Below are 71056 nucleotides of genomic sequence, written 5' to 3' on the forward strand. Positions count from 1 at the left end.
CCCTGCCACCCACCCAACACTGGGGACCAGCTGGAACCAGCCTCTGTGATTCCCAGCTGGGGAGGTAGAAAGCCCTTGCTTTTTGACACCTACTGTGCTCTTGTGGCTCAGTAGGGGGGAATCTTTCTTCAATCAACAGGCATTCACTAAGTGCTTACTATGTGCCAGGTACTGTGCCTGGTGCTGGGGATACCCAAAAAAGGGGGGGGGGAAGGAATACACCAGCTCTTACAAATACAGCTAACAGGGTCAGGGGGAGGGGTCTATCCAAGGGAGGGCTCCCGTTGGGCCAAAAATGGTCCCTGAAGTTCCCACATGGCTGAATGGATCCCCCCCCAACACGACCAATGCTTCCAAAGGGCAGAGTCACTCAATCCGGGAGCCAAAGGTCACCAAGGCATCCAGTCACAATCATTTGCCGAACCAGAATTCCAGTTTGGGAAGTGGCAATCCAGCCTCTCATGGACTTTCTCGAAACCTCCGAGGGGGGATTGGAGGGCAGCAGCTCCCGCCCAGGGAAAGAAAAGGGCAGGCAGCTAAATTGGGAGAGGGTGGGCTTTGCAGAGTCCTGTGCCCCCCACCCCAAGTTTTCTATATTCTTAATGCAGGGCCACAGACCCACAAAGTGACTTAATTTAGATGGAAACAAAGTGATGCTCTTCTTTCACTAGCCTCTCACTGAACTTGGGCAATTTCAATCCCGAAATTTAAAAAAAAAAAATCATTCTTTGGCGAGCTGTACAGCTGTGGGCACTGCCAGGGCATCTTAAGCGCTGCCATCCTCCGGGACGACCTGGGAGATGGCTGGGGCCGTGGTTGTGGTGAGAAAAATGAGCTGATGGATTCTAGTCTCAGCCGTCAATCCCTGGCCACCTCTATCACTTTGGGCCTTATCGGCTTGGGGACTCAGTTTTCCATCTCTGAAATGTGGCTAGGAAAGGAGAGCCGGCAAGGCCTCCTCCAGCTCCCGATCTCTCCCGGTTTTCCTCAACATCACTGTGGGGGAGGGAAGGGCACCCAAACGATGCCGGCTCTCGGAGGGAGGGGTCCGATTCATTTTTGGGGTGTCCCCAGCACCGGGCACAGAACAGAAGCACTTGGTGGATGCCTGTTGGATTGAATTAAATGGAAAGGGGGGAGGAGATAAACTCTAAATACTAAGAAGGATAGAGACAGAAGCCTCCTGGCAGCCCCAGAGAGGCAGGAGGGAGGGGACAGAAATCTAGCGAGATCTACGCCATCGTCGGCAGGGTCGCTCCCAGGACCCGGAGAGAGGCCCCCTCGTCCTCTCGGAGAGGCCATGGCCTCCAAGAACCCTGAGCAGCAGAAAGGTGAAGAGAAGAAAAGGAAGAGGGTCAGGCCGAGGGAGGCGGCGGGACCGGCAGGCTCGGCCGGTAGAGAAATCCTGGAGCGTTCAGGGCCAGGGCGAGGCGTCCGAAGGACCCCAGGGGGCTCCTGCTCCCCGACCGCGGAGGCTGGAGGCGCTGCAGAAGCCACGAGATCTTCGGCCAGCCCGGGGCAGGCCCGCCTCGGCGGACGCGGGTCACAAGCCCCTGACCGGACCGAGGTAGCTGCTCGGCCAGCGAGAGGCCCTGATGATGGACTTGCGGGGGGGGGGGGGAAGAGGGGCAGTGCTGCTGGGGGGTGTATGTGCAGCGGGGGTGACGCTGCAGAGGAAAGGGGGCCCACAGCAGGGACAGAGCTGGGGGGGTACAGTAGAGGTGGCTCGGAAGGAAGGAGGACTACTGCGGGGTCACCGCGGCAGAGGAGGGGGGCAGAAGGGGGTAGAGGAGGGGGGTCTCCGGTTCCGGCCTAAGTACTGGCAGACAATGGGGGGCGGGGTCCGCAGCCCCTCTCTCACTCCCAGCACCCCGGGCCTCCAACACCCCATCCCAGACCGCCTGCAGGCCCCGAGGCCCAACGTGACCCCAGCCAGGCTCCTCAGCCTTCGATAAACTCAGCCCCGAGTCCGGGACGGTGGCGCTGCCTCCGGGACAGGGGCGGGGGGCACGGCGGCAGCCCAGGGCATGACTGCCCCCCAGACCCCCGGGAGGTGGGGGAGGGGCCGCCGCCCTCCGGAGCCCGGACACTGGGATGCTCAGCCCCGGCAGGAGGGCGGCAGCACGGTCCGGTCCTGTCCGGTCTGGGGCAGCAGCTGGACCCTGGCATGGACCTCTAGCTGGGCAGGTCTGGACACCGGGCGGGGTCCGGCTGGGCGGGGAGGGCCGGCCGCCGCCCCGGCAGCGCCCCGGGCCGGAGCCCGAGGCTGGAGAGACGGCCGGCCCAGACAGCGATGGCGATTGTTCCGGCTCTAGGCCGAGGCTGCGGAGAAAAAGACTGCGGTGGTACCGGGAGGGGCCTCTTAAAGGGACAGTCCTGTTCTGCCGCCGTAATCTACTTTCTCGGGGCCGCTCGGCTCTGACCCTCGGCAGCCGCCGTTCTACAGGGGCGGACAACGGTCTCCATGGAGATGGGAAGAGTTCTTCTGAACCTAGGTCTTTGTCCAATCCTGGGACAACAAGCTTCCCGAAGCCTCAGGCAGAGGGCCAGATCAATGACACGCCCCGCCTCCACCGGCTCCGCCTCCGTTGCCTAGGTTACTTGTTCCGCCAAGGTACCCGAGTGAGGTTGTACGCAGTTGCGGGTAATCCCCCGGAGGACCCTCCTCCGCATTCTGAATGACAGCGTGTGGATCCAATGGACTCTAGACAGCCCCCCCCCCTTGGGTTGAAATATCAACATGAAATTTAAGGGTAAAAACCGGAAAAATCCCTTCATCTGGGTTCAACAAGCATTTATTAAGCATCCTCCACGTGACCCTCACTGTTGTCTGAAAAGACCCGCAGAGTGAGCAGAACGACCCGGCCCTGGCTGAGCTAAGGGGAAGGCGGGACGCTCGCGGGCGGCCTGGCTCTGGGAAGGAGGAGGCACGGGCCGTTTTCCTGGGCCTCGGAGAGCCCTCCCCTTCCCTCCTCCCCCCCCCCCCCCGGCAGCGCTGGGTTCGGCCCGAAGCCACAGTATAGAAAGGGTGTGGATGAGCCGGGTAGTGAGAGAAACCTGGACTGTGGAGGGCCTGCAGGCGGCGCATCTCCCGAAGGAACTGGGCGTGTCCGAAGGAGAGGACGTAGCTGGGGTCACGTGCTTGAACAGCTGGACCCGGGATCCCGAGTCTGCTCCGGGCCACGACTGCCTGGCGCAGACAAGTTCAAGCCGATGGCAGGAGGGCCTTCCTGGGCACTGGGGGCTCTCCCAGTGGAATGGCAGCACAACACAACATTTGGAGCCCCCCCCCCCGAAATCTTCAAGAAAAGGCTGACACTTGTCAGTTGTGATGTGGGGGGATTCCTTTTCCAGTATAAATAAACCCCCGGGTCTGAAGTCAGGAAACCCTGAAAATCCAGCCTCAGACACTTACTAGCTGTGTGTTCGTGGGCAAGTCATTTAGCCCCCATTTGCCTCAGTTGTAAGGGTAAAATGGAGGTATTCTACCTCCCAGGATAATTGTGAAGATCAGATGAGCCAATATCCTGTAGTAGGTGCAATACACTAATTTCTCTTTTCTCTTAAGTTTCCTTCCAACTCTGAAATTCTGTGAGACCTCCTCTCCTTCCACCTTCCCAGTAGTTTTCTTGAAGGTTATTGTGTCTGGAGGGGGCAAATTCAAAGCACTTTGAAGAAGACCATGTCCTTAGGGAGGTACACAAAAGAGTCAGTGAGAGAATTTGGGGAAAACACTAAAGAAATGAATGTTTCACTCCTCCTTGTTATTCTGCCCCATTTTGGTCAGAAATAAATAAAAATAGCACAATGTAGGATCAATTTACCCATATGAAAGGTAGAAGACATTTTCTCCATCCTTATGTCTCATCCGAACCATACCAGGATTTGGTTCTTATGAGCCGTGTTCTGAAGCTAGGGGGTGAAGTGAATAGCATGTTCAGTCTGGAGCTAAGAAGATTCATCTTCAAATCCTGCCTCACACTTATTAGCTGTGTGACCCTGGACAAGTCACTTCCCCTGCCTCAGTTTCTTTATATGTAAAATAAACTGGAGAAGGGAATGGCAAACCACTCCAGTAACGTTGCCAACCTCTATGCTGTATATAAGTCTTGCTTTCTCCTACATTAGACTATAACTTCCTTGGGAGTAGAACTTGCTGCATTCTTTGTATTTGTATGCACAACATGTAGTATGTTGCCTGCACATAGTAGGCACTTGTTGATTGATTGATGGGTTCTGCCTGGCCTTAGAGGACTGAAGTAGGGATCAGGATTAGAAGTTGCAGAAAGGAACGGAATTAGAGTTAGGAAAAGCTTCCTATTGCCCTTTTTGTGGTGGGAAGGAACAGGAAATTGAGTGGATGCCCATCAGTTGGGAATGGCTGAATAACTTATGGTATATGCAGGTAATGGAATATTATTGTTCTACAAGAAATGATGAGCAGGCTGATTTCAGAAAAGCCTAGAAATGATGCTGAGTAAAGTGAGCAGAATGAAAAGAACATTATACACACTAACAACAAGATTATGTGATGATCAACTGTGATGGACTTGGCTCTTTTCAATAATGTGACGATTCAAGGCAGTTCCAGGAAACTTGGGATGGAAAGTGCCATCCACATCCAGAGAGAGAACTGTGGACATTGAATGTGGATCAAAGCATTGTATTTTATTGTTGTTTGCTTTATTGTTGTTTGCTTGTTTTATTTTGTTTTTTTCCTTTCTTGTGGTTTTTTCCCTTTTGATCTGATTTTTCTTACACAGCATGATGAATTTGGAAATATATTTAGAAGAACTGTACATGTTCAATCTATATCAAATCGCTTGCTATCTTGGGGAGGGGGAGGAAAGGAGGAGGGAAGGAAACAATATGGAGTGCAGTTTTTCCAAGGTGAATGTTCAAAACTATATTTGCATGTGTTTGGAAAAATGTATTTTAAAAAAAGGAAAAGCTTCCTAATTAGATCTGTCCAAAGTGGAAATGGGTGTATCAAGAGGTAGTGAGCTATCATTAGAGGTCTTCAACGAAAGGCTAAATAACAACTAATGTTATAGATGGGCTTCTAGGTCCATCATACCTAAAAAAGGCAATAACATAATACAATGGAAAGAGAATTGAATTTGGGTTCAAGGTCTACCACTACTGCTGATCACCCATAACACCTTTGATGGGTTACTTAGCTACTCTGAAGGTCAGTTTCTTCAGTTGTCAAATGAGAAAATTGAACTAGATAGATGGACTCTGAGGAGTTTTCCAATTCTACCATCTATAATCCTATGATAAAAGATGAAGTTTGCTTAGAGACTGAAATGAGGTTATCTATACAAAGGCATTTTATACTTAAAGAACCAAATACATAGGGATATAACTTTGGGTTGGGTATGAGTTGGGGAGTACAGGCTCTAAGGTTCCTTCTGATTCTGTGACTCTGGGAAGGGACCAATACTAATCTCTTCCTGATATGGTTCTCCTCCCTTTAATCTAAATCCTCCTTGTGTCACTTGTGTGACTTGCTGTGTCACTTTGCATAAGACGGTGAATGCCTCTGAAACCCAGTTTCTGCTTGTGTGCCCTATATACTTTCAGAGGAGGCTTGGAAGGAAAAAATAAGATCAGTGATAGCAGAAATCTCTATGAAGATAAAGCACCTGCCTACTCACCGATGTGAATATTATAGGACACACAAAGTTGTATAAAACTGCATCCCTACTTACCCTCCAGCAGTTCAGAATCTCAGGGATTTTTATGATTTAATTGCAGATGTCTTATTTCTTAGAAAACTGAATTAGAATTAGGATTAGACAATCAGACAAGAATTAGAGAATTAGAAAAGTTAGAATTAGACAAGACAGGAGAGAAAGCAAGGCATGGAAATATGGGGAAATGACCCTCATGGTACCATGCTGATAGATTAGGGGTCCAGGGCCCGCTGAGGACATTTATTCGGCCTGCCTGGTTATAGCAAATGGGTTGAGGGGTGGGAACAGAGTGTGAGCTTTTATTTTTTACTAAAGTCCATACCTCCAACAGTCTGAGGGACAGTGAATTGGCCCCCTGTTTAAAAAGTTTGAGGACCACTGGATTAGATGGATGGAGCTTCTTAATGAATAATAGCTCGAGACATTGGAGCTCTGGTGCATGTCCTAGATTCAGTATGTGGTTTGTAAAATATTAAAATGCAAGCTCCTTGAAGGCAGGGAATATTTCATTTATGTCTTTGTACTCCCAGTGCCTGGTGCTTGGGAAGAGCTTCTTGGAGGCTTACTGAATGAATGAACTTGTTGTATGGCCCTTCCTAGAACTGCAGGAGAGGTAATCGATGACCATCCAAAAAAAGGCCAGAAAGGTGCCTCTGGGATCCCAGAGCTGTTTTCAAGTATTTTAAAGAGTGTTACATGGGGGAGGAATTAGCTATGTTCTCTTTGACTTCAGAGGACAGAGCCAGTAAAGCCAGGGGTAGCAGAGGAAACCTCAAGTTTGATGGCAGTTACCTCGGCTGCCTTGAGAGGACAAAGAAGTCTCCAAGGACACACTGATTGGCTTCTCAATGGCCATGTTATGGTTGGGATTCCTTTGGAGCTGGCTGAGCTGCTCAAGCCTCTTCTAAGTCGTACACCTATGATGAAGGGCTAGTCCCGTAACTGGAGGGCAGCAGGAGCTTATGAAGTCCTTGCCCGAACCCCACGGGCTGCAAAGGTAGTGCGTCTTTAAGGTGAGATCTGAAGCCAAAGCTTTCTGTACCTCCTGCCCAGTGCTCTGCTCTTACTGCTACCTGACACTCACTTACTTCTCCCCTAGCACGACGGAGCTGAAGAACCCAGGAGCGGGACAGCTGAGAAGCACTTTGGGGTCAGAAGAAACATCCTAAGTGCCAGGCCCACCATAGATTTGGTCAACACTGAGATTCCACTAGGTGCTGTGGCAGGAAGGCAGCACGGAGGAGTTGTGATGTGGAAGCTCGTACAACCAGTGGAGTTTTTCCATACAAACATCATGGAAAGGTCTTCTGGGCAGGTAGGGATCACAGGGCTCTCACACAATGCAGCATCCCAAGAAAAATCCACCCATCCCTGGACCTCAATTTCCTCATCTGTAACATGAAATTTGAGCTTAACATAGGGCCCTTCCAGATCTGACGAACCAAAAGCTAACAATGTTTTGCTTATTGGCTAATCTATAGTTGAAATGTACTTGTTTCCCAATTAGCACTCCCAGGAGACCAGTGAGCAGTGAGAGAGAGAGAGAGAGAGAGAGAGAGAGAGAGAGAGAGAGAGAGAGAGAGAGAGAGAGAGAGAGAGAGAGAGAGACGAGAGAGACGAGAGAGAGACAGAGAGAAGAGAGACAGAGAGAGAGAGAACAGAGAGAAGAGAGAGAGAGACAGAGAGAGAGAGAGACAGAGAGAAGAGAGAGAGAGACAGAGAGAGAGAGAGACAGAGAGAGAGAGAGAGAGAGAGAGAGAGAGAGAGAGAGAGAGAGAGAGAGAGAGAGAGAGAGAGAGAGAGAGACAAGAGAGACAGAGAGACAGAGAGAGAGAGAGAGAGAGAGAGAGAGAGAGAAGAGAGAGAGAGAGAGACAGAGAGAGAGACAGAGAGAGAGACAGAGAGAGACAGAGAGAGAGAGAGAGGAGAGAGAGAGAGAGAGACAGAGAGAGACAGAGAGAGACAGAGAGAGAGAGACAGAGAGAGAGAGAGAGAGAGAGAGAGAGAGAGAGAGAGAGAGAGAGGAGAGACAGAGAGAGAGACAGAGAGACAGAGAGAGAGAGACAGAGACAGAGAGAGAGAGAGACAGAGAGAGAGACAGAGAGAGAGAGAGAGAGAGAGAGAGGAGAGGAGAGACAGAGAGAGAGACAGAGAGACAGAGAGAGAGAGAGAGAGACAGAGAGAGAGAGAGAGAGAGACAGAGAGAGAGAGAGAGAGACAGAGAGAGAGAGAGAGAGACAGAGAGAGAGAGAGAGAGAGAGAGAGAGAGAGAGACAGAGAGAGAGAGAGAGACAGAGAGAGAGAGAGAGAGAGAGAGAGAGAGAGAGAGAAGAGAGAGAGAGAGAGAGAGCGCTTCACTGTTCCTTGGCATCAGGGCAGCTGATTACCTAATGTGGCAGCTGTGAGATAATGAAGTAGGCTCCATGCCAAATTTCCTATGACACAGACTTAATTAAGATGTTTTTCTAGCATTAGTTCATCTTTACAGTTTTGGAAGAAGAAACAGAAATGTGTTCTGAGGGGACAAGATAAGATCACCTTTAAGTCCAATATTTCAAATCAATATTTCAAAGCTGCAATTGAGAAAAAGGCTTCTGGGATATGAATATAATCATGTAAGAAAGTCTTAGAAACTGGATCATTTGGTAGTCATTCAGTTTGCCACCTATTTTCAACCTGAACAGGGAGTTGTATGAGGCCTGTAGACAAACGACCCCTTTTCTTATTTTTAGAGGTTGCTGCTTTCTGCCCTGTTTTCTCCTCATCTTCTTTTAGTGAGCAGTTTCTCTTTTGATTCTTAATTATGTAATTAGAGGCTGAAATTAAAAATACTCGTCTGTAGGGAGGGAGGACACTGTGGATGAAGCAAGCTCCCAAGGGAGAGAGTCATTAATGGGATCATGTGTCACGTAATTAGCCTTAGTCAGGCTAAAATCCACCTCATCCTCTGAGTCGAAATTAAAAGAGAGTTCTATCCCTCTATTCAGGGATCTGTTCTCTAGAGTTCACTGGACTCTGCCTATTATCCAGGAGAGGCCTTTCAGAACTAGATGCTGTGTGTAGGACAAATTAAATTCTCCCAGCAGGATGCCAGTGGATCCTGGAAAGCTATTAGCCCAATCTATGCTGACATGTCCTGGAATGAAGCAGTAGAGTGATGGGTAAAGCCAATAAATAGCTTAGGTCAGTCACAAGGAATGTGTAAACATCACTACCACCCTCTATCAGATACAATGATAGGACTGGAATCAATCCCAGTTCTGATCCTGGAGAGACAGGACATGCAACTAAAAAGCATCGGTGGTCAAAAGTGGGGCAGGGATTAGTTTGTTTTTGTTTTTGTACCTTATATGCACATGCACAGACACGTGGAGGGTGTCTCTATGTGTATCCATACCTATTTTGGCCTAGAACTATGATTTTAATGGATTAGGAAACTTCCCCTATTTTGACTCCCCTTCTCCTTCCCACCACCAGTGAAGAGCAGAATTATTCTATAACCTGTAGCCACAGGGTGTTCCTTGGCACATCAAGAGATTGCTCAGGGCCATGAAGCTAACATGGAAAAGGCAAGAAGTCAAAGCAGATCTCCCCACATTTGTGACATTACCCGGCCTCTCATCTTTATACATAGAGGGGCCTCTCATCTTTATACATATAGGTGCCAATAAATGTTGAATGGGGAAGTCTGTATTAAAAAAAATGGGGAACCTTATTGACACCTAGTGTATCTTTAAGAAAACAAAAGGGTCACAAATAGGAAAGTTAGCCATTATTAAGGGCTTACTAGTACCTGACACTGGGCTAAGTGTTGGGGACACCTCTAAACAAAGCAAAAAAAAAGTCATTTCTGCCCTCAAGAAAGAAGGTAGGTGGCACAGTGGATACAGCACCAGCCTTGAATTCAGGAGGACTGGAGTTCAAATCTGGTCTCAGACACTTAACACTTCCTGGCTGTGTGACGCTGGGCAAGTCACTTAACCCCAGCCTCAGGAAAAAAAAAAAAAAAGAAAGCAGCTCATCTTTGAGGCAGACAATATGCAGAAAGAGAGGGAAAGGTCTCTGGCAGAAGATGGGAGCTAAGTTGAGGCTTGATGGAAGCTTGGCTTTGGAGGGGGGAGTATATTGTAAGCCTGAGACAGCCAGTAAAAACTGGAGTGTGATTTTTCTTTTTTTTTTTTTTTAATTAATTTTATAATTATAAATTTTTTTGGCAGTACAAATGCATGAGTAATTTTTTATAACATTATCCCTTGTATTCATTTTTCCAGATTTTCCCCTCCCTCCCTCCACTCCCTCCCTCCCCCCGATGACAGGCAATCCCATACATTTTACATGTGTTACAATATAACCTAGATACAATGTATGTGTGTAAATCCACTTTTCTTGTTACACATTAAGTATTGGATTCCGAAGGTTAATTGAATAAGGGAGGTGACATGGCCAGACATGTGGTTCGGAAAATCTTTTTGGCAGCTGAGTAGCAGATAGAGTGGCTGCTGCAATGCTTCAAGCGTGAGGTGATGACGGCTGCCCTGGAGCGGTGCTTGCAAGGTGGAAGGAGAGAAGTGTACAAGATTGGACGGTGGATGGGAGTGAGGAGCATGAACGACACCCAGGTGAGGAGTTTTGGTGGCTGAAGGAACCCTTGGGGCCCTAACAGTGACAGGAAGCGGGAGGCAAGAATTCTATGGGAAAGATAAGGAGCGCTACGTTTTGGCCACGTTAGGTTTAAGATGTTCATGATCTCCATGTGCAAAAGACAGAAATGTGGGCCTGGCCTCAGGAGGGAGGTTATGCCTGGAGATATATGTAGAGCTGGAAAACGTTGGCATCGAGATGCTCGTTGAACAGGGGATCCAGCCATGTTGGAATGAGAACGCTCGTGGGAACATGGCGTTTTCCACACATTTACTTCGGAAATGCCCCTTCCTAGGCTTGAGTGGTAAGATAACTAAGGAAGAAAGCGGACAGATGTTAGTGTGGTGGGATGTAGGATCTGAGTTAGCACGTTGGTTTAAATCCTTGCTCCCACTTAAAACCAAAGCAGATCCTCCTTTATTATAGAAGCCGTCCACATATTTCAGAGATGCCTCTTTCGCAGAGTTCGGGCTCCGCAGAGAGGCCCGAGGGGGGCATAATAGTAATCCCGCACCAAGGAGGGATCTCAGCCTCTGGCACAGTGTCACACTCTCCGCGCCATCCCCACACGCTCACAATCGCTGTTCTGTCACTGACAAGCCGCGCCCTGCTTCCCATCACTCTCATCCAGTGCCCACGGGGCGGCTGCGACCCCTAAGATGTGAGACAAGGCCTGTTCCTGTTGTTTGGCCCAAGAAACAGCGACCCGTGAGAGACAGCCCAGATCTAGGGACGATCATGTCGTGGCCGGCCCCGTGCAGGTATCTCAGAGACCTCGGCTCACTTTAATCTGATAAGGACGCACCCACAATATGCTCGGGCAGACGGACAAGAATATAACAGTACAGTTTACGGGCCTGCCAGCGAAAGCCTGAGCCGCTCCCTCCCTTCCCTTCCAGCCTAGCTCGGTAACCGGGAAGCCCTGGGCGTCAAAGTAGCGCGCGCAGCCCATTGTTACCGTTTCCAGACTCCCCCTGCATTTGTTAGTTTCCTTTCCCAAGGAAAGACTGTGTCCGGGGCCTCTTCGTGCGCAAGCTCGAGGAAGCGTCGGAGATGGGGAGGACGCGCCGAGTTCCGAACCGTCCGTCTCCGCTTGGCGTAGGAAGGCGCCAGACCGCGGTTCTCTCCCTGCGAGTTAGCCTCGTTCCTGGGCAGGGCCGCGCGGGGCTTCCCCGCAGGAGCCAGAGCCCTTGCAGGTTTGCCAGGCAGGACCTCGGTGCCCGAGCTGGGCGGGAGACACTGGCCGCCCTTGTTCTCATCGGCCGCGGCCGGGCCGGGGGGCTCTTTGGCGCCCTTTCCCAAACTGACAGTCTCCTATCGGGGTTTAGAGTGGGCGCACAAGGCGGGGGCTGCGAGTCTGGGGCGCACCTGGGCCTGCGGGAGCGGCCCGGGCCCTTTACCCCTGTGTCTGGAAGACCCTCCCTTCTAGAAGGGGCCGCGTGAGGCGGGGCCGGGGGCGGGGCGAGGGCGGGTCGGGGGCGGGCGCCCCGGAGCCCGACACCGCCTGCGGCCGTCCTTGCGCCTGCGCCGCCCCGGGCGGTAGCCGGTTGGCCCCGGGCCCGGAAGGCCCGCCCAGCCCCGCGGAAGCGCCAGTGCGGCGAGAGTAGCCGGTCGCGATGCTCGCTCTGAGCAGGCGGCAGCGGCGGCCGCGGCGCTGGGGGCTCGGGGTCCCGGGCGCCGCCGTCCTGCTCGCCTGCGCGGCGGCCTGCGCCCTGGCGGAGCAGGCGCCCGCGGGTGGGGCGTCGGCGCTGAGCGCCTACTTCGGCACCAAGAGCCGCTATGAGGATGTGGCGAGACCGGGCCCGGCGGCCGGGGCGCCCGCGGGGCCGTGCGCGCCGCTGCAGCTCGTGGCTCTGGTGCGCCACGGCACCCGTTACCCCACGGCCAAGCAGGTGGGCCGCCTGCGGGCTCTGCGCGGCTTGCTGCGCGCGGGGCCCGGGCTGACGGGCGCGCTGGCGGCCTGGCCGCTGGCCTACGAGGACTGGATGGACGGGCAGCTGGTGGAGAAGGGGCGCCGCGACATGCGCCTGCTGGCCACCCGCCTGGCCGCGCGCTTCCCCACGCTGCTGGACCGCGCCGGCCTGGCGCGCGTGCGCCTCGTGACCAGCTCCAAGCCGCGCTGTGTGGACAGCGCCGTGGCCTTCGCGCGGGGCCTTTGGGCGCAGCTGCACCCGGGCCTCCCGGAGCCCGAGCCCGAAGGTAGGGGGTCTCCCTGGCCTGTTTCTCTTTCTGAGACCTTGGGCGGGGGCAGCCGTTGTGGGTGAGATGACCCTCCCCCCGCAGGTAGCCACCCCTCTGTCAGCAGGGGCTTGGGAAGCTCCCCCCCCAAACCCACGGTCACGGCCCCCTTCGGCTGGCGGGGGGGGTGGGGGGGGTGGGGGGGGGGTGGGGGAAGGGGAGTGCATCTAGGGCTCAGCGAGGGTCAGAAGAAAGGACTTCGGCAAGCCTGGCGCGTGCGGCTTTCTGCCCCGCTTGTCATGGGCTGGGCCGGTGGGGCAAGTGGAGGGGGCTCCTGGCTGCTGCTCCATAGTGGAGGCGGGAAATACTCTTGGCACATTCCGGCGAAGACGTCCGGTACCCGTCTAGGACCTGCTCCAGAGCATCCCGGGTGGGCAGCGAGGCCGGGAGCAAATGGGGGGAGGACCGGGGCCTGGCGTTCTGTCCCGACGCTCTAGGAACCTCTCATCCTTTTCCTTCATCTGCAAAATGTCTGTAACTCACTGAGATGGTGCTGAGATCATCGCTGCCCGGGTCATGAGCTTGTTTTGAGAAAGCTGTAACCCTGGTGGTTATAATGGGATCAGCCCCATTTTATGGATGAGAAAGCCGAGGCTTAGGAAGATGGTTATTACTAGTAGTCATAATAAACTTTGGATCCATGATCTCACCCGCCTGGCGCCTCTCGCCCATCTGGGGCATCCTTATCTTCCCCATTTTGTCACTGCCCATAAATTCTCCCCAGACGACCTTGGACTTATCATCAAGAGCCTTGCCCTGTGGTTGGTCATTTGTTGGAGCTGCCACGGTGGGAGGCTTCGAGCCCCCGGAGCGCTGCGTGTATGAACACGTTTATTAAATCAAGGAGCCACTAATCATTTTATTAAGTAGTCCCTTTGGGCCCCACGCTGCACTCACCAAGCATGGAACTTTCATGGGGAGAGACACGGGCTGCTCGCTCCACTGACGGTCCCCCACAGTCTGCGGGCGGAGATAACGGAGCTGTCGCTGCACCTGAGAGAGATGCTGGAGACCGGGAGCCGCTCCTGGCCTTGAGGAGCTCACGATCTTTCTGGAGACTGGGATAGGAAATGAAAGGGAATTTGAGAGAAGAGCAGCCTTACCCAGGGGAAGATGGGAGAGGAGAAGGACTCCGCACAGGCCTGGAGGGCAGGCTGCACCAGGGCCGAAAAAGGGAGGGCGTGGGAGCCAGACTGGGGCAGGTGTAGACGGAGACTCTCCGGGGGTGAGGTCACCTGCCTCAGGCTGCCCCCTAAGGAGAGGAGCCGGAATGGGAACGGGCCTCCTGACTGCCAAGTAGTGATCATTTTTCTTGAACCTGCATCTTTCCTGCACATCTGTTAATCTCGCCCCTGACTCTTTCAGTGTTCTCTTAACACTTTGCCGGCTTCTGTAGTTCTTCTCTTTCCCTTATCTGCCCTATTCCACCTTCGTGCTCTGCTAGTTTTATTGGCTATAAGAAGTCCAATACAGGAAGATGTGGCTTATCGAGCTGTTCCATGTTCAGTCCTCCACCCTTTAGGTTCAGAAGCTGCTTTTGCCTTGAGAAACTGCCCTAGGGCAGGCTAGGGTCGTGAAGTCAACCTGTGTCTGCCATAGCCTTGTCCTTTCTCCCTTCCCTCCTCACAGCGCCTCATACTGGGGCTTGTGCAGGGGCTTTCTGATTGGTTTTGGCCTCAGGCCCCCACCCTGTGCTCCGTTATCCACTTAGCTGCCACAGTGACCTTCCTAAACTTCAGGTCTGACCACGTCATCCCCCTTCTCAGTACCTTTCAGTGGCTGTTCATGACTTCCAGCATTAAATAGAAAACCTCGGCCTTAAAAAGCTTTTATAACCCAATTCTTTACTACTTTTGTCTCATGTCTTCCCATTCTCTGCCCCCATCCCCGGACTCCTGGCACTTGGACTGGCACTCCCCCTTCCCTGCCACTCCCCATTCCCCACTTCTTGGCTTCCTTTCTGACTCAGGCGGTGCCATTCCTCTGCTGATTATCTCCGGGTTACACAGCTGTGTGTAGACAAGTGTGTGCAGTTTTCTCCCCCATTAAACTCAGCTCTGGATTTTATTGTATGTTTTGCCCTTTCTCTGTAAGCATGATACTTGGCAGTAGCTGAGAGAACAGTTTCAGTTGAATAAGAAACCAGAGTTCAGAAAGGGAGGGGAAATAAGTGGAGGCATTGAAGGCCTTCTCAAGGAGACATGGACGGGGAAAGAGAAGAGGTAGAATGGGGGGGGGGTCTCCAGAGGGTTTTTTTTTTTTTTAAGGTTGGAGAAGATAGACTTAGATGGATTTGTAGGCAGCAGCGAAGTAACCAGTATGATACAAGACAGGATGGAGTGGGATGCCCAGGGGAGGGGTTTTCCTTGGGCAAGTAGAAGGGGTAGAAAGTGAGTTCTCAGCAAATGGATTCAAGTTATTTGGGACCTCAGCTAGGGGCCAGAGCAGACACACACTTTATGAATCATCTTGGGAGAGAAAAATCAGTGCAAAAGGGGAAAATCACAGAGGAGATTAAAGAAAAACAGGAAAAATAAGTCAACAGAGCATGTGTTGATGTACATTCAGCCTCCTTAGATGCTTTTCTGGATGCAGATGGCATTTTCTGTCCATTTTCTGTTTCATGGGATTGCTTTGGATCACTGAACCACTGAGAAGAATCAAGTCCTTCATAGTTGATCATTACACGTTTTTGCTGTTATCGTGTGCAGTGATTTAGCTCAGCATCAGTTCATAAATTTTTCCAGGCCTTTCGAAAATCAGCTTCTTCATCATTTTTTATAGAATAATATTCCATTACCTTCATGTACCATTCTTCAGTTATTCCCCAATTGATGGGCATCTGCTCCTTTTCCAGTTCTTTGCTACCACAAAAAGAGCTGCTTACAAATATTTTTGCACATGTGAATCTTTTTCCTTCCTTTATGATTTCCTTGGGATACAGACCCAGTAATGGCACCACTGGGTCAAAGGATATGTACAGTTTGATAGCCCTCTGGGCATAGTTCCAGATTGCTCTGCAAAATAGTTGGATCATCTCACAACTTCACCAACAGTGCATTGACCCAGTCTTCTCGCATCTCCTTCAGCATTTATCGTTATCTTTTCCTCTTATAGTACTTGGTTAGGATCTCTAAGCAGCCAGTAGAGGTGGTGCAGCTTCCCAATCACACAGGGCTAACTTCAAAGAATTCAATAAAGTTTCTCACAGTTCCCATAATTGAATAAAGTTTTCTCACAAGACAAAAGTTGGTTAGGCCTCTAATTGAATGGAAAGGGAACTGAGTTAGCATCGAGCTCCAAGATGGAGTCAGTGTGGTTCACTCGACTGCACATGTGTAGACTACCATATATGTATAGTCATGCAAAACATTTCCATTTTGCTCATGTTGCAAAAGAAAACACGGATCAAAAACTAGAAAAATAAAGTAAAAACACCCGCAATAGCAAGTTCATTCAAGTTGTGTTAAGATTCCATCATTTCTTTCTGTGGAGGTGGATAGCATTTTTCATGACAGGCCCTTCAGAATTGACTTGGATCTTTGTATTGCTGACAATGGCCAAGTCATTCATAGTTGATCATTGTACAATGTTGCTGATAACTATGTGCAGTGTTCTCCTGGTATCCTTCACAGCACTTTGTATCAATTCACGTAAGTCTTTTTTCATGAGCCATCTTGCTTATCATTTCTTAAAGCACAGTAGTATTCCGTCACACCGTCCTTCTCACAGTTTTTGTGAGTTCTTGTCCCCAAAGTTTTGATCTTTGTATCTATCAAACACTATATTACTACAGCTTTTACCTACTATATATATTAAGTATCTAATCTATTCTACTTATCCTCCATCCTATTTCTCTCAGGATCAGATTGTTTTGATAATTAGCACCTTATATAATTAGCACAGTTTGAGATCTTCATGGCTAGGCTACCTTTATTCACTTTTCCCCCCTTTAGTCTTGATAGAAAAAGAAATCATCTTAAGGAAAACTGCTTGCTTTTTTGAAAGAAATCTATTATTATTTCTTGAGAACTACTCAGCTTCTTGTTGCAATTAAAAGTCTGGGATCTTTCCTTGTTGCCAGAAATGAAGATGATGTTAATCTTATCTGGAATGAATTCATATTTTTATATCACTTTTGTCTTTGAGCCTATCAGTAATAGTCACTGCCTTAGAATTCCAGGTAACTAAGAAAAGAAAAGCTGGTAAATCATCTCTGGTAATGTCCTCAATCTGGAGGTCACAAAATCCTTATGGCCTCAATCCTACCAGGGAGATGGCTGCTTCAGCAAGCTACTCTAGAACAGCAGCTCTTATCCTGGCCAGATATCAGGGTAGAACCTGCCATGCCCTTGTATTTCCGTGCCATGCTGAGACACTGAGATAAGATTGGTAGGGGAGCATCTGTCTGTTGAAAGAGAGTACATATCTTATGTGATCTCAATGCACTCCAAAAGCACTTCACTTGTCTGTTTTGCCCCAGATGAATAAATAAGCCACAATTATTACAAATGGAGGCGTTGTTAAATTGCCTATCTTGAGCTTTTCTATCAGCTATGAATATTTAATCCAATCATTCAAATAAAGAGGTTATTGGCTTTCACTGTTTACACTGAAACTGTTTTAAGTGTCAGTACCTACCTGTAAGACTTGCCTTTCTTGTTTTCTCTTTCAGATATGGAATTTGGGGCACCTAAGATAAATGATAAACTTATGAGGTTCTTTGATCATTGTGAAAAGTTCCAAGTTGAGGTAGAAAAGAATGATTCAGCTCTTCATCATGTAGAAGCCTTCAAAAATGGACCAGAAATGCAGGAAATTATTAAAAAAGTTGCAGCTGTTTTGCAGGTGCCAACAAGTGATTTAAATGCAGGTAAGGTCCCTGTTTATATTTATTTGTGTTTTAAATACCAAATATTGTTAATTTTCTACAATGTGCAAGGAAGCCTGCAGGGCTAATCTCTGGGGGGGGGGGGTTGGTTTTTTTGTCATTTCTTCATTCATTTATCTACTTATTTTAGAAAACTGGATTTTCTTATCCTTCCTAGGCTAGAAGTTCAGGAGTCAATCACCAGAGATCTCAGTACTCATTACCTCAAGAATTAGTCCATTTTTATCCTAAACAACTGCCCTCTCCTCTCAGCTCCTCACTATATTAATGTTAAACTGTTGAACTTTGTGCTGCCTCCCTAACTTTCTTGGTACTACACATTATGGGTGAGATTCAGAATTGTTCCTATTAAAGAACTTGAAAGTAAATACATTTTCTGCCCTGGAAATTCACTTATGTAATTCCTATTTAGAAATCTTAGATCTTAATTTTTGTAGGCATTTATATTTAAGAATAGCAAATAGCCTTGGGAAAGAGCACTTATCCATTCAATTAACACACATTTATTGAACCCTTATTTATGGAGTAGCATTGTTGTGAGGGCCCAGAGAGACACAAAGAGAAATAAGACAGCCTTTGTCCTTAAGGAGAGTAAATTCTATTAGGGAGATACGGATACATATAAATGTAGCACAGAGAGTTAGGGTGTTACAAATGGGCAAATGGAATATAAAATGGCCTGAATCTAGAGTGTAAGGGGAAGGAGATATCTAATGGGCAGTGTCTCACAAGAAAGAGCCTGAGTAAGCCTTGTAGACCAGAAAGGATTGGGTGGTTGGAGGGCTGGGTAGTTGGAGTGCTTAAGCAATAGTAGAGAGAGAAACGATTGAAGGCTGTGATTGCCATACCAAGCAGTTGGTTTTTAGACCACCAGTTTTGCAGTAGTGTATTGGGTTGATTGATGTGGGAAGAGATAAGAGGTGGAGACATCTTTTAGATAGTCCAGGTGATAGGTGCTGAATATCTGAATTGTGATGATGTTTATGTGTCCCCAAAGTCAGCTGGGAAGATCCAGGATCTTCATGAATGATTTGGGAAATAGAATTTGATAATTGTTTGGGCAGGTGGATTAGAGCAGAGGGAGAAATCAAGGATGACAAGGTTATGAGCAAGTATAGATAGTTGAATGGTAAGACCATCATTGATGGGGAGGACATTACAGAAATAAGATGTGCAAAAGGCTAACTCCAGATAAAATACTTTGAGAAAAAGGAGGAGAGAGAGATGACTTCCCCCCTCCCCACTTAGTAGTGTTTTATTTTCTACAATTACATGCAAACATAGTTTTCAATATTCACTTCTGTAAGATTTTTGAGTTGCAAATTTTTTTTCTCCTTCCTTATCTCTCACCTCCACAAGACAGCAAGCAATCTGATATAGGTTATACATGTTCAATCACTTTAAACATACTTCCATATTTGTTACATTGTAAAATAAAAATCAAAACAAAAAGGAAAAACCACAAGAATGAAATCATTTTTAAAAATGTGAAAACAGTATGCTTTGATCTGTATTTCAGTCTGCATAATTCTTTCTCTGGATGTAGATAGCATTTGCCAAACCAATCTTTTGGAATTATCTTGGCTCACAGTACTACTAACCAAGTCTGACATAATTGATCATCACAATTTTATTGTGTACAGTGTTGTGGTTCCATTTACTTCACTCAGCATCAGTTCATGTAAGTCGTTCCAGGGTCTTCTGAAATCAGCCTGCCCATCATTTCTTAAACAACAGTAGTATTCCATTATATTCATATTCCACAATTTATCTAGCCATTCCCCAATTGATGGGCATCCAGTCAGTTTCAATTGAGAAATGACTTTCAGCCCGGGGAATATGGGAAGGCTACTTGGAGGTTGTAACACTGAGTCTGGCCTTAGGGAAAAGGAAAGATTGCACTAATTAGAGATGATGAGGGTGATCCATGACAAGTGTGGGATTTGTTAGGAGCATGTGAACGGAGATAGTGGGAAAGAAGGTTAGAAAAGTTGGCTATTTATAAGATGTCCCTACTTGATGGGCAGTAAGACATCACTAGAGGTGGTAGAGTACAGAAATGTTAAGGCTGGAATAGTAGATTAAGATAGTGATTTGAGCAAGGGTGGGCAGGAAGAGCAGTGAGGAATTTATCAGATAGGAGAAAGTGATACTGAGGAGGATCCACTTTTCTAACATGATTGACATCCTGAAGGGTAACATGATGAAACAGGTTTTCTCTGTGAGGTGCCAAGGAATTAATTCCCTACTACAAACACTTGGTAGTCATTCTCGAGTTCAGGCCTTCTAATTTGGAATTTGTTGCAAGGGTAGAATTTTAGTTCAAAGGGGACCAAAAAAAAAAACTTAGGGGAGAGATCTCTTTGCTCTTAAGAAGATAAAATATTTTAAAATCACTTTGATGCGACACTCATTTGCATATCAGTGTTAGTAAAGTTCAGAAAAGGAGGTTCTAGAAGGCCCTTTGTTGGATGCAGCCTGCTTCCTGAGCTTAGAATGCTCTGTAGTTTGGCTGTGCCATTCTTCTTTACCACCAGCATCCTCTCATTTTGCACATACAATGTTGAGAACTCCCTCTCCTTGTTCCAATCCTCTCATCTCTTTCCTTCTATTAAATTTTGTACTCTTCTAAGACTGTGGGACCTTCCTAAATCTCCCTGGAAGCCGTGCTGAAATTGGTGGTTTGAGAAAGGCTAGCAATGACTGAGTTGTTATTATTTATTACTCTTACTCCTAACAGAGTCACCCAGCAGAGATGTTTCAGAGGTAAGATGTGAATCCGGTTTCTCTGACTTTGTCTCCTGCACCGGACTGCCACTGGGTGGCTCAAGCTTTTCCTGCCCCGGGCTCTTTTCTGAAGTTAAAAATTGCAGAATGGCTGCCAGCCTGCATTTGTCAAGGGGCTTTCTATGCTGGAATTTCTCTGTATTAATAAAATCAGTGGTCAAAATGCAAAACCAAATCCCAAAGTACTTCTATTTATTATTATATTCTGCAGACCTGTGGTCTCTTTGGAGTGGAGAATCCCTCCAGTAATGACAGTAATAGTTCTTTAGCTCTCCTTTGAAGCTAGCCTCCAGGGTTTTCTCTCGATGTGTTAGAAGAGCATTGAACCATCTCTATAAGTCTCTATAAGGCCACTCCTTCTCCTCACCCCCACCCCAGCTTGAAAAGCAGAAATATCAGCCTCAGGACGATCTATAGACAGACCTTGAGATAATTCTAAATTTCAAATCATTCTTAGAAATGATGGTAGGGGACTGACTCCATTTACTTTGGTTTAGTCCTGAAGTGAAGAGGATTTGGGAAATATGAATGAAATGAAGTTCAAGTGAGGATGTGATAAATGCATTTATACTTTAGGTCTCCTCAAAATCCATTTAAAAATGAGCAACCCGAAGTCCACAGAGGTTACATTTGCCCAGCTATATGCCCATCATAATGCTGACAAAATAGATTTGTGAATATTGGTACTTATCACATATAATAAAAACCTCACAAATCGCAGTCTATTAGTTGCTCTTTTTCCTCCAAAACTACACACTATACATAATATCAGTAGATCAGCAATTTAGAGACAAAAAATAAGTCAGAATAGGGTGCAAATTTTCAACATTAAAACTTCCTTAGTAATAAAATACTAAGTATGAATTTTAAATTTTTATTTCTGATAACTTTCATTTTCTTAATCACCCCTATTTCTTGGTAGTTTTATTGAATTCCTTCTCCCTTCATCTTTAATTCTACCTTTGATGACTAGCAGATCTATCTTCGAAATATCTGTTTTTGCAGATAACATCTTGATTCAAGTGATCATCTAAACTTGACTTGTTGTAATAGTCTCCCCACCTTCTTTCTTTGTGTGATCCTCTCTTTCTATTTGTGTGTATAATTATAATTAAAAATAAAAACCCTAAATATTAGGCAAATTAAGCTGTGGTTTGTTTTTGTTTTTAGCCTTGAATTTGACTCTTAATTTAACTTTCCAATAAAAAATGGAATTTAACTTTCCATTTTTTATTGATCCCACTAGAAAAAAAAAGCCTTGCTTTAGTACAACTTACAGAATCGTAGAATTTCAGAATTAGAAAGACTTTAGTGATCGAGTCCAACACTTTTATTTTACAAAGAAATACTAACATTCCACTTTTTTTTAATAGAAAAAATTATAACTCAAAACATTCTGCTTTCTTTTACCAGATTTAATCCAAGTTGCTTTTTTTTCCTGTTCATTTGACCTGGCTATTAGAGACATTCAATCCCCCTGGTGCGATGTCTTTGACACAGATGATGCTAAGGTAAGTGTTAATTTTGCAGTTATGTTAGTTGCTCAGGCACAACTTCTAAAATGAGAGACATGGTGAGAAGCTTGATTTTGTTCTGGCCAACATGGAACCCAGTATTCTGGTAAGGAGACCTTTGTGCTTCTGCTTCTTTTCCATTTAATGAATGGGTCTCCTAAAAAGGGATTCAAATGAACAGTAGTATGTGACTTATTCTTGACAGCTGGATAAATTAATTATTAAATTAAAACTTTTGAGTTCACTTTTTTCTCTTCTATCTCTCTTGAAGAAACACAAAACCTTTATCAAATATGCATAGTCAGGCAAAATATACCCCATTTGCCATGTCTCCTAAATGTGTCACATTCTGTAATGTGCCCTTTACCTCAGTGTCAATTGGTCAATAGCAGCCTTCCTCATCTGTCTTTTGGAATCACTTTGATTATTATGTTGATCAGCATTCTTCATTCTTTCCAAGTTTTTTATCTTTACAGTGTTGTTTTTGTATAAATTGTATTTCTGTTTCTAGTCACATTTTCCTGCATCAGTTCATGTTGCTCTTCCGAGATTATTTTGAAACTGCCCTTTTCATCATTTTTTATAGCACAAGAGTATTCCATTATTTCATATACCACAATTTGTTCAATCATTCCCCACTTGATGGACAAATACCTCTTTCTTCCTTCCCCTTAGTTTCTAATTCTTTACTGTTACAAAAAAGAGGTGCTCTAAATATTTTTCTATATGCAGATCCCTTTTTTTAAAAACAATTTTCAATAATATTTTATTTCCCAAATATATGTAAAGATAGTTTTCAACATTCGTTTTTGTAAGATTTTGTGTTCCAAAGGAGAAAGTTATTTATGGAAAAAGAAAAAGTAGGGAATATTATGACATGCAAAATGGACAATTTTGATTGCATTAAATTAATATAACCAAGATTAAAAAGGAAGCAGAAAGCTACAAAAATGTTTTTACATTCATTATTTCTGATAATGTCCTTATTTGTAAAATATATAAAGAATTCACTCGAATTTGCAAAAATATAAACCATTCCCTAAGTGATAAATGATCAATTTATGTGAACAATTTTCAGACTAAGAAATTAAAGCCATTTTTAGTCACATGAAAAAATGCATTAAGTGGCTATTGATTAGAGAAATGCAAATTAAGAAAACTCTGAGCTATTGCTTCATACCTCTCATATTGGCTAAGATGACAGAAAAAGATAATGATGAATGTTGGAGGGGATATGGGGAAAGAGACACTAATTCATTCTTAGTGGAGTTGATCCAACATCCTAGAGAGCAATTAGAGCTTGCTCTAAAAAGCTATTAAACTGTGCATACGCTTCAATCCAGTAGTGTCTCTACTGGGTCTCTATACCAAAGAGATCTAAAAAAAAAAAGAGGAAAAGGGCCCACATGTGCAAAAATATCTGTGCAGCCTTTTTTGTAGTATCAAGAAACTGGAAATTGAGTGGCTGCCCATCAGTTGGAGAATGGCTGAATAAGTTATGGTATGTGAATATTATGGAATATTATTATTCTAGAAGAAACAATCAGTAGTATGATGTCATAAAGGCCTGGAGAGACTTAACATGAACTGATGCTAAGTGAAGTAAGTAGAACTAAGAGAAGGGTTGTACGCAGCAACAGCAAGATTATATGATGATCAATTCTGGTGGATGTGGCTGTTTTCAACAGTGAGGTGATTTGGAGCAATTCCAATAGACTTGTGATGGAGAGAGCCCTCTGCATCCAGAGAGAACTAAATGTGGATCAAAGTGTAGTACCATTCCCCCCCCCCCCATTTTTTTTTTAGGTGGTGGTATTTGTTTGCTTGTTCTTTTTTCTTTCTTGTGTTTTTTCTCCCTTTTGATGTGCTTTTCTTGTACAGCATGACAAATATGTTTAGAAAAAATTGCATATGTTTAACCTATAGTGGATTGTTTGCTGTCTGGATAGGGGGAGGGGAAAAAATTTGGAACATAAGATTTTGCAAAGGTAAATGTTGAAAACTGTTTTTGCATATATTTGGAAAAATGAAAAGCTATTATTAAAAAAAAAAAAGCAAACCAAAACTTTTGTTCCACAATTTTTTCTTCCCCCCATCTCCTGTCCTCAAGACAACAAGCAATCTGATATTAGTTAAATATGTACAGTTTTAGTAAATGTATTTCCATATTTGTCATGTGCAAGAAAAGTCAAAAGGGGAAAAAACATGAAAAAAAAAACCTAAGGTGAAAATGCTAAGTTTTGATCCACATTCAGTTTCCGTAGTTCTTTCTCTGGATGTAGATAAGATTTTTATCGATCCTTTTCATTTGCAAAATGGTTATTTAGGATTCAGAACATAGTTTCCCATGGAAACTGTGTGGAAAAGGAAAGTGAGATTTTTCAAGGCAGCCCATGAGAGCCCATCTAACCTGTAACCACTTTACTGGTTCACCACCAGGTGGCGAATTGTTTTTGACCACAGAAATTTATAAGGATAGTCTGTTAGGGCGTTGGGGGTTTTCAGTGAGTAACAGGGAGCCTTGAAATATTAAAAGCAAATATAGCTGGATTGCATTAAGAGACTGTAGAAGAACCCGGAAGTTTGGGATGATGGACCACTGTCCAACTGGCCGGGAACACCCAAGACAAGTCTGCTCATCCAGAAGAACCTCATACGGATGAAATCACAGGTATCCTCAAGTTAAAATGCGGTAACTGCTTTGCATTTGGATCTCAGATGTGGGTACAGCAATTCTAGTGACCCAGCCCAGCCTCCTCAGGTAGGAAGAGAAATCTGTGGCACAGCAGGGGGATGAGCAGGCCAAACTAGAAGCATTAGCCAGGAAGACAAATTCACTCTCCAAAAGTTGCCTCTAGACTTCAGTATCTGGATCAGTTTTTGACTGCACATTAGATTTTTGGTTTCCCTTCTTTCCCAAGGTAACGGCGCCTACAGTGTTTTTTGTTGTATTGGTTGTTCTCGGTCAGACCAGATTTGCAAATGATTATTACTTCTGTCTGTCTGTCTTGTCTCTATCAATGTATCTATACATACACACACAAGACTGCACCGGAAGTGATTGTGGAGCACTGAGGGACCTCAGATTGGACGGACACAGCTTAGTAATAGATACTTTTAATATTGTTTCAATCTATTTTGATTGCAGAATTGTAATCCATTATGATATAGCATCGTTCTCTTTTAAGAGTATGGTTGGTAGTCGGACCTGAGGTTAAGCAGATGGAGCTGCCCTTTCCAGGAGGGTCTTGAGAAGAGTCTTGTCCCTGCCTCGGTGAGGCAGCAGCTCCCAATCTCACGCTCCTCTGCAGCTTAGCCCCTTCAGGTGGGTGTGCTGCTCAGGAACCTGCCAATAACTGGTCTGTTAGGGAGAAAGTAACTGTGACCTTGAAAAATAGAATGGAGCTTTTAAAAATGTGCCTTTCAGGTGCTGGAATATCTGAATGACCTGAAGCAGTATTGGAAAAGAGGGCATGGCTACACGATCAATAGTCGGTCCAGTTGCAGCCTCTTTCAGGACATTTTTCATCATTTGGATGAAGCTGTTGAACAGAGACAAAGGTGAGTCAGTTTGAAAAACAAGGAATGGCTCAGTCATTGGCAGTCTTACTCTGGCCTTTTCAGGAGATTATTTTGTTTTATGTTTGTTTGTTTTGAGAGGTCCATCACAACACATGTGCATTTGTGACTTATTTTTTTTAAATTTAGATACCTTTGAACTTTCTTAGATGATCCTTTGGGGTTATTCAGTATAAATGAAATGTGTGCTCTGCCCCCTAGTGGTTATTAGATGGTCCCTTACTGTTAGCAGTGGGAATCAAGTTTAGACTACAAAGCCAGAGACAGACAAGACAGAGTCAGAGATGAAGACAGACAGAGAGACTGACATGAGAGATCTTTGAGGAGCAAACTCACTGGCCTAGATCTTGGTGGAACTCCCAACACGTCATCAGCTCCTAGAGAGGTAAAGTGACAAGACTCAAGATTATTACACACAGGGAGTAGCCAAGGAAGAATTCAGTTTGAGAGCCTCTGACTCACAAATTTTTCCTTCTTTTAAAATTAAATAATCTCTGGCCTAGTAGAAATAGGAAAAACAACACATTTCTCACATTTCTTCATCTTCTCCCTCGTTAGATAACACCCTTTGGCTAAGGAGACTGGAGATTTTCAGTCTGGTGGGTTTGTCACCTCTCCAGAATATGGCTGTGTAAATCAGGGTCCCTGCTCCTTTGTACTGTTTTTAGGAGGAGCCTGGAAATGGGGAGAAACATTTTTTCCATGTGCCCCTCCCCTCCATACACTCCCTCTCCCTGGTCGTATCTAGTTGTGTAAATACTGGTGGGCAAGGGCCTTCTCATCTCTGCCACCAAATTGAATTTTTTGTCCTGCTTTTGTACAAGTGCCCGCTCTCCAGGCCTGGCTCTGGGCTTCAGCTTTCTTTATTATTTGACTTTATTCAAAGACTGTATGTAATCAGGCTTCGGCCCAAAAACTCTGTTGGTGACTTAGAAATGAAGTCCTGTATCTTTGAGCAGTGAATTACTCAGAGAAGGAACAAACAACTCAGAATTATTGTGCGTGAATTTGCAAATAGAAGGTGAACATTTGATTTTTTTTGGTCTACTTTGTTGAAATAAAGATATTTTTAGATTGTATTAAGACATTGGGGCATCAAATCCTATTAGCACATTTAAAAAAAATAAAAAACAATAGTTTTTTATTTTTCAAAATACCTGCAAAGATAGTTTTCAACATTGACTCCTCCAAAACCTTTTCCTTCTTCCCTCCCACCTCCTCCTTTTCCTAGCCCCTAGATAGCAATCAATCAGTATAGGTTAAATGTGCATTTCTTCTGTTTTTATCATACTGTGAAAAAAAAATCAGATCAAAAAGGGAAAAAAAATGAGAGGAAAAAACAAGCAAACAACAATAATAAAGGTTGAAAATACTATGTTATGATCCACACTCAGTCCCCACAGCCTTCTCTGGGTGCAGACAACTCTCCCCCTCACAGATCACTTAGAACTGGCCTGAATCACCTCACTGTTGAAAAGAGCCAAGTTCATCACAGTTGACAACAGTTGTTGTTGCCATGTATAATGATCTCCTGGTTTTGCTCATCTCACTCAGCATCAGTTCCTGTCAGTCTCTCCAGGCCCCTCTGAAATCATCTTACTGGTCATTTCTTACAGAACAATAATATTCCATAACATTCATATACCACAATTTATTCAGCCATTCCCCAACTGATGGACATCCACTCAACTTCCAGCTCCTTGGTATTACAAAAGGGGTTGGATAGTAACACATTTTGTTAACTAAGTTTTTTTATATGAATAATGGATTTAAAAATCTAAGCATTGTGTGTTTCATCATTAATATTTTTTCTTTTTTTTTTCTTTTTTTTTTTCTGAGGCAATTGGGGTTAAATGACTTGCCCAGGGTCACACAGCTAGGTCATGTCTGAGGTCAAATTTGAACTCGGATCCTCCTGACTTCAGGGTTGGTGCTCTATCCATTGAGCCACCTAGCTGCCCCCATCATTAATATTTTAAAAGGTATAAAATACATATGTGAAAAAGTAAAAGAAACAACTTTTTGACTCAACAAAAAAATGCTCCTTGGAAAAATATTTTAAAAGTCTTTAGAAATACCATAACACTATTGTTAGGCTGCCTGGCTTTCAGTTTTATCATGTGGAAAATATCAGTCCCTTCCACCTCTGAGTCTGCTGTCCCATGACTTAGGGGTAGGATTGGGTGTTAGGAAGTGTTCACTGTGCTTGGTGTGTCACTGGGGCTTTAAAAATACTTGGTGATTGACTGATTTCATTGGTCTGGATAGCTTCTCTGTCAGCACAGATCAGGGACTACAGTTTTCTGCAATTTCCAGTTTTAGGCACAGTGCCTGGAGACACTGAGAAGCTTCCAGAACCTTCCCCAAGTCTTGCAGCAATCTTGGTGTCCGAGAAAGCGTTAGAAGGTTCTAGCATTAGGGAGTATTGGGAAAGTGGGATTTTGTGACACGTGAAGGAAGCCAGAGGCAGCTACCCTTTTATGAAAGAAGTAGAATCTGGGGGCTGGCCTTCAAGGGTCATTGCATCCAAGCCTCAACTTTTACAGATGAGCAAACAATCCCAGAGAGGCCACAAAGTGAGGAGTTAACGGAGAGCTGGGATTTGAACCCAGCTTCTTGGGTTCCAGAGTCAGCACTCTTTTGCACTGTGCTCAGGTGCCAAGTGATTTTTGTCTTCGAAGAGCTGTAGCACTAGAAAAGCCAGCCTTCGTTGTCATTTTTAATGTGTTTTGATTTATAAAGATTATAAACTATTAAGTGCAAGGAAACAGGACTAAGATAAAAGGTTAGGGCACATGTGATGAACAGGAAGGTCCAAATTCATTATAGAATTTGATATCTAATAGGTTTGATTCAGGTGAAAAAGAGGTGACTTTGGAACACAGCCTCTGGAAAGGAAGCACTCCAGGATGGATGCTAGATGACGAGAGGTTATGGACCAGGGAGGGGCTTCATGAGGCTGATGAGCAAGTGGCTGATCTTTCAGGCCACAAACATTTTTTAGAGCTCCAGGAAGTAGAAGAGGCATCAAGACATGGACGTCAGCAAAGGCGCCTTCTGGCCGGACCTTTCTTTACACTGGCAGTGAAAATAGGTCCTAGAGAGGGGGAGCAGCTGCATTCTTGGGGTGGAGGTGGGGAAGCATAAGGAAGATGCCTTCTTACCTGTTGCTTCAGAGACAGCCAAATTAGAGGCTCCAGAATTAGCTGGTGTGATGGGACCCGGAGGTAATGTGTGTTCTTAGTCAAATTTTTATAATCTAGTTGAGAGTTTCTATTTTTATAATGGAAAGTGATGAATAATCCTTCCTCTCCTGTGGAAGTTGTGTAAGATTTTAAGTCTGGGAAAGAATTCTGGGAAGATGTTGGAATAGGGCAGAAAATTGCAAGTTTGCCAGACCTCCCCCACAAACCAGACAAAGCAGGGCCTCAGGGTGAACGGCTCCTCTTGGGCCTGATCTGAAGAAAGATACAAGGAGGTTTGGCCTACGTGAATTGTAAACATCTCCAGGCTAGTTCCCTGAAAGAGAGCCCTGAGGTTAGTTGGGTTGGGAGGCTGCCCCGGCCCTAGCCCAGGCAGTGGCATCTGAGTTGGGGAAGACTGAGGGAACTTGTTCTGATAAGGGACGCGAGGCCCAGTTGTGCTGCTGAGATGTGGCCCTGGGTGAGAAAGAATCAGAACGTGGCTGAGGAGTGTGGAAGCAGGGGGCAGGATGCCCTGGCTGCTAAGAGAAATGAGCAGAACCAGGAAATCACTACACACGGCAACAAGATTATATGAGGACCAGTTCTGGTGGATGTGCCTCTCTTCAACAAAGGGGTGATTCAGGCCAGTTCCAAAGATCTTGTGATGGAGAGAGCCATCTGCCCCAGAGAGAGGACTGTGGGAACGAGTGTGGATCACAACAGACTATTTTCACTCTTTTGTTGTTTGCTTGCATTTTTTCCCTCATTTTTCCCCCTTTTGATCTGATTTTTTCTTGTGCAAAATAATTATATATATATATATATATATATATATATATATATATATATATATATATATATATATATATATATATATATATATATATATATATATATATATATGGAAAGAAGGGGAAAATTGGAACACAAGGTTTTGCAAGGGTCAATATTGAAAAATTATCCATGCATATGTTTTGAAAATAAAAAGCTTTAATAATAATTTTTTAAAAAGAATTAAGAGGCTAAGGGAATTGGGGGAAGGATAAAGGAGGGATTTTTAGAGGGAACCTTATTCACATCAGGTCTGAGTTAAAGAGAAAACAATATATATACAATTAGAAGGGAATAAAAGTCTTCTAAATTGTTAAAGAAATAAGAAGGTGAGGGAATAGGATAAGGAGAGGTATAATAAAGATTAATAATGAGAATTAGGTAAAAATGGAGAGAGAGGTAAAGAAAGGGATCTTTTGAGGTATAGGGTAGGTTAAGTAATGGGAAAGTGAGGTAGAAATAAAGTAGAGAAGTCAGGAGGGAAAGGGAATGATACACAAAAATAAAATAAAAATCAAGTAGAATTTGTTATGTGAAAAAAAGTAGGGATAATAATCATGATCTCAGACAGAGTTAAAGCGAAAATAGATTTAATCAAAAGAGAAAAATAGGGAAACTACATGATGTATCAATATTAATCAATATTGTTTTAGACTATTTAAATAACTAGACAGTATGAGGTTGGAATAGTGTGTGGTTTAAGAAATGAGTTGATAACATTAGAAAACTATGGAAAGATTTGGCCTTAAGAAGGAAGAGGTTATCCACTTTCAGAGAAGTAAGTATAGTCTGGTCTTCCATAGATGGATATGAATGTGCACGGATAGATAAGTGTATGAGTGTATGGGAAAGTAGGAGTGAGCTCTGGGTGTTTATGTGGTACAAACATCAGTAAACTTAAAGGGGAAGAAATGCTTTTCCTTGAGTGTATCAGGAGTCCAGGGGCAGGTGGGCTTCTTGGCAGGGAGCAAAGGAATAATTGTAGGCATAATTCCTGGCCCAGGCTGCTGGAAGTCCTTCCCCATGTGGGGTCCTCTGTCCAAAGAGTGAATGCGTAAAGCATTTAGCATACCTGAAATTGCCCTATAAATACTAGCTGCTTATTGTTGTTATAATCCTTGAAAAGGGATTCCCTGGGCTTGATGGAATCTTGTGCTCCCCCGGGGAGCCCTCTCAGGTGCCTGGCTGGCCTGTGTGCTCTCCTGTAGGCAGCCTCCTGGAATCCGAATCCTAACAGGATTGCTGTTTTATCTCAGATCCATCAAAGCTGTTGCCTTGCCTGGGTATCATTATCCTGAATTTTCTAGACATGGTAGTTAAAGGAAGGTCGGGGCTGTCTGGCTCACGGGGAGTCCCATTGCGTCACCGGAGATGGTCTTTAGCCTTCAAAGTTGAAGATCCTGAAAGCGTAGACATAGGTGTTTGTGGTTATTGTAGCACCCGTGTCCTACCACTCCTGCTCCTCTGGGACGCCAGGGCGGGTCTGGTTTTGCTTTTAATGACATGAATGATTTTGCTCTTGAAGTTCAAGGAAGATACCATTCCCCCACCCTGTGCCCCCAGAATTGTGGGTGCCCTTTTGCTCTCATCGGCTCCCTTGGCGTTAGCTCCTACTCTCAGTTGTCCTGTCTCCACCTGGGCAGCCGTGGACCCCTGAGTTCCATTCCCAACTGCCTGCCTGTGGACATTGGAATTGATGAGTTGAATCTTTATTTCTAGATTATAAATCTCCAAGTGCTATATGTGCTGACTACCTCACTAGCCGGAGGATTTGACCCAAGGAGGAAATAAAGCTTCAGTTTGCTCTGAGCACTTGTCTCCTTGTCAAACTGATTGATGCTGTTCCTGTTCCAGAACTTTTCAGTTTGAGCCCAACTGAACTGCGTTCTGTTTCCTGCCCGGATGTCTGTCAGTTTCTCCACAGGCAGCCCTGGGCAGCTATGGGGTGTCCCCCCCCCCACTGTGGCCTCCAAGGAGCAGCTCCAGGGTGACCTTCCCAGGTCCTTTCACTTACTCAGGCTTCCCTCTGGAAATTGCCTCATTTTTCTCACTTAGCTCTGTTGGGATCATTTCCCTCCAGTTGAGTAGACGGTTTTTGAAGGCAGACTTAACTAGCTTTCTCTTCATATCCCAGGTATCTGGTGCAGGTCTCGGCTTGTTCTAGGTGCCGAAGGAGCTTTCTGAATCTCCTTGGTGTGGCCAGGGATCCAGGTTCTGGACCTCACTTGCTTAGCTTCAGACATTCGGGACTAGGTGAATTTCCGAATTGGATCTTGGGAGATAGAGCCGGGAGGGCTCCGAGGCCACTGGTCCCATGTTCTCATCATGGAGGGGAAGGAGCTGAGACTAGAGAGGTGACCGAGAGTGGGTGGGATCTGACTCTCTGACTCCCGTTACCATGGTGTTAGGGTTTCTGGGACCAGATAGACCTGGGTGTATCTGGCCATGGAGCGCCTCTTGTTTGGCCTTGAAGACCATCAGGGAAGGCAGACATTTGTTCCCAAGGTCATCCCTTCTGCTTGGAGATTGATCTGAAGGTTAGGCAGGTTGTCAGCCTTGATTGGGCCTCGTGCTGCCCTCTGTCGAGGTGAGAATACCTTACGCCTGTACTTCAGATGGGGAAAGGGGGCAGAACAGCTGGGAGGCCCTTGAAGAAAGGGGACTTTTCTCCCTAAAGCCTTTATGCTGCTTCATTCCTCTGGAGACGGGGGCTTCCTGAGAAAAGCACTTCGTGCAGTGGTCTCAGTTCCAGATTTCGTGTAAGTTTGAGACTTGTCCATCAGAGTTCTTAGCGGATTAGCACAACTTAAAAATGAGTGTGATCTACAGAAGGAGCTGCCTGTGCTGGTTCTTGGTTTGGTTCTTTATTGCTCATGCAATTATTCCAAGAATTTGTGTGATCTTGGGCTCTGAAAAGCTATTTAATCTTTGTGGGACTTTTAAAAATTATGGAACATTAGTTACATGTAAAAACCACACACACACACACGCACACACATACACACACACACACACACGCACGCACACACACACACTCTCCCTCTCTCTCCCCTAGGCCAGGTGGGTTTCTTGGTTGAAGTGCCGATTCTTGTTTTTACTGAGTTTATGGAATGAAGGTTGGGACCCTCCTGTGGGTCAAGGATTGGTGGGGATGGTTATTGTGGTTTTATTTTATTTTATTTTTTATTTTTCCATAGTTATATAGAGCAGTATTGTATTAGATTTCACTTTTGTCTAAGGAGAAAGTGAATTCACCAGCCTATGTTTGACTCTGCACAGGTCCTTATACTTTTTTCCCTCTATGTTTTAATTTCCATTTTCTCCTTTTTGAGTCGAGAACCAGACATCTTTCAGCCAGAGCAATCGGAACTTTCCTAGGACTTGCAGTCAAATGCACTTTTCATTATGAAGCTTGTGGTCTCTACTTTCCAGGACCGCAAAGTCAATCCAACACAGTCATGCTGAACACCGTCAGAATGTTTGACGTTCTGTTTAGTTTGGGCTCTCTGTGGCACAAAGACCAAGAATAAGTGAAGTAGATCTGAGTAGCAGCCAATCAGAGCTTCCCTTCAGGTGAATAAAAGGGCCCACTGTGTGCCCAGCACAGTGCTTAAAGGCTTGGAATGCGAAGGGAAAAGCAAGCCCATCTCCGCTCACATTCACATTAGAGATGACACATATAGGACAAGTCAGCTGAAGGATGGACTGAGAAGGCCCATTGAGTCCCGAGGAGGTCACAGCAGGCAGGGGCCTGAAGCACAGTGCCAGGCAGATGTGAGGCCCATGAGAAGGAGCATCCAAGCAGTGGAAGTGGTCCTTTCCTGGAGTTGAGGGAGAGGGAAAAGATTATCAAGTCAGCAAGGAAGATGCTCCATGATCTGGGTTCCTCATTGGTGAAAATCAAATTGGGACATAGTGCATCATCTGTGGCCCAGCTCCTGCAGTCAGGATCTGCTGGGTGTATGATGCCAGTCAGTGAGGGCAGGGTTATCAGGGCAGGTGCTATAGGAGCCAGCAGAGCCGGCTGTGGAGTCAGGAAGATGGGCCCCTGCAGAAAAACCTGGCACTGGCCTTCCTTTCTAAGTCATGGCCACATTCTTAATTTTAGAGAGCGGTAGAAGGCTTTGAATGTATGCCCAAGGATAATGAGGGCTATATTCTGTAAGGGGAAAAAAACAGGGTTCTTGCTATTACTCAACACCTTGTTTTTACTTCAGCTTCATTTCTAAATATAACCTTACCACAAAAAGCTGTTTTTGTAACAGCATGAATAAAAGAGGTCAGTCCTCATTTTTTGGCCATGTCTGACATTGCCTGCAGAATTGCTGCATCCCTAGGGGCACATCTGCCTGCGTTCACTGCTCCGAATCCTTCGCAGTCGTTATTTCTTCAGTAACGGTCACATTCTACTCATACCCTAGTTTGTTTAGTTTTCCTCCAGGCCGTGGGCATCTTCTTTGGTTGTCAGCTGGAGCTGCTTCACAGGGATATTTCTGGGTCGCAGGGAATCCAGGAGCTTCGGAAGGTTTGGAGCAGCAGTGCCATCGTATATCTGGTTTTGTAGTTTTTGTTGTCTTATCAGTTTTCTTTTATTCGCTTGTGAACAATCTGATTAGTCTACAAACTCATGGGCTTTCCCCTTTCTTGCTCCCTAAACATATTTCCTCACGTTTTCACCATCCTGCTTATGTCCATGTTTCTGTTGGAAGTGATCAAGTATCAGGATCTTTTAAAAGATAATTTCATTTTTGAGGAATGTATCAAATACAGAATGAACCAAAGCTGGCGAGGAAAATGTCCTTCTGGGGATAGTTAGAAGGAATGAAAGAGCCTCTGTTTACAATGAGCTTTCATTGGAAGGGGGAAGACAACATAAATAATGGACTTAACCCACACAGAGTAGTTAAAACACAAGGTAGTTTGGAGGGGCTGGTGTGTCTGAAAGCCTTCAAGCTACTTGTGGAGGGAAAAGAGGGACCGAGGGTGGCCAAGGAGGGAGTGCCCAGGCCAGAGCCGATGCGGAGACCTGGGGCTTAGTGGCCTCGAGGAGCTGAGAAGGCCCCATTTGACTGAATCTTGTGGTGGAGGAGGCTGCAAGGAGGACTGAGGCTGGGGTGGGAAGGCTGTGTGCACGTGATATCTTGGAGACAGTAGGAAGCCACAGGAAGGAATTGAGGAAAATCATTTTGTCATCAGTGTATAGGATGGGGTGGAATGGCGAGGGATGTCAGGCTGGGGGTGCTCCCACTGACAGAAATAAGGAAGTTCAGAGGGGAGGATTTGGGGGGGAAAGATTACCTCTCACTTTGCTTCCCTTACCAAGGAGCTTTGCACTAGAGAGACAAGAACAAAAATGGCTGAGGGGGTGTGGCAACTGAGAGTAAGCAAAGAAATAATAGGCCATTTCAGAACGTCGGAGTTTGTTGCTGGGCTCTGAAAGTGCTGAAAGACCTGGAATGTGTGATTGCCAGACCCTCGGTCGGTACTTGTTGAGGGGGAGGGAAGGCGTCATGGCTGGGCAAGGGCCACGGCCCCCAATTTTTAGTGCTTCCTTTAGGCCAGGGGACCTGAGCACTTTGCAAAAGGATTCTAGAATGACTGGTGGAAGGCACAGGGAGTGAGGGTCCAGAGAAGCAGCAGCGGCTTTCCCTGAGAACCCACCTCGATTGGAGGCCAGCATTCCTGCTAGTATTGGGCTCGGCGGCTCAGGCCGGGCGCCCGGGAGGCAGCTCAGACAGTGAGTCTGTGGACACAGGGGCTGAAGGCTAGGGCTCTGGGGCTCCCGGCTTTAAAGCTGCATCCAGACTGTCTCTTTTATAGAGACCCTGGATCCCACTGCCAGGGTCCCAGCCCACCTCCCAGTGGGGCTCACCTCTGGCTGTAGTGGCCGGAGGGATGGGCGGCCCTCACCTCCCTGGAGGTCTCCCTGCCACAGTTAGGCCGCCCCTTGGGGGCCTCGAAACACCCGTCCAGCTTTGCTTTGGTCACTGCCTAAAGGACTTAGCCTCATGCTGCTTTCTCCCCTTGGTTTTCCCAGGTCCCAGCCCATCTCCTCCCCAGCTGTCTTCCACTTCGGACACGCAGAGACGCTGCTGCCGCTGCTCTCTCTGATGGGCTACTTTAAGGACAAGGAGCCCCTCACAGCTCACAATTACAAGGAGCAAATGCAGCGCCAGTTCCGGAGCGGCCACATCGTCCCCTACGCGGCCAATCTCATATTTGTGCTTTACCACTGTGAGCGCCCCGAGACGCCGGCCCACGAGTACCAGGTGCAGCTGCTCCTGAACGAGGAGCCGCTGCCCTTCGTTCACTCCGCCAAGACCGTCGCCACATACCAGGAGCTGAAGGAGCACTACCAGGACGTCCTGCGGAGCTGCCGCTCGGACCGGGACTGCGCCGTGCCCAGTATCAACGTCACCTCTGACGAGCTGTGAGGGACTGTCGTGGTTCCAAGGGGCAGGCTCACCGGGCACGGCGCTGGCGGCATAAAGCGCAAGTATTTCTGACTTCAGAGAAGTGGATTGTGAACCTGGAATTTGTTGGTGGAAAATAATTTTGTACCAAGGTAGTTGGAGGAAAGAAATTTTAATCACAATTTGTGGCCCGGGCCACATCCAATGCAATGTTTACAGAAATGATTTCAAATTTTATTGCTAATCCAGTCCTGGCTGCTAAATTTGATTTCAGAATGATACTTGAAAATGCTGGAATTACCAAATTATCTCTCTAGATTCAGATGCAATTAAGTCTAGGAACTCAGCTCCTTGGATTTTGCGGGTGACCTTTCAAGCCTTAAGCAGGGATAGTCTTCCTGGAGGAAAGGGTACTTTAGTTAAGAAAAAAAAATTATCAACTGGAATTATAACTTTCTATGGAAGGTAGCTATACTTTTCTCTAATTGAGAGCTGTTAAAATGTTAAACATTTTGTGTCTGATTTAAGATGACATTTTGACTGACAGATTTAGAAATAAGCTCTGTTTGTTATTAGTATTATCACCATGGCGTGTTGACACTCTGGAGACGAAGTGCTTTGTGGCCTCTCGATGAGTCCTTTCATTTATGTGATGCTACTTTTACATTTATAATGATGGAGGAATAGGGTGGTTTCCTTAATCCTTTGATTAGCTTTCTTCTCTTATTTTGTACCTCTCCAATCATTATTAACAGAAACAATTTATTTGAAAAAGGCTTTATGTTGCCTCGTCTCAGTCATTAGAATTCTACGCTATGCTAAGTGCCATGAAAGTGTTTGTAAGAATAATTATGATTATGATAATTCTATTAATGACTAAGTGAAGAATTATCCGATCACCTGAATTCTACATGATTTTCTGCTCTTTGCATGGCAATATTCCTCTCCTTTGAAGGGATGGAAGGAGAAAGAAATGGGAAACGATGAAGTAAGAAATTCAGATATCAGAACATTCTATTAGAACATCAGTTTTCTTAAATAAAATTAGATCTTACATATTAAAACAGATTTTTAATCACATGAGAAATGAACTCTTTTCAAGTGAGAAACAGCTTTTTCTGAACATTTTGTTAACATTATTGGATTTGGGTCCAGAAAATATGATTAATTTAAACCACCAGTTAATAAAGTCTTTCATTTTTAATGAGTGAACAAATCAAAATAATCCCTGTTGTAGACATATGAGTTCACACACACAATATACATGTACACACATGCACATGGACTCCCATCTACACCCTCTCCCTGAAATATCCGGTCTCCTAGATGAAAGGACCTAAAAAAGTCTCTAAGTCCCTGCTCTGATACACAGGCTGACCTCTCATTGTTCTGGGCAGTTGTCAATCAAGCCTCCCAGAAGTCAGACCCTGCCAGGCCAGAGATGCAAATAGGGAAGGAACTTGGACTCTAATGGGGGAATGTGGGAAAGGGAAGTGTGGATCTGCCTTCCTGGAGGACCTAATGAATCTTCCTTACTCTGAAGTAATAGAACGTCCTGTGCTACTTCCAGCCCCATGTGGGTGCCCACACCCACGGACATGTACATGTGTCGCTTGTTAAAAGAGCCCCTTTAGGTACATTTGATATCTATTCTGCCCCAAGCCCACAGAACACAGCTAGTGTGTAAATCAGGGCGGGGCGTGCAAGATCCCCACGTCCCCCTCCCCACACACAGCTTGGGTCAGGGAGTGCCTCCATTTCTTAGAGCCGTCTCTTTATCGGGGTTCAGGGAGGATGGATCCTTAGGTTTGGGGTCAGCCCTGGCTACTGAGAAATCCTGTTCCACTGGAGTATATGTTCCTGGGAAAAGCCTAATGTTTTCCGATCATCCTTAGCTAACTAGAGCATTCTGTTCCTAGGGTGTTCTGCTTAAATATTGGCTTGGAGAACAGATGAAGAGAAAGAATTAAATGCTCTTTCTTCTCACTCCTGCCTTGACTTTCATGTCTTTTTGGTGAGCAGCATCTCTCAAAACACATCCTGGTGAGAGATGGGTTTTTGTTTACTTGGGTGCTAACAACTTATAAAAAAAATTAGAATTTCAGGAGAAAATGATTTTCTAGGTTTCCAAAGTAAATAAACGATAGAAGAATTCAGTTTAGCATCTCAGCAGTTGGGAAGAACATTGCATCTCGAGAGAAGAGGCCTTAGGGTTGAGTTGCCGGCTCTGACCCTTGTGTGTGACCCTGGACAGGTCACAACCCTTCTTGGAACTTCACTGGGCTCAGACGTTTGAGGGGCATCCTACCAGATAGTTCCTTGCTCAATTGTGGAGGAAATAACCATGGCTGAAAGTCCACCAAAAAGCTCATGGTGGCCCTTGGGATGAGGCCGGCAGCTTGGATTGGCAGAAGAAATAGAACTCAAGGATGACCTTTTCAGGCACAATCTGTGATTTTTCCTAAGGATGATGGTTGTCCAGAAAGTCCCCTTCATCTGATGTGGCCATTTTGTCCTCAGGAGGGATGTTGTGAAATCCAGGTGAATGTTATGTTTGCTAATAAATTTAATCAAATGGGGAAATGATGAAAGATGATGTGAATATAATTTTGTTTTAAAATGCACGGACAGCTTTGGATCCAGGGGTATTTTATTTAATGCAACTGGCTGTTCCCAAAATCCTTGAACCCAAGTAGGAAGTTGAGACTTTACGCTGCCCTCACTTAGATGGAATGGCCTGGGAGTGTTTGTTTGAATCAGCCTCTTTAAAGTGAGCTTGGAGATGCTGACTTACAATGGGTTAAAAAACACCTAAAGTTTTCCACAAGTTGTTTGACCTTGGGGTCCAGTAGGACAGCAGAGTTAGCATGCTTGCATTCATTAGCACTTGATTTATTTGTGGGGAGAACAGTGAAATGGTAATTATTAATCGAAGCCGTTCCTATTCTAGGAAACTTGGGAAGTTCTTGGCGCTGGTGCTTCTCCCCCTTCCTCTTGGAAATGACTGAAACAGGAGAATTGGGGGATGAAAATCAGTGGGGCTAAGCAAACCTGAGATAACCTTGTAAGAAGGGGGGCTGTTGCAGGGCTGCATCAGGGAGAGCGAATGCCCCATTATGCTTCTGGAAATGATGCTGGTCCAATCTCTTATCCTCATCTCTGTTTAAAGCGAGACTTGGAAGCGCTGAAGTCCTAGTCAGTGAACACAGTGTACTGTTTACCAAAAGAACAAAGCATGGGTTTTTTTTCTTTTTTCCATATTTATACTTTGAATTTATTGTGCAGATAATCATTTATGTTGACTTTGTGCTTCAGCTTTAAGTTTATCTTTCAAAATAAAATGGATGTGTGTTTATTGAGTCAATTTAATATTTGGGACTTTGCAGAGGTCCAAGTCACCTTACTGACCTGGAAGGCATAGAGCACTTAGGTGGTATTTATATGTACTTTGTAGTGATTGGAACTTACCGTCTTTTATAATGTGTAAGCTTAAGAATAAATGTTTTGTTTTGAACTATTGTTTTTCTTCTCTGGAATTGTTTTATTTTGTACTTTCAGAATTTCATCCTTCAGCATCTTCCAGTTCTCCTGGGCAGACTTGTCTTGTAGAATTTTGATCCATGGGAATCCTACCTTCTTTCTTTCGACACTTTGAAATCTGAACAAAAATGGGATTTTTTGAAGAGTAGGAAAGATGCTTGGTCTCTCATTTTTAGTAAATTAGGAAAGCAGTTCCTCTGTTGGAAGGGAGGGGTTGCTCCTGGAAAGGCTGAGGCAATTTAAGACAAATGACAAGATTTTATTTTATAGAACTAGGGAAAAATAACAAAATTTAACTGGTTGAAAATATCAAGGAAATTAATGGGGGAAAAAAAAGTGAAAGAAGGTGGCCTAGCTATTATACTAGATCTCAAACTATTCTAAAACAGTAGTGATCTAAACTGGTTCTGGCAAAGAAATTGAGTGGAGGAATCGTGGAATAGATTGGGTACACAATAAACAGTAGGTAATGGCCATAGTAATATAGTATTTGATAGACTCAAAGATCAAGTCTTTGGGGACAAGAACTTGCTATCTGCAGGAAGGGGGAGGGTGATAGAAGAGAGGGAATATGACGAAGGGGTGGCAAAATGCTTTTGAGAAGGGTTAGGGAGGAGAGAATAAATGGGGGAAATACAGTAAGCAATAGTAATTGGGAAAAAGAATTTTGAAGCAAGTTTCTCTGATGAGGGCTTCATTTGTCAAATGTATAAGGAACCGAGTCAAATTTATTATTAAAAAACAAAACAAAAAAACCAAAAACCATTCATCAGTTGACTAATGAGCAAAAGATATGCACTATGCCCAAAGGACATGTCCTTTGACCTAACAATACCACTGCTAGGCATGAATCCCAAAAAAAGATTAAAAAAAGAAAAAGGAAAAGGACCTATATGTACAAAAATATTTATAGCAGCTCTCTTCTCAGGGCAAAGAATTGGAAATTGATGGGATAGCCATCAATTGGGGATTGGCTGAATAATGTTGTACTAGTAAGTCATTGTGATGGAATATTATTGTTCTATGGGAAATGATGAGCAGGATGCTTTCAGGAAAATCTGTCAAGTCCTCCGTGAGCTCAAGCATGTACAAAGTAATAGCAACATTGTGTAATGATCAGCTGTGAATGACTTCTCTTTTCAGCAATACAATGATCCATGACTAAGCTGAAGGATTTATGATGAAAAACTCTATCCATGCTCAGAGAAATAAATGATTGTATCTGAACTGAAGCATACTTTTTTTTTCTACTTTGATTTTCTTGGGGGTTTTTGGGGAGGATTCTTTTTCATAGCATGACTTTTATGGTAATGTTTTACAGTATTTCACAGGTGCCTTCTTAAAGGAGGGTGAGAGTGAGGAGGAAGGGAGAGAATCTGGAGTTTTAAAAACAAATGTAAAAAATTGTTTTCCATGTAACTGGGCAAAACAATAAAGTCATTAAATTTTAAAAAGAACTTGCAATCAGGGAAAACTGGAAGACAATTTGGCAAAAAATTAGGTATATGCCAACTTCTCACACACACTATTCATCCAGGTAAGGTCAAAATGGGGACATAATTTAGCTATAACGGGTGATACCATAAATAAATTAGAGGAACATGGAACAGTTTACTTGTTTCTTGCCTCTATATTTTTTCCTGCCTTTCAGACACCAGGACAAGCAAACTCAAGGATCTATCTCAATATCTACTTTTATTAGCATACATTCTGCTTGATTACACAGAGACAGACAGTTTGTGATTATATATCAGCATGTGTGGATATGGGGGGAGAGGGATGTGTGCTGCTATTTCCCTGAACACAAGTAGAAGAGATGCAATTGCTACTGTCTTTTTTTTTTTTTTTAAACATTTTAATTCTGGTTGTACTCTGCTATTGTGTGGTGGAACAGGAAATTTGGAGAACATACATACCAGTGAAATACTCCATCCTTGGTCAGAGCCTTTTTGAAAATACGGCTTTTATGGAATTTCTAGAACGGTAACGGCATGGAAGGTTGGATGGTGAAAATCCGCTGATTTCTCTGCTTTTATTTGGGGTTATTAAGGTTAGCCTCGGCAAAACTGCCAGATGACTGAAAGAAGAATATATGTAGCTCCTCAGCCCTAGAGGGAAGACATAAGAGAAGACATAGGAGTTATGGGTGAAAACAGCTAGATTTGGATCTAGACCTGAGGCTGAAGACTGCTGGCATCCATAAAAGTAAATAAAAGAGAGACAAAGACTAGGGTCGGGGAGTCAGGGAGAGAAGTATGATACTTTTGTCTCCAGGAATGCTTCTAAGGGATTATTTTCTTTGGTAGTTCTTTTTTTTTTTTTTTTTTTCCCTCCTGATTTCATTTTCTTTTTTTTTTTTAAGGATTCCCCCCAGTTATATGTCAAAATAATTTATAGCATGCATTTTAACAAGATTTGGGGTTCCAAATTTTCTTTCCTCCTTCCTGTTCTCTTCTCTTCCTATGGTAAATGGTAAGCAATTTGCTCTAGATTATATATGTGCAAAATTAATTTTTTTAGCTAAGTGACAGTGAATAGAATGCCAGCTCTGGAATCAGGAAGACCAGAATTCAAAAATAATCTTAGACAAAAAAGTCTAAGTTGCACGATCCTAGGTAAGTCATTTAACCTCTGGCTCAGTTTCTTCGTTTGTAAAATGAAGATGATAATAACCTATTTCCCAAGATTGTTGTGAGAAGCAAGAGAGATAATTGTTTTATTATAATTATTATTAAGTCTAGAGCTGTAAAGCATGCGACCCATGGACGGTTTATGGCCCACACTTCCAAGTGCAGCCTGAAGCAGATTAATAATTGAGAATTTTTAAAAATGATTTAAATGATTAAAAATACAATAAAATATAGGTCCATCTTCCATTTTCTCCCAAAGAATAAGAATAATATATAAAAATTTTGCTAAACTAAAGAAACCTAAAGCCCCAGCATCCTCATCTCCTACTTAGTCATCTTTTCAAAAAGGGAAATGGTATGTATTTGACCTGGTTCTTTGTAAAGCAGCTTGCCTGCTCATCCTCTTTTGTCGTTGTTGCTTATTTTCCTAAGTTTATTGATTTTTTTTTTCAACATTACATTTACGGATCACTCCTACTTTGTGAAACATGCTTTGCAATGATCAGGTAAAACTAATAATACAATAATTATACACTTCCCATCTGTAGCTCCCCACCCCCATTTCTACTAAAAAAAAAAAAAAATCAAAGAAATCCATATATTCTCTCTTTTTTATTCTCCTAAGCCATTAGGACAAAAAAAAAAAAAAAAAAGGATAAGCAAAACATTTTCTCAAGATAGATATATAGATATACTCACATGTATAAGTATGTTTGACCATTTTTTATGATACATCTTAGAATTTTCCCAGGAATCGAAGTTAGGCTCACTGTCCCTTAAATAGGGGAATGCTGACCTTTTTTCCCTTGCCTTGTGAGATCTCTCCCATTTTCATAATTTTGGGTCAGTCAATAGTTCCTTCCATACCTATAGATGTAAATCATCTGAGTCAAGTGACTTGAAATGATGAGGGGGAGCTCACTAGGTGCTCTCTTATATTCTCCTTATTTATCTTGGGTATGAGCTGTTAAACCAATTTTTTGTTATTTTTTTCCTCATTATAAAAATCATTCTTCACAGAAACTACAAAATTAAAATGGAACTCTCCTCAATCTGTTGTTAGTTTCCATAATCCCATCCATTCCAAGAAAATACCTGCTCTCAAAACAAAACAGAGCTTTTTGTTGACACCTTCCCTTCTCATCTTTGACTCAGCTTTAGGTTGGCTGACTGACACTCTTTTTACAAGTCTATGTCAAGTTCATGTTCTGTTACAAGCTTTGCACCCATCTGTACGTTATTTTAAAAATCTAGGTCACTTAATTCATTCCCTGTGTATATTGGTCTCTTTAGAGAAAAAACATTTTTTTTTTCCTCCGTGGAATTGTTTCTTGTGCCTTCAGAGTTTCATCCGTGAACATTTTCCAATCCTTCTAGGCAGACTTTTCCTGTAGAATTTTGGTCCATGGGATCCTGTCTATTTTTCTCTGAACACTTTGAATTCAGAGCAAAAGTGAGAAAATGAGGGGATTGTTTGAGGAATAGGAAAGAAGATGCTTGGGCTCTTTTTTCAGTAAATTAGAAAATCAGTTCCTCTGTTGAAAGGGAGGGGGTGCTCATGGGTAGACTGAGCCAATATAAGACAAAAGACAATTCTACCTAAACTAATCCAATTATTCAGTGCCGTACCAAATTACAAAAAAAATATTTTACATAACTAGGAGAAATAGCAAAATTCATCTGGTCAAGGAAATTAATGAAAAAAACTGAAGGAAGGTAGCCTAGCTATACCAGATCTCAAACTCTATTCTATAGGGTAATCATCAAAACAGTCTAATACTGACTAAGAAATAGAATGGTAGACACAACAGTAGATTACCATAGTAATTGATAAGCTCAAAAATTAAGGTTTTTGAGAAAAGAATTCACTATTTGACAAAAATTGCTGGGAAAACTAGAAAGCTGTTTGTCAGAAATCATATGTAGACCAATATCTCACATATAATGTCTACCAAAATTAGGTCAAAATATAAAGGGTGATACAAGCAAATTAGGGGAGCATGGAATAATTTACCTAGCATATTTATGGATGAGAGAAGAATTTAGGAACAAACAACAGAGCATTACTAGATATAAAGTGGTTAATTTTGATTCTGTTAAGTTAAATGTTTGCATAACAAAACCAATACAAGATTAGAAGGAAAGAAAACTGGGAAATTTTACAAGTATCTCTGATAAAAGCATCTCAAATATAGAGAGAACTGAGTGATTTTTTTAGGACTGGAATTTTTCCCCAATTGATAGTCAAAGGATATGAACAGTTTTCAGACAAAAATCAAAGCTATCTATAGCTTAAAAACATTTAAAATCACTACTGATTGAAGAAATGCAAATTAAAACAATTCTTTGAGGTACCATCTCATGCCATTTCATTAGCTGATGGAAAAGAAAATGGAAATAATGTTGGAAGATATGAGAAAATTGAGACACTAATGAGATGTTGGTGGACTGGTAAATTGCTCCAATCATTTTGAGAGCAATTTGGAACATGCTATAAACAGGGCTATAAACTAAGGACAGCCTTTGATCCAGCAACATCTATTAGGTCTGTATCCCAGAGAGATAAGGGGAAAAAATGGGGAAAGGGCCTAATTGTACAAGGATATTTATAGTAGCTCATTTATGGTAAACAATTGGAAACTGAGGGAATATTTGCCCATCAATTGAGGAATGGCTGAATAAGTTGTGTATGATAGTGATGGGATACTAGAGTGCTATAAGAAATGAAGAGCAGGATGGTTTCAGAAAAACCTGGAAAGACTTACATGAACTGATGCAAAGTGAAGTGAACAGAACCAGGAGAACATTGTACACAGTAACAACATTGTACAATGATCAATTGTAAATGATTTAACTGTTCTCAGCAATACAAAGATCCAGTGATAGATCCAGAGAAAGAATTGATGGAGTATGAATGCAGATTGATCAAGCTTTATCTTCCTTTCTCTCTCCTTTGTACTCCTTCCCCTCTTCCCTCCCTCTCTCTTTCCTTCTCTCTCACTTTCCCTCCCTCTCTCCCTTTCTTTTACCCTTCCTCTCTTCCTTTCTTCCTTTCTTCCTTCCTCCCTTTCTTTCCTTCCTTCCTCTCTCCTTCTGATGGGGGTTGAAGTCCCTTTAAGATTCCTTTCTAATTGCCCAACCCATGACTGACCTTGATTCACAAATCCTGGTCAAAGGCACCCTTTGAATATCCGGGCCCAGCCCCCACCCTCAGCTCAGCTTCTGCCAGCCCTCACCTGATCTGAGCGAACTGAAAAGCCCACCGAGAACTTAGGGGTACCACCCATGCATCACCTTTTGGGTATAAAAGAGGTGAGCCAGAACACCCTCATTGCAGGAGCCTTCCCAGCCAACACATGGTATCCTTTCAGCCATGAAAGGGTCCCTGCCCGCCAGTGGCGACTTTTGGCCCTGGCATCTTTCTAACTGAGCATTACTTCCAAATTCCTACAATAAACCTTTTATTTATCAATTTAGGTTTTTGGGCCTGTAAATTCATTTTACAGGGGACACTGCGCCTCATGGGATTATATATGTGCCAAGAAATGGGGTTCCCCCTTTCCTTTCCCTCATTACTTCCTTCTCTCCTTCCTTCTCTCCTCCCTCCCTCTTTTCCTTTCTTCCTTCCCTTCCTTCCCTTCCTTCCTTCTTTCCCTCCTTCCCTCCTTCCCTCCTTCCTTCTTTCCCTCCTTCCCTCCTTCCCTCTTTCCTTCCTTCCTTCCTTCCCTCCTTCCTTCCTTCCTTCCTTCCTTCCTTCCCTTCTTCCCTCCCTCCTTCCTCCCTCCCTCCCTCCCTCCCTCTTTCTCTCTCTCTTTCATCTCTTTATTTTTCCTTTTTTCCACAAAATGACTAATATGGAAATATGCTTTACATAATTATACATGTATAATCAATTTCAAATTATTCACCCTATCAAAGAGAGGGAGGAGAGAAGGGGAGAGAAAAACATTTTTTAAAAATTACATGCTGAAAAAAATATGAGCAAGAAAGAAAGAAGGCAAAAGGTGGTATAGGAAGTTTGATGATTGAGAAGGTCTAGAATCACTGAGTCAAACAAGGCAGAGTTATCCTAACAAGGCAGCAGGCCCTTTGAGATTATGTAGTATTAATTTACAGTGAGCATATTCAGAGTATCTGAACCATACCCTGGAGCAGCAGTCACTCACTGATGAGCAGGAATGGTAAAGTTAAGATTGTGCAGATAGTTCAGATTAGAGATTTGGCGAGATATTGTTGGCAATAACATAAAAGCTAAGTAAGGAATTTAAAGGGAGATGACAGGGTGCGACTGAACTAGCAAAACATAGGGTTAAGATTCCATCTACTACTGGCTTTTGTGGGATTAGAAGGATAAAAGCCAAAGAAGAAAGAGTTGGACTAGTGAAGGTAGGGGAAGGTTGAATTTAGAGACTAGATTTGGGACAAATTGAGGACATTTGAAGAACAATGTTCAGCCCCTAGGTGCCCGAAGGAATTAGCTGCCATGTTGAAGGAGGGGCGCCGAGAGAAGGAAAATGCAAAACATTGGAGAGATTAGGAAATAGAACCTAAGGAGACTCAACAAGCTAGGCAAGGTAAGTAAGAAAAGGTAAGCAGAACAATTATGAGAATTAAACAAATCCAAAGAAATGAAGGGCGTGGGAGCTTGGTGCAGTCCTTCATTCTCCTAGAGGGCCATGACCTCAGGCTATGATTCCAAGACTTGCCAGTGAATTGGATTGAAGAGAGGGAGGGCTGGGCAGTCACCAGCCTCAGTCTCTTCTCCAGATCATCTGAGTCCAGTGGCCAGATATAGAGCAGGATGACTAGAGATGGCCCTGGATGTAGTAGAAGACCTTGGCCTTTTTTAAGCTACATAGTCAACGGTCTCGTTTGACTGAGGCTGCACCCATTCAGTGATTAAAGCTAGGTAAGAAATGAGACAGAAAATCACTTCTTTTATTTAGTTAAAAAAAAAATCAATCTGATAGGGAAGACCCTCAGGATTTCTGGCCAAAACAGAAACAATTGCTATTTACTTTTACTCTGTGCTGAAGACTAAGTGGTTGGGGAGCTTTTGAAACAAAACGCAGTGATCTGAATCATTGTCAAATCAATAAGAGATATTAATTTGCTTTAAAAGATTTCGGGAGGGCTTATACTTGAGATATTAGCAGGCAGAAGGAGTTTGGAGGCTCAAAATCTCTACCATTAAGGAGTCTTGATTTCATGTCTTGTGTAATGTTTGTATTTCTGCATTAGGGAAGATGACTCAACTGTTTTTCAAATGTAAGGTAACCTTCCTTCTGGTGGAGAAGCTGAAGGGACTTGGCAAGAATGCCCAGGGACAAGGCAGCGTTCCCAAAGGAAACTTAAGGGAGGCTTCTGTGCTTAAAAAGGGAATCTAAGGATGAGGAAGGGAGACTTGGTGGCCCTTGTAAGGAGATAGAGAATTGGGCAGATGTTACACTGAGGAGGAAGGGCGGGTGCAACTAGAGAGTTTGTAAACAGATTTGAGTGGCTTCTTGGAGAAGAAGGGGCTCCTTGCTCTGAGGAGGAAGAAGCTACTTGTCCTCTGAGAAAGACCTCTTAGAGCCACTGACACTTCACCCATCAAGGGTCAGAGGACAAAAAGAAGAGTCTTAGTGATTGATGGCCTTGCTCAGGAGTAGGTACCAAGGAAGCGGTCTGGATAACTGCGCTGAGCATCTCTTACTTTCTGGGTCCTGCGTCCAGGAGTAACAGAACCTGCCCAGCATGATGCCAGCCCCCCTGGGGCTGGTGATTCACATGGGTGCAAGTGGCTTCTAGGAGGAATCCTTGTTTGTTTAAAAAAAAAAAAAAGATAGGCTCATGGGAGAAAATCCAGGAACTAAAGTGGGGGGAAGCATGAGGTAGAGTATTTGGACAAAGATTAAAGGAGAAACAGAAAGCGATTTTGTTTCTTTGGAACATATGCTGCAGACCAGGAAGACAGAAAGAAAGAATAGATCAGGATCTTGAGCAACAGACCAAGAAGACCGAAAGAAAGAATAGATTAGGATCTTGGGCAATAGACCAGGAAGACAGAAAGAAAGATCAGGATCTTGGGCAATAGACCAGGAAGACAGAAAGAAAGATCAGGATCTTGGGCAATAGACCAGGAAGACAGAAAGAAAGAATAGATCAGGATCTTGGGAAACAGAGCAAGATGACAGGGAGAAAGAATAGTTCAGGATCTTGGAAAACAGATCACAAGCCTGGTGTGATAGAGTAGTGATAAAGGACTTCAGTTATCCAACTATGTGCCAGAGTCCTCCATCTGCAAAAAGAAGACTCTCTTCTTGACCTCTTTTAGTCAACCTTCAAAACCAACCTTCAAAAGGTTGGAGAGATCACAAAATAGAAATTATATTCTGGATCTGGCCCTCACCTAAGCAGAGGAATTTGTTTGTTTGTTTGTGGGGGGTATTTTTATTATTAAAGCTTTGTATTTTCAAACATATGCATAGAAAATTTTCAATAGTCACCCTTGCAAAACTTTGCGTTCCAAATTTTCTTCTCCTTCCCCTCCCCCATCCCTTCCTCTAGATGGCAAATAATCCAATATACATGTCCAATTCTTCTTTTCATATTGAGGAATATTTCTAAAGTGGAAATGATGGGAGGAAGTGACCTAGAACTATTATAATAAGTAAAGGAGGAGAAATCCAGGACAGTATGACATATACCCTAGATTTTGAGCAAGCCTGTTTCAAAGGCTTCAAAGGAAAGACAGGTAGGATCTCATGGAGTAAAATGTTTCAGAGTAAGTCAATCCAGAAGGGATGGGACGTCTCAAGAGTGAGATTACAGAGTTACATGGGAAAGCAGCTCTGGTGAGGAGGAAAAGTGGGATTTGTTGGAAGTGACTCATGTGAACCAGGTGTGGCGAGGTGCTGGGGATGAGGGTAACAGGCCGCCTTCTCTACAGGATTTATTCCTCTAAATGATGTTGTAGGAGAGGGTTAGTTAGACACCAGGGTTTCCAGTGGACTGTAAGCTCAGTATAAGTCAGCAGTGTGGCCCAAAAACTCCGAGGGTCTTGGGCTGTATTTTATACAGGGGCCATTCCTTCCAGGAGAGGGTGGTTATCTTCCTTCTCTGCCCTCCTCGGACCTCCTTTGCACTGTTAAGGTCACTTCTGGGATGTGTGGTTTAAGAAAGAAGTGATAAGGATGTTTAAGAAGGATCAACCAGAGAACGGTAACAGGGTCATGACAGGCTTTCAGATCAGGTCATTGAGGCATCGGAGGACCTGGGGATGGTTAGCTTGGCAAAGAAAAACCGGAAAAGGCCATGTTAATTGTTTTAAAGTGATCTGGAGCTGCCATACAGAGGAGGCTAGACCTGTTCTGTTTAGCCTCACCAGGAGCAACAGGTCCAAGCGGCCAAAAAAGAAAAGGGGAAAAAAGCTCTTCTTGGAGTCCAGAAAAGCTTCCTTGGAACTTCCAGTTCTGCAGAATTGGAGCAGGCTGCCTCCGGAAGGACTCCCGCTCGGGGTGACCCCTTTTTGAACACAGATGGGTTGGACTTCTCATCCCCAAGGTCCTTTGAATTCTTAAGAGTCTAAGATCTGTGATTCTGCCAAGACCAAGGGGAAGAAGAGCAAGGAAGATGATCTGGGTGGACAGGAAGGGGTGGAGACCCTGCAGGTCACAGTAAAGTTCCAGAATCCTCTTAGAAGGATGGAGTGGAAGAATAAAGTATAAGGAAGAGGTGGTTAGAGAGAGATTTTCAAGATTGGGATCATGCCATGATGAAAAATTATCTTTGCATTTGTTTTGAAAATAAAAAGCTTTAATAATAAAAAATATAAATAAATATTATTTCCGTATTTGTCACATTAGGTCACATCATTTTGAGGATCCTAGACATGATAAAAACAGATATATGAAAATAAAAAACAGAAAAAGAAAAAAAAAAAGAGATTGGGATCATGGTGGTAGAAGTATTGGAGTGTGCTAAGGTGGATTTGTAGAAGAAAGTTTTTATCTCCTTCTGGTCCCTGTAGTTCCTCATTTGACCAGGAATGGAGGACCCTGTTTTTGAGGAGTTCCACTTCATACAGTTCTCAGAGACGGGAGCTGTGGGGAACCTCCGAAGTTATAATTTAACCATGAAATGCACAAGACCAGTTGCAAACAGGACATTGTCGGCCTGTGCACAGCACCGTCCATTGAGGCAAGAAAACCAGAGCTGTGACTTCTGCTTCTAAGCCTACTTGGTGTTTCGGCTATAAATTTTTTTCAATGTTTGGATTTTGCTGAGCGTTCTAGTAGAGATAATTGAACAACTCTGCCTTTCTCCTCCTTCTCCTCCGGCTATTTACGGATGGCAAAACTGAGTCATTTTGAAACATACCATTCAAAGTCATTACGCAATAATCCTAGTTACTCCTATCTGAAAGTCTATAAGGGAAAGGATCATAAAAAATAATGCCTGGTTGAGTAAAAGTTAATGAGCTCCTGCCCAACTGTGATATGCAGCTGGACAGACAGCCCCTCAAGGCAGTCCATCTGTATGTTTACCTCCTGGGTGGAGGTGAGCGGAGCCACACTTGGACATTTAAGACCACCAGGAACGAGGTCACATGGGAGAAGTCCTTCCAGGCTTTTGGTGTTCCAGACCTGACAGCAGTAACTCTCTTCCCCTCAAATGATCCCATGAAGATTTATTTCTTAAATACTCAGTATTGTTGTATGACTATGAATCATGGAATCAAAATTATGGCTATCCCAGATGGCAAAGGAAAGAGACTTGTTGGGTGTAAATATGATAGAGCATATTACAGATAAAGAGCTGTGAATGAAAATTGGAAGACATGAATTGGGGTGCTGGGGAATGGATGTCGATCAGAAGAAATGGCGAGAAGAGATGGATCACCCAAATGACTGTGTTCAGCCGGCATTTAATAAATATTATTGAATTCATTTCAATAATGGCCATTTCTAAGATAGCAGAAAAATAGAGAACTTTTGCCACAGTGGGTGGCTACTCTGTGGAGAACTTACAAAAGGAATGAATAATAATATTCTAAAAACTAATTAAAGCTTACTACGTTCTAGACCCAATAAGACAATTGCTGATCTCAAGGAGCTTACCGTCTAATAGGGGAAGGCAGCACTTGTGGAGCAGTGGTAGCCAGAGAAGGGGCTTTTGGTCTGGAAAGCCACCGGCGGATGACCGCGTGATGGAGCAGCTGACTGGCACCAGAAATGGTAGAATTGGATGAGTTAGTATTTGTAGTACTAGAAGTGTGTGTGTGTGTATTGTATACGTGTGTGTGTGTGTGTGTGTGTGTGTGTGTGTGTACTGTTAGAAAGATGGCACAAGACTATAGGCTCTCTTTAGAACAGGATGGCACAATGTGTCAGATACAGAGAATTCTCCCCTGGGGGTGCCCAGGACCCAGGTCCAAAATGGTGGGCAAGGGAGAAAACATGGCATGAAGACAACCGGAGAGCTGTGGACTAGACTCACTAGCAATAAAAAGCGGGGATGCGTTTCCCAGTGTGCCAACTGAGAACGTCCACACCAGTGAAATCATGTCAGCCACTGGTTCAAGGTTTCTCCAGGTTTTAAGTTAAAATTTAATATGTAGGCCTCTTTTTCAGATTCTGCTGGATAAACAATTCTCCTCAGCCACCTCACCGTGTATTGTGGTTTCTTAGAATTTTAAACGTTTCCTCATTTTCACAGACTTGATGGTTGTGAAATCTCTTAAAAGAATGTGCATCACCCAGCTCTGACCAAACTGGTTATGGTAATGGGATTGAGACACCTGAACTTTCCCCATTTTTGCTGTTGGCAAGTCCCAAGGAAGCTTTGGGTGCATGAATGGAGGTGAACGGGAGGGACGAGGGAGCACGGGATGGGCAGATGTACTTTTGGCATCCTACCCAAATGTGTTCTCTGTAGGATACTTTGTCCGCATCTCATATTTATATCGCTCTGTACTGATTGGCTCTCGGCAGTTGAATGCAGACCTGAGGGAAAGCTTGCGCTGTTTGTTTTTGCTGAGTGCTGAGTCCTGAGTCCAGGCACATAGTAGGCACTTAAATTGTTACTGGCAAAATCAATGAGTTTTTCCAGATACCTGAAACAAAGCCCACGGCCACGAGGCCCTCTGAAGTAACGCACGTGAACTGCTTTGTGAGCACTCTGACAAGCGTTGGCTTTTGCTGGATCTCTGTCATCTTGGCACGTTTGAAACCTGGTCCCTTTCTCGCCTCTTCCTTCCCCTTCTGATCCTGCCTTGCCCCACTCTGACTTTTTAGAATCTCACAATTCCTGATCTAGCTAGGGAAAAGTAGGAAAGAACCTGCTCTGAGATGGGCGGTTCCTTTGATAAAGCCTGAGAAAGGTGAGAGCTCTCCCATGGTCCAGACTTGGCCTGAAGCTCTTCTTATCCTCCAGCTTCTTCCACTCAGATAGCAGCCCCGAAAAATAACCGGAGTGCAGACTGCTTTCCCACTCACAAAGTGCTTTGGGCAGATGCCCCTCACTGCCACCCTGTGAAATAAGTACTAGAGGCATTATCCCGTTTTACAGATCAGCAAATCCCGTCTCAAAGAGGGCAGGTGACACACATCCTTAAGACTTAGAGAACAGCTGAGACCAAGGGGTTTTTTTTTTGTTTGTTTGTTTGTTTTTAAATGACTTGCCCAGGGTCACACAGCTAGGAAGTGTTAAGTGTCTGAGACCAGATTTGAACTCTGGTCTTCCTGAATTCAGGGCTAGTGCTCTATCCACTGCACCACCCCGTTGCCTGAGTCCAAGGTTTTAGAATGCACAGAACTGTGAAATATCCCAGGCCAGTGCTCTTTCCCCAGTACCACTCTTGTTTCTTCCTTCCTTTCTTCCTTCCTTTCTCCCTTTCTCCTTCCTTCCTTCCTTCCTTCCTTCCTTCCTTCCTTCCTTCCTTCCTTCCTTCCTTCCTTCCTTCCTTCCTTTCTCCCTCCCTTTCTCCCTTCCTCTCTCCCTCCCTTCTCCTCCTTCCTTCTCCTTCCTCCTTCTCCTAATTCTAATTCTTTTTCTAATTCTAATTCTCCTCCTCCTCCTCCTCTTCTTTTTTTTTTTTCTAATTCTTCTTCTTTTTCTTCTTCTAATACTTTTTTCCCTCCTCCTCCTTCTTTTTGGAGAATTATCGGCTTCCAGGTGAATTCTGTTTCTTGTTATAGACAATTGGTAGTTCAGATGAGGGATAGCATGAGCAGCTCTGCAGTCAAGATTGGGGGTCAGAATGATTGATGGGGGTACACCATCATACTTGTGCCAGTATCTCAGTAGAAAAGTGCCTCCTGCTGCTCCCTGCTAATCATTTATAGACAACTGAGGCAAAGAAATTTGGTTCATGAAACAAGACTTCCACGTGTGCATTTGACATGCAGTCTGATGTCAGGTCCCAGTTTCTCAGCTGTGCTTTCGCGTAGGACTCTGGGAAACTGTGTAAGAAGAAATTTATGGAGAGAGTGATGACCTGGGCGATGGCCCACTCTGTGTCGGCTTATGATGCCAGGGTGTTCTCTCCTCCACTCCGCTATGTTCAAGGAGGACAAAGCTGGACTCCATAAACTTGCTTTTTAAAAACCTTTTGATAAATGTATTTCATTATAATTGGTACAATCCTGTATTTTATGCATTTAAAAACACAATCTTCATTAGAGTGCCATAGGGTTCTAAGACCAAATGAAAATAGTTAAGAAACTCTTGGGCTAGCATTATATTACTCTATTCCACTTCTCTCTTTGTAGTACAGGGACACAGTTCTCTTTTAGGGCTTCAAGACAAAAGTCCCTTTCCCTGCTTGCTCCAAATGGAGAGTCACAGTAAGGCTCTCAGTCTTCATAGTTCCCTTCCATTAGAGTAGGAATTCTTCCCTTTTGTGTGTCCTGGTTCTTTAAAAACATATTTTGAGACAATTGAAGGAAACACAAAATTTCAATTAAATTAGGTGCCATTTTTTTCCCATCCAATTCATGGACCTCAAATTAATAACCTCTGCATTGAATGCTCATTACATAAAAGAAAACCACTGATGGTGAGCAAAGGAAATAGTAAAACTGCAAGTGGGGAAAAATGCAGATTATATTGGGCAATAGATACTGGGTCTGTATCTCAGGGAAATCATAAAGGAGGGAAAAGGACCCACATGTGCAAAAATGTTTGTAGCAGCTCTTTTTGTGGTAGCAAAAAATTGGAAATAGAATGGTCTCCCATCAGTTGGGGAATGGCTAAATAAGTTGTGACATATGAATGTAATGGAATATCACTGGTCTATAAGAAGTGACCAGCAGGATGATTTCAGAGAGGCCGGAGAGACTTACATCAACTGATGCTGAAGGAAGTGAGCAGAACCAGGAATACATTGTACCCAATAACAGCAAGAATGTGCAGTGGTCAACTGTGGAAGTCTTGGTTCTCCTCGGCAGTGCAGTGATCCAAGGGAATCCCAATAGACTTTGGACAGAAAATGCCATCTGCATCCAGAAAAAGATCTAAGGAGACTGAATGTAAATCAATACAAGCTACGTTCACTTCTTTTTTCTGTTGTTGTTGTTTTTTTTAATCTCCTTTGTGGTTTTTCCCTTTTGCTCTGATTTTTCTCTCTAAACATGATTCATAAAGCAATGTATATTTTTAAAACTTGCGCAAAGATTATCTGAGTCCATGAATTTTTAGGCCCCAGAATGAAATGAAATCTCAGTTAAATCAAGGAAAGCATGATCTCACCCAAGAAGTCCATTCTGTCTGGGGGCTTCCATCTGCCAGTCCAATTCCACACTTTTTTTTGTTGTTGTTTTTTGTTTTTTTTCTCCCTCCTCAGGCTGGGGTTAAGTGACTTGCCCAAGGTCACACAGCTAGTGTCTGAGACCAAATTTGAATTCAGGGCTGGTGCTCTAACCACTGCGCCACCTAGCTGCCCCTCCAATTCCACACTTTGCTGTATACCTTCTCTCTCTTATCTCTTCCTTCCCCCCTCCCTTTCCTCCTAACTATCCAACACCACATTCATGGATCTCTTGGCCAGGTGAGAAGCCGTATTTCCCTTGGAGCATTCCGTACACATTGACTGTCACAGAGCTATTTTTGAGAACTGCTTGACCGACAACCCAAAGTGAGAATTACAAATGGAAAAGCCTGGCTCACAGGGGAGGAATGAGAAGACTTGTAGTTTATACAGAAACTTCACGTCTCTATATCATGAATGTTTTCTTTGAGAAAATAACAGATAAGTGCTGAATCTGGCCATTATTCAACGTCTTTATCAAAACCAAGTTTTATTAGTTGGGAGAAGACTTATTATCAAGGTGAGTTATCCGTGAGTCCCTGTCCATGTACACTTAGACTGTTGATTTCTTTGCACTAAGATGAGAGTTTTTTGTTGTTGTTGTTGTTGTTGTTGTTGTTGTTTTTAATAAAAAAGGCCCAATAATGAGAAAAAATAAGGCAAAGTGGAAATAGCATTTGAAAAGACCAAGACACCAGGGAGGTGACGCCATGACATGGAAGTGAATTGGATCTAAGTGAGAGATGGCTGTGCTGTCACCTGCCTCTCTTTCCCCTCCAGAACCACCTGGGTGCAGTGTCCAAGATGATGGGAGATGGCTTCCCAAAGCAATGGGAGATCTTGGCCTTTTGAAGCTAAGGTCTTTAATTGGTTTCCCTTTGACTAAAGCAAAGCAGAGGAGATAACGATATCCCAAAGAGGAACAAAACAAAGCAGCTGGATTAGATCTAGGATTCCCGGAGACAAAGAAAGATTACAAACCCTTCTTGAGCACTTACTATCAGTTAAGTGAAACAAATCCTCAAAGAAACAGCAAACAAATGAGAATCCTCAAAGACTTGACACCTGAACGGACAAAACCAACACACTTAAGAAAGCTGAAAATCCCTAGGAAGGAAGGGAGATAAGCAGCTGGCATCCCAGTCCTCAAAGGCAGAGAATGTAGGTTGAGTTTGCCAAATGGAGACTTCAGAAGGAGCTCCCCGGAGATAGAAGGGGACCAACACAGAGGAGAGATGTCCCAGCAGCTAACAGGGACCGAGGCATGGAGACAAGGTCCAGAAAATCATGAACATCGGGGTCACTTTATAATTTTTGTTTGCTCGGCTTTGGCGATTGATTGAACTTTTTCTTGGTTACAAAGAACACACATCTGTGTGTAACGAGAGGTGGGAAGGAGGGCCATCTCCAAAATGCCAGGGGAATTTGGATGGGATTGTCAGCAGGCCCCCACCACTAGCTCCTCTCTGGTCACTCTCTCGCTGTCTTTCCAAGCAGGAGAAATGGCAGCTGATGAATCTGTGCTTCGGGGCTGCCAGAGGCTCAACTGAGAGGAGGGGGAGAGACCCAGAATTGGGGGAACCTTATTAACACTGGAAAGGGTGAGCAAGAGAACAGTAGTTCTCTCACTTAGAAAAAGTCATTAGGAGAATCATTAGGAGAATTCAAGGCCTTCTTGATGAGGATATTAATGGTAATAAGTGGACAGTTTCACAAGGAATTGAATAATGAAGAGAATATTAAGATTCCACTGTGCTTCTGTTTTGCTAAGTACGAAAAGTCATTTGATTGAGTAGAACAAAATCCTGCCTTACAGGCTTATTTCAACAAGGTCTCTCTCCCATCCCCACATGACAGGAGAGCGATCCTTCCGGACTCCTTCGAGTATGTAGCAACAGCTCCAAGCTTCTGATTATAAACACCAGGCAGGAAGACGTATGTCACTGAAGCCATCTGTCACCGTGGTGGAGGAGATTCGGCACAGAGTACAGAGAAAGAGGGTGCCCCAGGGTCTGGGGGAGACGTTCTCCTCGGCTGCTGGGCCTTCTGGAAGAGATCTCTTACGTCCTGCCCTTCCACACGAAGGGAGGACCAAGCGGGTCTGATTGCGTGTGTGTCTGGTAGAGCCCCTCTACCAGTTCAGCAGTGGGTATACTTGGGAATAGTGCTTGGGAGAGGCTGGATCTAGGAAATTGCCAAGCTCCCTCCTTGAGCCTCCTTGGACACCGTGCTGAAATTCTGGCAGCAAGAGATAGAACCTCCTGAGAAGGAAACATGAGTGTCACACACGGGATGATGGAGAGGCTTCGGTGTGGGTGTGAGCAGCTGCAACCGAGAACCAGGCAGAGGAAGGGAGAAGGAAGGCCCCGGGGAAATGTGGGAGAGGGAGGGGATGAGCGGGCCACCGGGTGCGGAAAGGACTGGGCCAGAGTGCTCCTCGAAGTGTCGGATGAGGGCCCTGGGAAGGAGATAGGCAAGACCGACACAGGACAGACGGACGTGGAAGGGCCAGGGTCTTCGGGGCTCAGGGGACTTCTGCACAAATGCTCTCACCAGGCCACGGGGGTCTCTCCAAGGAAGCTGCAAGATCACACCTCACCGCATAGGGGGGTTCAAGTGAAGAGTGGGATGTTTCTCATTCACACTCATGCACAGGTAATTTCTGTGATTCTCACGGTTGCTGATTAAGTGTATACACTTCCACAAACGTGTGCATAAATATGCACTGTACATATACACACGTGTATAGGATGCCATGGTGCATCACATGCACATATGCAATCCGTGTGTACACATGCGCACATCTGTATGGGTATTTATGTATATGGCGGTATAGCGTCATTGAGAGAAGACTGGCCTTGGAATCAGGGTCTCTGTGACTATGGGCAAGTCACTTATTTTCTAACAGTCCTGTATAACTCTTAAGATCCAAGGTCACCATCTCCATCTCCAGAATGGCTCACACTTCTGGACCAAAAATAAATAAAATAGTGTATAATTATCTATTTAACTATTTTTTGATTGTCACTTTCCTGAGCTCTGCGAGATGTCTCCCCAAAGTAACAGTAAAGACTTTTTTTTTTTTTTACAGTTTTATATTTTGTGGATGCCCATGAATTCATTTAAATAGGCCCCATATGCCAGCCATGGATGATAAACCGGGGGGGGGGGGCAGTCATAGGCTAAGGCAGTAGTCCTTCATGATGTCCCCGAGGGCCCTGAGGCAGGGGGTAGCATCTGGTCACCTCACCCGTTAAATGCTGCATCTCCCCAAAGTGGGCCCTCTCAAGGGCAAGGCGCCCAGATGGAGCCATTATATCCTCTGCCGATGGAGGCCAGGGCTTTGCAGCAGCAGAAGATTGCATAAGATGGAGAAACTGTGTCTGCTTGGGAGAATCAAGAGCATGAATCATGAGGTGGGGACAGGATTTGAAGACAGTCTCTCCTCATCCTAATTGAAGGGAGAGAGAGAGGGAGGGAGGAGGGAGGAAAGAAGAGATGGAGGGAGGAAGGGAAAAGAAGAAAAGAATGGAGGGAGGGAGGGAAAGGAAAGAAGGGAGAGAGAGGGAAGAGGGAGGAAGGGATGGAGGGAGGGAGAGGAAGGAAGGGATAGAGAGAAGGAGGGAAAGGAAAGAAAGAAGAGAGGGAGGGAGGAGGGAGGAAGGAAGAGATTGAGGAAAGGAGGGAAGGATAGAGGGAGAGAGGGGAAGGAAAGAAGGGAAAGAGAGAGGAAGAGAGGGAGAAGAAGGGAGGGAGAGAGGGACACAGAGAGACAAAGATAGGAGAGAGAGATTTGTCTCATTCTCATGCTGAAAGGATGCTCTGCTATTTTTTTTTTTTTCCATTAATATGTAGAATTTAGAGATAGAGCGGAACTGGTCCTCCTGGTCATTTCCACTACCTTGCAAAGCTGAGCTTTCTCTGTAGTGTATTAATATCCTTTTGCCAACCCAGTAGAGAGGATCAGTCCTATAAAACAGAGGACAAAGTCTGTTATTTTAAGCCTGGTCTCATCATCTTCAGATGAAGGGAAGAAAGCAGTTGCCTGAGAGTCAAGAAAACACATGACTTACCTTGGAAGTCTCTCCTCCACCTGCAGCCCTCAGGAATCTCTCAATTTCTTCAGGAATCTCTCAATTTCTTCAGGAATCTCTCAATTTCTTCAGTGGCTCTAACACCTTCTCTACGTGGACGTCCCCGCTCCTGTAAGGTTACAGCTCATCCGTGGCTCGTCTCCCCTGTGGTTCTTGTCCCTGTCCCCACTGTCCCCACAGAAGATTCGCTGGAGGCACTGAAGGCCTTTCTTTAGACCTTTGAGACTTTGTGGTTGCCTTGTAGCCTTTGGAAAGCCTATCTCATCCTCCCTGCCTTGGGATGGCACAACCCCCACCCCCCCCATTTTCTCAATGACATCACATATCACTTCTTGAGTGTAGGCCCTCACTGGAAATATGCCGTACCTGCTTGAGCCCAGCATGCATCTGACCACGGTGCCTTGGAGATCCATAACCATCCACCATCTTATTCATCTTTAAAAAAATGAGTCTTTGCCTTGATGATAATGAGAATCTGAGTCATCTTGGTCTGCTTGGCCCCAGAAGGCAGAACCAGGAGTAGATAGGAAGAAGCTGCCAAAAGGAAACGGGTTCCCCCTAACCAGAGGTGTTCAAGCATGACGGCCATTTGTCAGGCATCTGGTAGCTTTCTTGGGGAGTTGCCACAGATCGGCATTCTCCCATGATGCTCTGAAAATGGCCAGGATCCCTCAGGGGATGAATATTCTGGAGCCCCAGTGGGTCCGTTTCCTAACCAGCATAACATGGGATAACATTTGGGATTCTCCAATAGTCACATTTTGAGAAGGTTCTCCCAGACACTCGTGAGCCAAATCTTTTGGTGTAGTCTTAATGGGTATTTTTCTTGGTTCTATGGGACGCAAATAAGCATGGGTGTGACTAGGTATGAAACTGGGTGGTTCTGAGAAGTATGTTGTGGTTAATGTGTAATATAATAAAAGATAAGAGCCGTGTAGAATCTACCCATCATGCTCAGTCCTTTAAGAGCAGCAGCCAGAAGAGATTGCTGAGGCTTTTGGCGGAGGCAAAGCTAAATGCCTGCAATTCAAATGCTGGATAAAAGTAGAATTCCATTAGGAATTGTCCCATGGCCTGAGAACGGTCAGACTAGTGCCTCATGACCTCACTGGTCACTCACATATTTCCTTTTTCTTTGAAAATCCATTTCTAGATAGGTTTATTTTTGTTTTTCCGATAAGGGATGTTTTCTAATGGATTGTGGAAGCCATCAGAGTAACAAAAGAGGCTCCGATTTCTATCAGACAGGAAGTCACCCCATTTTAGGAATTCTTTTCCAATATGATTCTAGGAAACTCCAGAGAAGTTTCTGGGGCGGTCTCATAAACACAGGACCAAGTAAAAGATAATGTGGGAGCTTCTCTGGGCCAGCCACCGGACTAGAGAAACCAAGCGTCCGGGGGCCGGAGGAGCCCTGTGGCACCTCCCGTCAGGCTCGGTGGGGGGGGAATCTGGAAATGGAGGGAGGTAAAGACCTGCCTAAACATTCACTCTGTCGGCCTGAAAGTACTGTCCACATGAGTGATTGCTACTTATTATTATAATTAAATTCTTCCTCCATTTCATCATCCCCATGTGGCAGTGACCTTGCCTTGCTGAAGATTCTGTTAGTAGAAAGCAAGCTCTGGCAGATCCATCAGCGGCAAGGCGGCTCTGGGGCTATGGATGCCGCAGCGGGGAAGCGGCCTGACCAGATCTTACAAAGATTAGCACTTGACTGGCCACGGCATGGCACAGCGGCCCCCGAAGCTACCGACAGCTCCACGGGGAACAGCCTCTACGCCTCCTTCAGTCCTCTCTGAACTTCCATTTCCTTCTGTTCTTCCTATCTCGTCAGAGCTAGAGTGTCCCAGAGAAAGTGTTTGATTGCCGAATCTCTGCATTGGAAGGGATGTCGGAAATCATCCAGTCTAAATTATACCCAAACAGAAATGCCTGGAAACATTATAGACCAAGTGCCCTCATCATATATATTCTCTCTCTCTCTCTCTCTCTCTCTCTGTCTCTCTCTCTCTCTCTGTCTCTGTCTCTGTCTCTGTCTCTGTCTCTCTCTTTGTCTTTGTCTCTCTCTCTCTCTCTCTCTCTCTCTCTCTCTCTTTCTCTCTGTCTCTCTCTGTCTCTCTCTGTCTCTGTCTCTCTGTCTCTGTCTGTCTCTGTCTCTCTCTCTGTCTATCTCTCTTTATCTCTCTCTCTGTCTCTCTCTGTCTCTGTCTGTCTCTGTCTCTGTCTCTCTGTCTCTCTCTCTGTCTCTCTGTCTCTCTCTCTGTCTCTCTGTCTCTGTCTCTTTCTGTCTCTCTCTCTCTCTCTGTCTCTCTCTCTTCCTCTGTCTCTTCTGTCTCTCTCTCTCTCTCTGTGTCTGTCTCTCTTTCTCTCTCTCTCTCTCTTTTCTTCCCTCTTTCTCTCTCTCCATATGTATGTATGTGTGTATGTACACTACTCACATAATAATTATATAAATATATAATTATATATTAATTATGTATATGTCACAATAACAAATTTGAAGATTCATTTTCAAAATATTTCAAAGACATTAAGATACTAAAAAAACAAAATAGAGGATGTTAATATTGAAAAAGATGACTAAGAAAATATTAGAAACTAGTGCTCTCACATCTCTAGAAAATCTTTGAAACTGGCCTATGGGTATATCAAGGGTATGCTTGATGAAAGTAAGAGGAAGGAGCCGGCAGATTTTTGCTGATGATACTTTACATGGGGTCACAGCTTCATAGTCACACAATTGACCAAGAGACAGAGAGAATTCAAGATCCTGCTGTGTTGATTGTTGCTTGATTTCTCTCCTCTGTCTCTCTGTTTCCATTTCTCTATGTGTGTGTCTCTGTATGCCTCTGTCTCTGTATCTCTTTATCTGTCTTTGTCTCTCCCCCTCTCCCTCTTTCTCTCCTTTCCTTCTCCCTCTCTCCCTGTTTTTCTGTCTCTGTGTCTCTCTATGTCTCTGTCTGTCTCTTTCATCTCAATAGAGCTGAACACTACCTTAAACCTGTCCATCCAAGAAGACGTGTCCTATAACGTGTTAAAGATCATGGAAGATTTTTCAGCAGATACGTCCCTAGATAAACAGCGATCTTCCGACTGTTGGCACCAGTAACCACGACATGCCATGGCCCAAAGGGTTGGCTACCATCACGCAGGATGTCTGGTCACTTTGCATAGATGGCGTTTTGCTGATAGCATCGTGTCAGTGTCTTCTCTGTGAAGAGGCCTGGCGTATTAATCCACAGAAGAAAGGCGACTGGATGAAGAATGCTGATTTTTTCCGTTGGGATGGGCAGCTAAATGAGTTAGTCCACTGGTATCCTCGCTTGGACAAACACTTCAGGAGGGTGGTGAGCTGGCTCTAGAATTGACACTTCTGGGGGCTTATTGCTCAATGCTTTCAATGATTCCCAAACTCCCTGCTAAAGCCCTTCTTTTCAGCACCAGTATTCTCCCATGATTTTGGATAGTTGTGAATCATGTGATTGAGAGAATGCTCTACTTTTTGAAGAATCATGGTTTGAAATGTCAAAAAAACCAAAAGATAATAGAAAGACACAGGGAGAAGGGTGTGAATAGCCTGAAGCATATTTTCAACAAAAACTTGGCTATATTGGGGCAGTTAGGTGGCGCAGTGGATAGAGCACCAGCACTGAAGTCACCTGAGTTCAAATCTGGCCTCAAACACTTAACATTTCCTAGCTGTGTGACCCTGGGCAAGTCACTTAATCCCAATTGCTTCAGGAAAAAACAAAAACAAAAACAAAAAAGCTACTTGGCTGTAAGAAATGGTACATAAGACTGGTTTTTTTTTTGGTTTGTTTTGTTTTTTTTAATTTTATTTAGATTTTTTTCCACAGTATATATGCATGAGTAATTTTTTTTTATAACATTATCCCTTGTATTCATTTTTCCAAATTATCCCCCCCTCCCTCCACTCCCTCCCCCCAATGACAGGCAATCCCATACATTTTACATGTGTTACAATATAACCCAGATACAATATAATACATAAGACTGTTAAGGCCCATGGCTAGGTGAAGAGTCAGGTCAATTCTCCGAGAGCCTCCACAGCTGTGAATCATAAACTTGAAGGCGTTGAAAGCAGCCTTTGCTGCCACAGGTGTTGCTTGTGGACTAGGAATGAAATAAATTGGAGGCAGAGGGAGGAGAGAGGTCAGATCTCTCAGTCTCCTTGTATCGTCGTCATCCTCTCACATGAAGGGGTTCATTCTGCTGCTCTGAGTTGGATTTCCAGCAGCCACTGGCAGGTGGCTCCCATAACATCCAGCAGATTTTAAAAGATGGATCCCACATCATCCGTCCGCCCAGAGAAGGAGGTGGGTCACTCACGGAGAAAGAGTGGGGAATCAGAGGTTGACGATCATAAGTGTTTCTAGCAGAGACAATCGTCTCATGTTTAAAAATGAAGGTGCAGGCTGTTGGTGGAGTTGTAAACTCTTCCCACCATTTGGGCGAGCAATCTGAAGGCCAAAGGACTTTAAAACTATATTGGACACCAAGTGTACGCAAGGGAATAACTTACCCATTCTTAGCAATACAACAATCCAAGACAGTTCCAAGGACTTATGAGGGTTCCAGAGAAAGAACTGGTAGAGTCTGAATGCAGATAAAAGCAGACTATTTTTTGTCTTTTTTTGTGGTTTTTTCTTTCCTACAATATGACTAACATGGATTTATATTTTGCAATATTTCACATATATAATATAGATCAAATTGTTTACCACCTCAGGGAAGGGGAAAGGATTAGGAACTCAAAATAGTTTTAATGTTAAAAATAGTTTTTTACATATTTGAATATGGAAATTTAAATTTTTAATTTTAAATATTATTTATATATTTTTATTTAATATTATGTATTATAATATTATTGAAAATAAATTACTTTTTAAAAATCGCAGAAAGGATTCTGATTCTCAGGGTAGCTCTTCTGTAGATAAAGTATCCAAGGGCATGGACAAGAATCACCTTTAGTGAAAGGCATAAATGGATTTTGATATGTTCTAGAAAAGACCATATCAACATTCATAAAGTCCTGGATTCACTCAGTCTGTAACTTAGTGATGTGACAGCTTTTAGGTACAGAGGACATAAAGATCCCAAAGGAGTACATAAAATTCTAACTTCCAAGGAGCTTACGCTCTATTGCTTCATCATCATATCAAAGGAAGGGTTCTGGTTCTGTCTGCCTTGGCAAAATGGCAGACCTTCTGGGCAGAGACCACAGTCCTTTTCAGCCTTGTAAGGTGATTTGCATGTAGTTGGTGCTTAATAAATGTTTAATGAGTTGAACTGAATGATCATCAGATGTACTTGAAGCTTTGCACTCATAAGGGCCTTATTCCTAAGGAAGCTTATTTTACTTTGGAACAAATCTTGAGATGAGGAGGCTTTTCCATACATTGAATTTCTCTGCATCTTCCTTATTTCTCAAAGAGCTTAGTGTTTGCTTGAGGAATGACCTTGAAATTCACGGAAGTGGAATAATGCTTAACAGTGTGTGGAGCCTCTAAGGCCAGCTCTGGCAATTCCATATAACTGGATGGTGACACAGTCTTGCCAGTTCATTTTCCACGGGCTTTTCTTTAGTCTCTTAACTGATTATTTTTAACAGGAACACAATTTTCATTTGTAAGAAAAACCAACTCTTGCCCAGTCAGAGCTACTAGGATGCTCAGAGATTGGGGGTGGGAGTGGGGCTGGAAGTTTTCTTTTTCTTTTTCTTTCTTTTGCTTTCTTTTTCTTTTTCTTTTTCTTTTTCTTTTTCTTTTTCTCTTTCTTTTTCTTTTTCTCTTTCTCTTTCTTTTTCTCTTTCTCTTTCTCTTTCTTTTTCGCTTTCTTTTTCTTTTTCTTTTGCTTTCGCTTTCTTTTTCTTTTTCTTTTGCTTTCGCTTTCTTTCGCTTTCTTTCGCTTTCTTTCGCTTTCTTTCGCTTTCTTTCGCTTTCTTTCGCTTTCTTTCGCTTTCTTTCGCTTTCTTTCGCTTTCTTTCGCTTTCTTTCGCTTTCTTTCGCTTTCTTTCGCTTTCTTTCGCTTTCTTTCGCTTTCTTTCGCTTTCTTTCGCTTTCTTTCGCTTTCTTTCGCTTTCTTTCGCTTTCTTTCGCTTTCTTTCGCTTTCTTTCGCTTTCTTAACTCTCCACAAGCTTAAGTTCTATTTTTCCCCCAAGCTTTTTATTTTCAAAATACATGCAGGATAGCAATAGTTAAAAATCCAATGGCTTTTAAATATGTATTTTCCAGTGTTGTGTTTATTTAAGTGTTTGTACATTTTATTATTCATAGAACATAAACTCATTAAGAACAAAAAAAATAACAATTAGTTGATTAACTTTAAAAAAATACATGCAGGGATAATTTGAAACATTGACTCTTGCATAGCCTTGTGTTTCAGATTTTCTCCTCCTTCCCCCCAACCCCTCCCCAAAATGCAAGCAACCCAATATATGTTAAACATGTTAAAATATGTTAAATCCAATATGTGTAAACACATTTATACAATTCTCTTGCCTCACAAGAGGAATCAGATCAAAAAAAAAAAAAAAAAAAAAGAAACTAAATGAGTAAGAAAACAAAATGCAAGTGTAACAACAAAAAGAGTGAGAATGCTATGTTGTGATCCACCCTCAATTCCCACAGCCCTCTCTCTGGGTGTAAATGACTTTCTTTGTCACAAGATCACTGGAACTGGCATCGGTCATCTCATGTTGGAAAGAGCCACGTCCATCAGAATTTATCATCATATAATCTTGCTGTTGCTGTATACAATAATCTCCTGGTCCTGTTCATATCACTCAGCATCAGTTCCTGTAAGTTTCTCCAGGCCTCTCTGAAATCAACCCACCAATCATCTCCTATATAACAATAATATTCCATCACATTCATATACCAGAACTTATTCAGTTATTCTCTAGCTGATGGGCATCCATTCAATTTCCAGTTTCTAGCCACTACAAAGAAGGCTGCCACAAACATTTTTGCACATGTGAATCCCTTTCCCTCCATTGTGATCTCTTTGGGATACAAGCCCAATAGAAACACTGCTGGGTCAAAGGGTATGCACAATTTGATAACTTCTTGAGCATAGGTCTGGACCTATTGCTCTCCAGAATGGTTGGATCCATTCACAACTACATCAACAATGTATTAATGTCCCAGTTTTCCCACATCTAGGGGGAAAAGTTTTCTTTTCTTTTCTTTTTTTAATGGCGAGTAGAATTTATATCCTTTTTAAAATTAATTTTATAATTATAATTTTTTGACAGTATATATGCATGAGTAATTTTTTATAACATTATCCCTTGTATTCATTTTTCCAAATTATCCCCTCCCTCCCTCTATTCCCTCCCCTAGATGACAGGCAATCCCATACATTTTACATGTGTTACAGTATAACCCAGATACAATATATGTGTATAAATTCAATTTTCTTGTTGCATGTTAAGTATTAGATTCTGAAGATATAACTACCTGGGTAGATAGACAGTAGTGCTAACAATTTACATTCAGTTCCCAGTGTTCCTTCTCTGGGTGTAGTTATTTCTGTCCATCATTGATCAGCTGGAAGTGAGTTGGATCTTCTTTATGTTGAAGATATCCACTTCAATTAGAATATATCTTCATACAATATCGTTGTTGAAGTGTATAATGATCTTCTGGTTCTTCTCCTTTCACTCAGCATCAGTTGATGTAAGTCTCTCCAAGCTTCTCTGTATTCCTCCTGCTGGTCATTTCTTACAGAGCAATAATATTCCATAACCTTCATATACCATCATTTACCCAACCATTCTCCAACTGATGGACATCCATTCATCTTCCAGTTTCTAGCCACTACGAAACACATTTTGGCACATACAGGTCCCTTTCCCCTCCTCAGTATTTCTTTGGGATATAAGCCCAGTAGCAGCACTGCTGGATCAAAGGGTATGCACAGTTTGATAACTTTTTGGGCATAGTTCCAAATTGCTCTCCAGAATGGTGGGATTCTTTCACAACTCCACCAACAATGTATTAGTGTCTAGGGGGGAAAGTTCAAGGAAATGTTACTTTTAAAGTTTTCAATCTGTGTCAGTTGAGCTGCCAAATATTACACCTTAAAGACTTGGGAACATTACTTTTCAGTGAGAGTAGAATTAACCCTTTTGTAGCATGAATTTCAATATAACTTGTAATAACTCTGGTGGTTGAACTTTCATGATCCCAATTTCCTTCCTCCCTAATTGATTTTATTAAATATAAGCAGCTAGATATTGAGATTCTCAGTTCTAATGATTTGGTCAATTATTTATAACCAGTCAAACTTTGTAACCTTCCTCTTTCCCTTCCTTCCTTCTTTTCTCCTTCTTTCTCCTCTCCTCATTCTTTCCTTCCTCCTTTCCTCCTCACCCTTCATTTTTCCATTTCTTCTTTTTCTCTCTTCTTCCCTCCCTCCCTTTGTTCCTTCCTTCTTTTCTTTCTGCTTCCCTTCCTTCCTTTCTTCCTTTCTTCTTTCCTTTCTTCTTCCTTCCCTTCCTTCTTACTTTCCTTCCTAGCCTGGGCAAGATAGGAAGACAGATAGGAAGGAAGGAATGATGGAAAGGAAAGAATAAAAAAGGGGATAGATATGGTATCGATTTTATATCGGTTCCACTTGAAGACTTCCAGGGTGGTGAAAGCTTCTACTTGATGCCCCCTTCCCAACCTTCCCTCGCCCCCTGCCAAGGCAGCCCATTCTATTTTGTGACAATTATTGGGAAGGTTTTCCTTACATAGAGTCAAAAGCTTCATCTCAAGAGCTACCCAGGAGCTCAATAGCTCCTTGTTTGGCTCCCTTTTGACACATTCAATCACTAAGTCTAGCAATTTGTTGCCTGCCCTAGTAGACTCTCATCAATTCTGGGGAATGGCAAGCCTCATTCGTGGTCTCTTCCCTTTTCCCACTCTCTTCTAAACTCCTCAGCAGCCCACTTCTCCCCTTCCTGCCCCATCCTCTCTGGGGCGTCCATAGTCCCAGCCTCAGAATTGGGTCCAACCTGGCCTTCTCTTCAGGGATCCCCTCAGACTTTCTGAGGATCCACTAGCAGTGAGTGAGGTGAGAAGTGTCAGCTGGCTCCTCTTCCTCCAATTCACATGAGTGGTGTTTGATTTGTGGGTGTCTCCTCAGGGTTTTCAGCATTTAATGTCCTATTGTGTATGGTATAATATACTGGGCACAAGGTGTCCATTGTTTAATTAAAGCACGGTTCCTGGCCCTCAGTTTTATAGTTTGGGGAGAGAAAGTTAAACTGTGAGACAGAATATTGCATGGCATATATACATAGAGAACTATACATTGGATTATGGCTTGGGACTTGGAATTTTCATGGGGCCAAATGAAAGAAAGTGGAATTTTATTTCAATTGATTTATTTCAAATCAATTTTATTTCAAGTCTTTCGGTAGATGGGAAGGACTTCTTAAGTTACTAAAATCACACATCTAACGGCTGTAGAGTTGGGGGACGCAAGCCCCTGGATTTAGAGGTGGGGGATCCAGGTTTAGTTCTGTCTCCATTACTTAGACCTTGTGTGTTTTCCCTGTCTGTAAAATGCGTACTAGACGGCTTCTTTGACCTCTTCCAGTTTTATTATTGTGATTTTAGAGGCAGAGGAGATCTCGGAAGCCATTTGGTTCAGTCCCTTTGTTTTACATATCAGAGTATTGAGGTATTGAGAGATGAAATGGTTTGCCCAAGATCACCCAAGAAACAAGCAGCAGAGGTGGTTTCTGAACCCACATCTTCAAGCTTCAGGTCATCTCTCCCGGATCACTTGATCATGGAGACTGGGTTGAGCGAATGCCGAGTCACCCAGAGCTTAAGTGACTGGCTCGTAGGCATGGAGCTAATAAATACTAGAGTCTGGATTTGAACCCACGTCCTTGGGTCCCAGACCCGGCATTCCACCCACTACATCATACTGCTCTGGGCATTTAATACCGGTGAAGAATGCATTTGTGCCATCTTTCGGCAGATTTATCTCAACAGTGAAACTAAAGGGATTCTGCTGAAGGGGGTCATGGAGACTGAGTTCCTGACCAGGAGCTAGAAAACCCAGTTTCTGCGTTCCCCAGAGTACAATGTGCTGGAAGAATGGTTTTCTAGGTCCCGTTGGCACTCCAGCTGGCAGACATCAGCCACGCTCCCTTTCACTGTCATTGGCAGGAGTCCAGGAGAACATAAATGGTGAGAATCTGCTGAATTCATTCATTGATTCATTCATTTAAAAGCAGCACTGTACGCTTTACAAGAAGGTTTTTGTAAACCCGTTTCGAACAGAGGGTTTTCTTTTTCGTTTTTAAAAGGGTGTGGAAAACCAAACAGACTCGGCACTAAACGCTTTCCTTCTCGTCTACGTGCTGAATGCCACATTGAAGTCGGGCTTTGGCTAACAGCGGCCTGGCGTCATAATTGGATTGAAAGGTTTGGTCGCTGTGTCGAACGTCGCAAAGGTGAATCAGCCAGGCTCGTGGGCTCGGGAGACAGAGAGGAATTGTGTTTGGGCCAGAGCCCCCATGGGCGTATTAGACTTCATGGGGCTCTGTAACAACACTACTCAAAGTCAGCTATTTTGCATTGTTTGGATTTCACTGCTCTCCTCCTCCATCCCCCAAAGCATTTGAGAACTACTGGGACCCAAAAGCCATCTAGTCCAATGGGATTCCTTCTACAGAAACCCTGACAGAGCTCGCCCAGCTTTTACCCGACACCTTACCAAGAAGCTGCGAGACTTAGAGATGGAAGAGATCTTAAAGATGGCCCTCACATTTTACAGAGGAGGAAACTGAGGCTCGGAGAGAGGGGGCCACTTTTCTAAAGTCACAGAAGCACTAAGTAGCAAGGGCCAGGATCCAAGGCTCTTCATTTAAATCTTTCTTTACACTACCCCATCTCTGGTCCCCGTCTGTTTGCTGTTTCCAAGATACCAGATGACAAGACAAATGTTTTTATTCTTGTTTTTCTTCAAATCGGAGTAGGTGGAGAGGGGGATATAGGAAAGTGCAGAAAATCAGAGAGACAGATAGGGAGAGAGACAGAGACACACACAGAGACGGGGAGAGACGGAGAAGAGAGACAGAGGGAATGGTGAATATGAAAGTAAATAGGTCTCTCCTAGTTCTATAAAAAGCTAATGGACATGGGGAAAGTTGGCTCGGTTCTGGTCCCAAGAGGCAACGTCGGTCACTTATTCATTCACAGCACAGGCACTTATTCAGCACGCACCGAGGGCCAGGAACCGTGCAAGACCCTGGGATACCGGCAGAAACAGAAAGTAGACCCAGGCTACGCTGGCCAAGCTGGCCAGAGGCGGCCTGTTGGAGAGCAGCTGCCCTGTCCCCTGCCCTCCCTCCTCCTCCAGTGGGAGCAGCATAGGGTGGTGCAGGAATCTCTGGCTTCGCAGCCCCAAGAAGAGTGGGCAGAAGCTGCTTCCCCAGTGCCCTCTGAATAGCCAAGAGACCCATCTGCGCCATTTGCCACTTGGTGCGGTTGTGCACTGGCACTGGAAGGCTAATTTGAATCTCGGTTCTTTTACTCAGTCCCTCAGCCAAGAGACTCTCCCCTTCTGTGCCTCAGTTTCTTTGTCTGTAAAAAGAGAAGCAGGCCCAGGTAAGTCAGGCGGGTGTGGCTGCTGGCCAGGATTGGGGCAGCCGATTTTCACTCTCTCCGAGTTCTCCCCACCCGAGCATCCCTCTGGTGAGCAGCAGCTGCATCTGGCAGACAGGCTGGGCAGGTCCGGGCTCTGCTGCATCATGTTCCAGAGTCTCCCAGCTGCCATCTCTGCGGGACCCCAGAGTGTCCCGAGCCACCGAGGTCAGGCAGACGTTTGGAGAACGGCTCGCCCAGAACAAGGACGCCTCTGTCTTTTTCCAGGGCAAGTTGGGGAAAGAAACAGAGCCTGGTCCCCGGCTCTCTGCTCTGCCAACTGAATGGCCAAGTGGCCTGGGCAGTGGGCAGAGATTGCATCACAGGGAACTGGCACGCCTCGGGACTCTCCAGACATAGACAGCTTGCACAGACCCACAGTGGGAGGTGCTGCGTGCCAGGCGGCCAAATGGCACCGAGGGGCAGCAGCAGTGGCTGTCCAAGTATCTGAGCAGGGCAGAAATCTTCCTCTGGCCCCTCGGACTTTTTTCCTTTCTACCAAGAAGGCTTACAGTCTTGTGGGCTCCCTCTTCAAACCGAAATAGGATCTG

The 71056-nt window shown here is 44.0% G+C and overlaps 1 protein-coding gene and 2 long non-coding RNA genes across 4 annotated transcripts in view; 1 reads left to right on the forward strand and 2 right to left on the reverse strand.

Moving 5' to 3' along the window:
* LOC141559042 (uncharacterized) overlaps positions 1-2307 on the reverse strand; it is a 2905-nt gene extending 598 nt beyond the window's left edge. Inside the window, exons 1-2 of the long non-coding RNA XR_012487205.1 lie at positions 1098-2307; positions 1-177 (exon numbers count right to left, since the gene is read on the reverse strand). The exon at positions 1-177 is cut by the window's left edge and continues 598 nt beyond it. This is a non-coding gene — a long non-coding RNA (uncharacterized LOC141559042). The remainder of the gene's footprint in view (positions 178-1097) is intronic.
* Positions 2308-9862: 7555 nt separating this feature from the next.
* Positions 9863-14479, reverse strand: LOC141559044 (uncharacterized). 2 transcript variants are annotated; one of them, XR_012487206.1, is made up of 4 exons: positions 14348-14479; positions 13476-13636; positions 13229-13373; positions 9863-10653 (listed from the first exon to the last, which is right to left on the reverse strand). It is a non-coding gene; the product is annotated as an uncharacterized LOC141559044 (long non-coding RNA). The 2 variants fall into 2 exon arrangements; XR_012487207.1 differs by lacking the exon at positions 13229-13373.
* Positions 11929-39296, forward strand: MINPP1 (multiple inositol-polyphosphate phosphatase 1). The gene is made up of 5 exons (XM_074297074.1): positions 11929-12539; positions 17254-17451; positions 21670-21767; positions 25198-25331; positions 35403-39296. The coding sequence occupies exons 1-5, from the start codon at positions 11957-11959 to the stop codon at positions 35797-35799; spliced, it is 1410 nt and encodes a 469-aa protein (XP_074153175.1). The 5' UTR covers positions 11929-11956; the 3' UTR covers positions 35800-39296.
* Positions 39297-71056: the final 31760 nt, after the last annotated feature.

This window comes from Sminthopsis crassicaudata, chromosome 2 (genome assembly GCF_048593235.1).
Source record: "Sminthopsis crassicaudata isolate SCR6 chromosome 2, ASM4859323v1, whole genome shotgun sequence".
In the NCBI taxonomy this organism is placed as follows: Eukaryota; Metazoa; Chordata; class Mammalia; order Dasyuromorphia; family Dasyuridae; genus Sminthopsis; species Sminthopsis crassicaudata.

What these genes read in the sequence shown, in the direction of transcription:
- MINPP1 (XM_074297074.1), top strand. Translation starts at nt 11,957, where the DNA reads ATGCTCGCTCTGAGCAGGCGGCAGCGGCGGCCGCGGCGCTGGGGGCTC. An exon ending in CCCGGAGCCCGAGCCCGAAG is followed by an intron (nt 12,540 to 17,253) that starts GTAGGGGGTCTC and finishes TTTCTCTTTCAG; the next exon opens with ATATGGAATTTGGGGCACCT. An exon ending in AACAAGTGATTTAAATGCAG is followed by an intron (nt 17,452 to 21,669) that starts GTAAGGTCCCTG and finishes TTCTTTTACCAG; the next exon opens with ATTTAATCCAAGTTGCTTTT.